Below are 67,814 nucleotides of genomic sequence, written 5' to 3'. Positions count from 1 at the left end.
TCTGCACTGTTCACTTTGTTTCTGTTACCACGCAGGTGCATTCAAATAATCACCACACGTCAAGCAGAAGAGTTTAGAAAGTTTATTTTGCATTTCTCTCTTTCCTCGTCCCGACACCGGGAAGAAATAAAATAAGAGTCTTGAAACGTACATTGTCCTTTATTTTCAAATTCCAGTGAACAACACATGAGAGCAACAGGCACCAACTGACATCAAATAGAAATACAGAAAATATCACGTGTTCTGTACAGAATCCGTTAATATAATAAACAAGACCATTAAAGAAAGTTTGCACCAGTTGGGCCACAACAGTAGAATTCTACTTAATGAGTCAACACATCAATTGTCTATACTTTCTGACTCTTTCCCACAATGCAACAGTCCATAAGTCACATCCCCCAACTTTTTCACAGAGACGTCCCAAATGGTCGACTCGAGCCATGTTCAAGCCATAAATTACGATTATTTTTAATAAATGCGGTGGCAAATGTGGTTTAAACACCAACATTAATGTTTTTCATCAAAGAAAAGTAATATAATTTGGCTTACAGTTTAAAAACACATTAAAGTGCAGTATCACTTCAAGTATTTTTCAAAGTAAGACGTCAGGAAAGAAGCAAATGTGGTTCTTTTAGTACAATTCTGTCCATTTACTTGAGTAAGATGTTTGAAACTAACTGACATCAAATAGAAATGCAGAAAATATCAAATAACGAGTCCGTTAATATAATAAACAAGACAAAACATATAAAAGAAGTTTTCATCACTATAATTTCTACTTAGTGAGTCAACACATTAATTGTCTACACTTTCTGACTCTTTCCCACAATGCAACAGTCCATAAGTCCCATCCCCACACTTTTTTTTTTTTTTTTTTTAAATAAATGTGACAGAAAATGTGATTTAAACACCAACATTAATTTTTTTCATCAAAGAAAAGTCATATAATTTAGTTTACAGCTTAAAACACATTTAAGTGCAGAATCACTTCAAGTATTTTTCAAAACAAGACCTCAGGAGAGAAGCAAATGTGGTTCTTATAGTACAATTCGGTCCATTTATTTGTCCATTTACTTGAATAAGATGTTTGAGTTCTTCCTCGACCACTGCTGCAGAGTGAAGAGGAGGAGGAGGAGGAGGAGGAGGAGGAGGAGGAGGAGGAGGAGGAGGAGGAGGAGGAGGAGGAGGAGGAGGAGGAGGAGGAGGAGGAGGAGACAGCCAAGCAGGGGTTAATACTCCTTAATTTCTCACGAACCCTCGGTGGCAGCAGCCTGTGAAGTTTCCAGCGTTGGAGCGTGTGCGTGAAGTCGAGCTGCAGGAAGCAGCTTCTCCAGAGGAACTCACACTTCTCTCTCGGACTCAACTCCTTTCTTCTGACTTTTTTTTATAATTTCTCATGGTTGTTGATGTCATATCACAACATCTCCTTTTATTTCTTGTTATTGTCGCTGCAGTGAGACAGTTTAACCTGTGCTGAGGTGAGGGAGGGGAGGGGGGGGGGGAGACTGCCCCTCAGTGTGTAAAATGTGAGGTTTGAGCTGAATGAGCTGCTTCACTCCACTGGGACTTTCTCCTGCGTCCTGGAGCCTGGAGCCTGAGTCGTCATGGACGTGATCAACGTGACCATCCGGTGCTTCTTGGTTCTCTTCACCTTCTACGTTCAAGGAGGATTGTCTGGGGAATATGAAGTTCACCTCGGAGCAAATATCCGTCTACAGGTGAGGATTTGTTTCATTTTCATTTGGTCGTTGAAGGATAACTTTCACAAACACACCATTTATGTAATGTAGATGTGAAATATACATGATTCAGTTGGAGTTAACTGGTTTAACTGTAAATCTGTTGTGAGAGATCATGTCCAAGAAGTGCACGTGTCCTAAACTGAGCTTTTAGAGCTGGAACACAACCAGTGCAGGGACTCACACTCGCACAACTTTACACATACTATTTTCCTGGAGTGAGTTATATGATGTGTAGGTCCCCCCTATAAAGGGTTTCCACTCTTAAACCTATTTGTTTATGTTAAATTCCAGGCAACGAGCAGGATATGTGGTAATGTTTTGACACAGCAGTGACTTGTGTGCAAAATTAACATTTGGAGACCAAGCCGTGCACCTTCTCTGGCCCTGTGTACAGTGAGAGCATTTATTTCCAGTTCCACTTCCCCTCCATTCATGAATGGCTTTGATTCAGACGCTGTGACACAGAATCTGGACCCAACCCTCACACACGCAGATTGTGGAGATTACTTTAAAAAACAGGATTTCCACCGTATTCCTGCACCAGAGCGTTTCTGAAGCTCCACATGATCACAGAGTGTTTTCAGACTCTTATTAAACCACTTATCAAACATTTTATAAAACCAACCATCACTGACTTGTTTCTTTATTTCTTTTCCAGAGAGTGAAACGTCAAAGCAAACCATCAAAATCAGTGGTAAGTCTGTGCAGTTTCTATGAAATAGGCCTAAAACGTCAAATAATCATTATTAATGAAGCCCACAAAGTTGCTATTGCATAACTATTCAGTGTTTACAGGGTCTCAGAACTTTAGGAGAAAACTAAATGTTAAATAGAATAAGAGGGTAACACCTTTCTGTTCAGGTACCAGAACCTATTACTAATAACTACAGGGCACAGTATTATTATTATTATTAAGAGGAGATCAAATGGATAAGATATGAAACAACAACACTTCAATACGATGAGAAAAGATACGATGAGATGAGATAAAACACATTTTAATGATCTCATGACATTAAAATTCACTTATTAAGCAGCAGGTTGTCAGAAGGAGGTAAACAAGAGAACATGTACAAGTTTAAATTAGGATAAAAACTGATTATAAATATAGAAATGTAAGATAAGTATTATTATTGTTGCAGTGGGACAAAGCACGAGGCCTTTACCACTGTAACTATATATATTTGTTTATAGATTTATAGGTTATTTTGATGCTTATAATAATATTAGATTAAATACTGAGCTGTAAAATAATTGTTCTATTGTTATACACTGTAATAAAATTGTCTATGGGTTTTTAAAAGTACTCATGTTACTACTAAAAGTACATCTCAACCCCAGATGGCTCATGTAACTCTTCACTTATTGGTCCCCAGTATATTGTCTTTGGAAGTGCGTCAGCTCAAGTCAGATTTAAAAACTGTTTACAACAGATTTAAAAACCAGGAGGAGTTGAGCCAAAGCAATTTCACAATCGCCCCAAAGAAAAAATAGTCTGCAAAATATTTACGTAATAACTTGTCGGCTATAAACCCAAATATTCCTGCTTCTATCGAGTTTGTGAATTAATTTGCAAGTGCAGGTAGAACAAGGGATCGAGCATCTCAGTGAAGTAGCAGACTTTGTTCCTGGTCTTGACCTTTGACTTCGTGAACAACACAACCAGCGTCTCAGAGGGGGCGTCGGCCTCCAGCTCCTCTCAGGCTCCCACCAGCCGCTGCATGTGGTTTCTCCTCAGTTCACTTCCACGTCTGCTGGGAAGCGGCTTCCTGAGAACGGACAGTAATTCAGTCTTCACGTCAGAAACCACCAGCGAGCTGATGTGGCTCTCCGACCTCTGCCCGTCCTGCCGTCCTGTGGCCGGGTCGCTTCCAGCCGGGCGCCAGCGTGACCCGAGTAAACACCCGGCCGGGAACGGCTTTGTACCGAGGGTTGCAACACAAGCTAAAGAGTTAGTGTGAGGTTTATGATCTGAGACTTCAGTCAGTGTCCCTGTGTATCTGTCAGACTCTGAAGACGTCTCTCTCTCCGCTGTCGTCTTCCTTGGACGTGCAAATCATTGACTGAGCTCAGAACAGTTTTATTATTGTTGTGGCTGCAGAATTATGAGCTCAATAGTATTGACCAAATAATGCCGACCAGTCATAAACAACGCCCGATGCCCCCCTGTAACTGATTTCTCCCTGAACCGACTTCCTGTCGTGTTACAGCTGCAGGTGACGGATTTCCACGTCCGGTGTTCGGTGGCGTCCCGCTACGCCGTGACCACGGTGCAGAGCTCAGTGTGGAACCAGCTTCCTGTCGTCAAGGAGGCTGCGTTCGAGGTGGACCTGCCCTCGTCTGCGTTCATCTCCAACTTCAGCATGTGAGTCAGTCAGTCCTCCTCACTGTTACCTGCAGGGTTCCTTCATCACTGCTTTCTACACTTCTGCTACTTTCTCTCAGTGACTGTTTCCTGGATATGAAATAAAGCTTCTTGCAGCTTCATATTGACGAGACAGAGGTTATGAATCTCGGCCCTGACACACGTGCACCTTCATGCACCTGGGTTCTCTCTCTGTCCCTAAATTGGTACAAATGTAAAAATCTCAGTGTCACCTTTGACTCCTTTGAATAATCACGTCAGTTGTCCGGCTGTGATTTCTGCAGCTCGGAGAAGAAACCTAGAGATTATCCTTCATCATATTGTTTCCTCTCGTTTGGATTATTGCAATTCTCTCTCTTCACCTGCCTGAGAGTTTTCATAAACGCAGCAGCCAGACTCTTCATCAAATCTACTGGACAAGAGAATATTACTCTAATCTCTTTATTGGCTTCCAGTTGTTTTCAGAATTGATTGATATACGATTTTATTGCCGCATTAAAAAGTCAGTTCTGGACGTCGAGCTAAGTTCTTAACGTGCTTTCTCCTTCTTCTGATCTAACTGTTTTAATCATTTTATAATGTTTTATTGTATCTTGGTTATCTTTGTTTCACTTGCTTTTAAATTGTTATTGTTTCTTTTTGACTGTTTCCTCTTGTTGCGTTATATTTGTCCTTTTCAACCAGTATAGCACCGTGTTTTAAAGGTTATTATTGATTTATTAGTGTGTTTGTGCATCTTTCTTCTGCACCTCTGATCTCTACCAACACTGTAAAACGATCATCATGGCGACATGGCCACACCCACTGCGTGTTGACGTTGGCGAAGAAGTGTCATAAAAATAATATTTCTCTGTGATAAGCTGCAGAAGCTGGAATAAGTGAAGCTTGTTTTCTTATTGACGGTCAGAATCCAGAAATAAAACTTCAGAGGAATCACGTAAGGACCCGGAGCAGATGCATAAAAGCGAGTCAGGAGCCGCCCGCCTTTAAAAATGCTAAATATAAACAACACAAATAAGTCAACATTGCGGCGCCGAGCAGAACCTGGAGCAGGTCGGGTGGGTGGGGTGGGGGGGGGATGAATACCAGGCTTTGTCAATGCAAGTCAGATATTTAATAGAGAAAATGACAGGAGTTTGCAGAGTCCTCCTTTTTTCTCCCCCACATGGTTTGTAGAGGCACAGCGCCAGTTCAGATACGCTGTACACACACACACACACACACACACACACACACACACACACAGACACACACACACACACACACAGACACACACAGACACACACACACACACCTGTAGGGTGCATGCATGTAGACTTTTCATGTGAGCCTGGAACTTGTGCAGCTTCTTACGGCCTTAATCTGTCACTTCTCTCTTTCTCTGACTTCTTTTCACCCGCCTGCACATCACCAGGGTGGGGGGGGGGGTGGGGGGGGGGGGGGTTGGCATATCTGGGTGTGGAACTGAGACGTCTGTGTTCTGTGTGTCGGTCACTGAAGCTTGGCCGGCCTTCACCCCCCCTCAGCCAGCCACACATATAAACACAAGCGCCTCCACTTTCCACTCATAGCGTTCTGCTGCGTCTCCCCCCCCCCCCCCACCCCGGCGTTTTTTTTCTCTTTGGATATATTTGTTCAAAGGCCTTGACCTTAATTTAGCACCTTGTCACATGACGTGAGCGGTCACCGGGGGGGCACTGTTTGAGTTGGATCCCACTGGGAGCGCTGGTTTGGGTCGGGATTTCACTGGGTGGAGCGGGCGAGAACTCTCTCTCTCTCTCTCTCTCTCTCTCTCTCTCTCTCGCGCTGTTTTCAGAGGGAAAGGACTCTTTTCCACTCGACCTCCTCGTGACCCCGGGCGCCGCCCTCACGCCTGACGAGTCTGTGAAGCAGCTTCGTGACGGACGTGGAAACACAAGGACACAAAATAAAGTATTAAATCCGTCCACCGTGAGTCACACAGAGGTCTGTTTCTTCTTCTTCTTCCTCTTTCCTTTCTCCCATCAGCACCTCCAACGGGAAGCTGTACGTGGCCCAGGTGAAGGAAAGAGCTGCGGCCAGGAAGATATACGACGCTGCCAAGAAGCAAGGGAAGACGGCAGGACTGGTTGCTACCAAGTCAGTCCCGCTTGTTTTAAACCTGCAGAGTTAAAAACTGGGATTCACTGTTCTTCACGTTTTGAATCTTTGAATTCCCTTGTGTTGCAGAGAGCGTGAGATGGAGAAGTTCCGCGTGGCGGTGAGCGTCCCGTCAGGAGCTCACATGTCCTTCTCTCTCTCCTACGAGGAGCTGCTCCCCCGACGGCTCGGCCGCTACCAGCTCAGTTTGGGTCTGAGGCCCGGGCAGCCCGTGCAGAACCTGACGTTAGACGTGAGCATCACGGAGCGGACGGGCATCAGCTTCATCAGAGTTCTTCCTCTCAAGACGAGCCGGCTGCTCTCCAACACGGAGAAAGGTAGAATCTGACTCAGTCACTGCCACCGAGGACACGGAGGAGAAGACTTAGTAAGATGAGCATAAACTAAAAACTAAACTAAATGAAAGGAGTTACGTAGAGAATAAAAAGCAAAATGAGAAATAGAGAATAGAGTAAAGATCCGAGAACCGATCCAGGATCAGAGTCAGTGACCTACAGACCTCAAGCTGAACTAACATGACCAGCATCAGACTCTAAAGGCGGGCGCATGCTTCTGCGTTTTCACGGGCCTGGAAGCGTAAGATCCCTTCCGGGCCCCTTAAGTACTTACGTATCCCTTCTTACGTTGTTACGTGCGTCGCACAATTTTTCTAACCAGACGGCAAAAGCTCCTCAAGCCTCACGTAACCGGCAAGGTTGTGATTGGTCTGCTAACTACATCATTTCCGGAGTCGCATTTCCGGTTCATGCCCGATAATAACGGCGGGAACCACGGAAGATTTAGAAGAACGAATATGAACAGAATAGAAGAGCACTTGGCAGAAGAGATTCGAAACTATGACCACTAGTATAACCCGTCACTGACCGGTGGATTTGTCGGCCAGAAAAAGGCTCTGAGGAGCCGCCGTGGCGATGTAAATAAACGGCTCTTCTTTTCAACAAAAAAACATTACTCTGCCTAGTGGTCTGGCGGGGAATTGCATGGCAACACGCTCAACGCTTGGAAAACCATGAATGACAACGAGTCCTGCGTCACAACTGCGTGAAAAGCCGCAGACGCCGCTGCAAAGACAGTAAATGGTCTTATTTCCAAAAGGTCTTAGATCATTACTAACACACAGAGTTGACTCAAATCACTCACTCTTTTGCACTTTTATCACCTTAGTACGTCAACACTTTACTTTACATAAACTTATTCTGCTCTACGTCCTGTACGTGAATCTGTTTGTTTACTTAGAATCAGGAAATGTCTCGTTGTCTTATCCGTTTCACCGTGGGAGAGAGTGGGAAACGATATATGGATTTCTTTGTATGTCTGTACATGTAAAGTAAAATGTTAAAGTTATTAACATCAGAATCAGAATCAGAATTCTTTTAATTGCCAAGTATATTTCCACATACAGGAAATTGCCTTGGTGTGGTTGGTGCACTGTACATAAATAACAATCAGACATTAAACAACAATATATATATATAAAACAATATAAAACAAAACAATATATACAGTAAGAGAGTTAAATATACAGTAAGACAAACCAAAAACGAAAACAGTTACAAAGAGAATAAAAAGCAAAATGAGAAATAGAGAATAGATAATAGAGTAAAGATCTGAGAACCGATCCAGGATCAGAGTCAGTGACCTACAGACCTCAGGCTGAACGAACCTGACCAGCATCAGACTCTAACTTCTCTTAGAAAGACAGTAAATTATCTTATTTCCAAAAGGTCTTCGATCATTTCTAACACACAGAGTTGACTCAAATCACTCAGGACTCTGAAACAAAATGTCTTTTGCACTTTTATCACCTTAGTACGTCTACACTTTACTTTACATAAACTTATTCTGCTCTACGAGCTGTACGTGAATCTGTTTGTTTACTTAGAATTAGGAAATGTCTCGTTGTCTTATCCGTTTCACCGTGGGAGAGAGTGGGAAACGATACATGGATTTCTTTGTATGTCTGTACATGTAAAGTAATCGACAAATAAAGCTACTACACTATGAATGAACCACCTGGTCCCTCAGGTGAAGCCGGCGACGCCCCCCCGGCCTCCACCCGGGTGGAGCGGAGCTCCGGCTGCGCTCGCGTTCGCTTCAGCCCGACGCTGCAGCAGCAGACCACCCTCTCCCCAGGGGGTCTGGACGCTGACTTCATCGTTCAGTACGACGTGGACATCAGAGACGTGTTAGGTGACGTCCAGGTCAGAGGTTATTTTAAATCGGCATCGTCACAGTGTGTGTTTGTGGTGCTGACAAATAATACGCTTTACCATTTTCCCTCAGGTGTACGACGGCTACTTCGTGCACTACTTTGCACCCAGGGGACTTCCTGTGGTTCCTAAGGACGTTATATTTGTCATCGATGTCAGCGGCTCAATGATCGGCACCAAAATAAAACAGGTAAAGTGGACAAACGGCCTCTAGAGCCGTAGATCTGCATTTAGACAACAAGAGATGAGGAAACAGTCGCACAATATCCTGTCGTCAGTAGTGATGCTTTCTGCCAGTAGACCAAACAGGCCATGAGCACCATCCTGGCCGACCTGAGGGAGGGAGACCACTTCAACATCATCACCTTCTCAGACAAGGTCCACACGTGGAGGAGGGGCCGGACGGTGAGGGCGACTCGGCAGAACGTGAGAGACGCCCGAGAGTTCGTGAAGAGGATCATTGCCGAAGGATGTGAGTCAGGACGTGATGTCACTGGAGTTGTCTTCTTCTTACTCGCTCTGTGGTCGGTCTCCATCTTTAAAACTGGTTTCCATCTCTTCTTCAGGGACCAACATCAACGCAGCTCTGCTCTCGGCGGCCCAGCTCGTCAACCCTCCGTCCTCCGGCTCGTCCGAACGCCACACGTCTCGCCGCGTCCCGCTGGTCATTTTCCTCACCGACGGCGAAGCCACCATCGGAGTAACGGCCGGCGACACCATCCTCAATAACGCCAAGAAGGCCCTGGGCTCCGCCTCCTTGTTCGGTCTGGCCTTTGGCGACGACGCCGACCTCCTCCTCCTGAAGCGTTTGGCGCTGGACAACCGCGGCGTGGCCCGGATGGTTTACGAGGACGCGGACGCCGCTCTGCAGCTGAAGGGATTCTACGATGAGGTGGCCAGCCCTCTGCTCTCGGACGTCCAGCTGTCCTACCTGGACGAGCAGGCGTTCGACATCACGCGCTCCATGTTCCCAAACTACTTCCAGGGCTCGGAGCTGGTCGTGGCCGGGAGAGTCAAACCGGGGGTGAAAGGTTTCCAGGTGTCGATGTCGGCCACCGATGCAAAGCAGCGAGTGAACCTGGAGAACGATGTGCTGGTCTCTCAGGCGAAGGGCAACCAGAGCGCCGGTTCCCTGGAGTGTGGGGGGGCGTTGGGAGGCGTGTCCAGCTTTGTGCAGCGTCTCTGGGCGTATTCCACCATCAAAGAGCTGCTACTCGCCAAACTCAACACCAGTGACCCGGCGGCGCAGAGGCTCTTTGCCGACAAGGCCACGAACCTGTCCCTCAAATACAACTTCGTGACGCCGGTCACCTCTTTGGTCGTAGTGAAGCCGGACGCAGACGAAGCAGCTCCGACGCCGACCACCGCCAAACCCACCACCGCCAAACCCACCACCGCCGCCACCATAACCACAACCGGGACGACGACGGCTACGACCAAACCAGCAGCCGACGGCGCCGCGAGGAAGCCCAGCGCGGCGTCGAACTCCAGGCCGAGCAGAACCAGACCAGACTCTCCTCAGTCGCCTCCGAACAAGAGAAGCTCCTCCCCAACTTCCACAGCGAGAACCTCGTCCAGGAAAACCACCACGACCTCGGGTCCCAGTCCGGCTAAAACTGCCCCGGCACCGTTATCTGGTAAGAAGAACGATTCCAGGAGCGGCTCTCCTCCTCCGGCTGGGAGGATCTCCACTCCTCTGCTTCGTGCTCTGAGGACCGCGGCACCGCCTGCACCCGGGAGACTCTCCAGCACCCCCCCGCCCAACGCCACGAAGACCACCACCACCTCCACGCCAGCGTTCACCCCCATGTCCCCGGGCAGAAGCGCCCCTGCTCCTCTGACCGGGAGACCCCTCAGCCCACAGCCCAACACCTCCAGGGCGGCTCTACCTCCTGTCAAAGCGACAGCGCCCCCTGCAGAGCTGGAGAGCAGCAGCACGTCTGCTCCAGATGTTCCTCAGCCTGGAAACATCTCCTCCCTGCCCGAGCCGTCGCCCCCCCTCACCTCACCGCCCCCCCCGGCACCGGCTGTGGAAGACAACGACACGAATGCAGTCGGTGAACCGGAGGTCAGCTTCGCCACCCTGGTGTCAGCGACCTTTGCCCCCATGCCCGGGGTGACCGACGGGCCGCGGCTGTGGGAGGCAGCCGGGCTTCTGGGTAGGATTTAATTTTCTGTCTAATTTGAAAAATCTTCATGTCTGTGTTTGGAATGTTTGAAAAATATATTCTGCAGCTTCTCAAACTGAATGTGCTTTTAAATCTGTCCACTAGATGTCTCCACTTCCATCCAGATCCAGAGAAAAGGTGAAGATTAACTTCATTTCTACACATGATTCATTCTGAGGTTTTAATTGCATTTTTCTGGTGAAGATGCATCCAAGTGCAGATTAATTTAATTTAATCTAATCTAATCTAACAATAATAAAAGTCCTTTAATTCAAAAAGGCACTTAAGTGATAACAAGCATTTTTCGACTGTAGCTGGAGATTTAGATATTTTACGGGTCAGAAGATTTAAATCCCTAAATAATTAATAATAAACACTTGTTTAAATATAAATAATACGTCACTCAAGCATTTTAATTCTCACAATAATTCAGCAAATTTAATCGGACTTTCCACGAACCTGAATCGTCAATAATCTTATGTTCTATCTCTTTCCCATTAAATAGATTTTGACCTTGTGAAAGGTGAGTATCACTGTTAATGCTTCATGATCCTGCTGTTGCCTGTCAAACTAGTGGAGGTCATATATCATCACCAAGGCCAAAGAGTCCCTTAAACTCAATATCACTCGTAGATATCAGTTCTCCAAATGTGGCTGATTATTTTCATTTCTGGTTAATTGTGAAAATGATGAAAATGCTCTGTTTCAAAATGAGATGAGAGTGATAAAATAAAAGATCTTTCCCATAATGTAACGGGTTCTGTCCTGAAGCAAACTGCCTCCTTCCATTAAGTTTCATGATAATCTGTCCTGGTTTCTTTATGTAATCTTATAAACATACAAACGAACAAATGGGGGTGAAAACAACTTCATTCAATTTCCCACGTGAAGCAGATTGTTTCCAGAACGTTTCTTATTTCCTGAATTTCACTTCCCAGACTACGAACCTACTTACGACTACGACTACGACCTCAACTATGACGCCTGTAAGTTTGACATGTTTATCGGAGAATATTCTGTAGCTGCTTCATAAACATTACAACAAAAATCAAAACAAAATCCACGTCAAATCCATTTTCTGACGTATTTTCAGGGGACGATTCTGCCGACACGGGATCCTTCGGTAAGTGTTCACGTGTTTTACTGTATAAACACACATGTTACTACATGACTACATGTGTAGTGCTGTGATTGGTTTCAGTGCTTGGGAGTGAGGAGGACTGTCCTTCAGTTGAATGTCTTATGCTTTTAGAACCTCCGTCCCGGCTGAGCACCGTGAGGGTCTTCTCCTCCTCAGGTCAGCAGCTCCACTTTCATCCTGATAGAAACGATCTGAATGTTTTTACGTATACTCGTGGATCCTGTTAACTGCTCCACTTTGTCTGTCGCAGTCGATGGAGATCCACATTTTGTGCTCCAGCTGCCGAAGCTGCATCAGAACTTGTGTTTCACGGTGGACGGGAGAGCTGATGATGTTCTCAGGCTGCTGGAGGACCCAGACAGAGGTGAACATCTGGAACAATCTGCTGATTCCCATGGAGTCGCTGGGGTTTCTCTCATTTCAACAATATTCACAGAGTCACCTCCGTGCTGCTTTATATCGAGCTGAATTATGGAGCTTTCATGAAAAGTTGTGAATTTGAGTCTGAAGATTTATGAACAAATTACACCGAATCAGTAAATCATCAAACTTCTTCGTTAACCACACACGTGAAAAGTAATAAAGCAAATTCTGCTTTTTTTATTGAAAAACATTGACAATAAAATCTTCACTGCAGATAAACCAGGTAGGATGAACACAAAATTCACTCTGCAACATAGACAGTTTATAGAAATCTCTGCACACAAACAATAAAAAGAGAACACAACATTTCAAACAAGCAGGTTTTGAAGGGTCACTGACCTAATATTCATTATTTATACCTCATCACTGTTATGAAGTGTGAACATCCCTTCTCCTTCCTCCTCAGGGATCATAGTGGACGGTCACCTGATCGGAGCTCCTTCCAAACACGGCTCGGAGGACCGGACCCGAACTTACTTCGACCGCCTCACCATCTCCACGGGCGCCGGTGGGATCCTGATCACGGTGTCCCTGGACGCCGTGGTGGTGGAAGGAGAGGGGCGGGACATCCTCCCCATCAACCAGCAGGGCTCGGTGCTGAGGCAGGGCGTGGCCGTCGCCGTGGACAACCACCAGAGCTGCCGGATCGAGCTGGCCAGGGATGTTCGGTTCCTGGTCCTGTTCCACCACTACAAGCATCCCAGTTACCTTCAGATGGCTCACCTGGGATTTTACATCACAGACGGACGAGGGCTGTCCGCCTCAACCCGAGGGCTTCTGGGTAATTAAACACTGTAGAGCTCCTAATCATAAGATACGTTATAGATTATTAGAAAGAGAGAAAACTGTTCGTCTACATATTATATTTCCAGAAATTTGGTACAAAACAACAAAGCAATGGGGAACAAAAGAAATAGAATAAACAAATACACAGGATTTAGATGTAAACCTTATGGTGAAGGTTGAAGCTGCTTTTTTAACCTGACCCCTATACAAAATTAATTAATTTATGATCCACTATAAGTTTTTAAACATAATTAAAATAATTTCATCTCGGGTTTGTTTTTGTTTGTGACCAATTTTTTTTAATCTTCATAATATTTATTCCCAAAAAGTTCTATCGTTTATATAGTTCCAGTTCAACTATATAAACATTTACCTTCTTTATTTATCCATAAAAAAATATACCAGCAAAATGAGCAAAATTATATTAGATAAATTCTGAATAATAATAATTGGTTTAACAACTAGAAATACTAGTTACAATTCAGTTTATCCTATATTTTAATATTTATTACATTAAATTTTATAATAAAATACAAACATTAATTAACAATTGATACTATATGATATTCGAAGCACAATTTGCTGATAATACTATACTTGTGTGTGATTAAAATGCAAGGTTTGTATTTGTACATTGTTGTACTGGTACTTCAGTGAAGTGAGTACTTCTACCACCAGTACAAGTACAACAGGTTGGATCTTAATATAAGTAACAGTAAAGTTCAGTACTTTGCCTGGAAGTTGTTTAAGTATCATGAAAGTGTCACATTCACATTTAAGTACAGTGTGAATATACATCCTGCTCCTCTCTCTGCCCACAGGCCAGTTTCAACACGCTGACATGAGCGTCACGGGGGTGAAAGGTCGTCTGGAGGTCGGAGTTTCCGCCCGAGGCCTCCTGAGGTGGGGGTCGGAGCACGTGCCGGTGACCCTGCAGGACAAGACGCTGAAGGACTCGGTGCGGAGACGCCACCAGGGCAAGTGCTGGGTGGTGCCCAAGGCCGAGGTCCACAGACTCCTGGGCCGACCGTACGAGAGCTACGTGGTGGAGCACGTGTGACTCCGGCTGAGGCACCTCCCACCTCGGCACGGTCAGTGGACAAAGGACGAAGAAGAGCAGGAGGAGGATAAAGGGACACAGGCTCTGAAGTATTCTGTGGTAACACAAGAGGAAGACGAGGGTGGACGAAGGAAAGAGTGAAGAGGACGTGGAGCTGGAGAAACGAGCTGAAGGACTGAATGATTCTTCTGTGTTCTGTGTCTGATGCAATGTTCTGCTGAGCGCGTGGCGACCACAACTCTGTTCATAACTCCTGAAGATATTTATCAGATTATTCCTATATTGCACCGGTGAAGGATTATCCAAGCTCGTCTTTTAAAAACTGTGTATATAAAATACTATTATTTGTGTGTGTGTGTGTGTAGACACCGATGAAGGTTACACAAAACAGAATCAGGGTATTTCCAGGTTTGCCATGTGCTTTTTTTTATTTTTCTATCATTTCATTCATAGTTTAATTCATTTTTAATTGTTACACAAGACATTAGGCATTGTTTCACGTACTAGTGATCAAACAAGGACAGTAAGTTTTTCTACTACTCAGTCTGAACTCTTTTCTTTTGTCAATTTCAAGGGATATTATTGTCAATAGTGGTTTTCAGAGGCCGAATCCGGATGGAAATTAAAACAGTACAACCACACATGAGGCGTTTGTTTTCAATAAATAAAAAAAAAGAGAGAGGACAGTGGAAGGGCCAGGGAAGGGGAGGGGCTTCAAATATATCTTGAGAGTAAACAGTGTTCCAGTTTCTATCCAATCACGGAGCACACACAGTTTTCAGTGACGCACGGTGAGAAACTGTCGTGAGAACACAGCTGTGTAGACTCCTTCCATCCAAACCTGTTTCTTAGGAATGCTAATAACCACATTGAATGATGATGCCACACTGGAATGATCGATAATCGAGGTAAACATAACACGTGAGAACACAGCAAATAACAAAACAGATAACGTCGGTGTGCGTCACTTTGAAAAAAATCCTTTTCGTCTTCGGATCAGGAAAAAAAAAACGATCAGCGGAGCACGTGCGTTCGACATGAAACCTCTCGGGAGATATATATCAGTGAAGTTTAAATAAATAGATCATAACAATAAGACACGTGGATAACCCCGGACCCGTCAGCTGGTCGTGGGGTCGCTGAGGGGTCGGTTGTGCTGGATGAAGTGAGATGGAACCGCTGCTGTGTTTTAGCCAATCACAGGACCGAGCTGCCGCCGACGTTTAGTCCAAACCAATCAATCAATTCGACCCCAAATTAAGGCGACAACCAAATAAAAGCATCTTGGTTCGTTCTCGTGGGGCGGGAACTTCTTTAACTGTGGCTTCAAACTTTTCCTATAATGTCTTTTAAAGATTTTAAGGAGATTCACAGCGACACTTTTCCGTCGGGTTCGGTCTCGACGGAGGAAACGACTCGACTCAATGAGACACACAAAGGGTTGAAACAACCAAGACACGATCCGGTGCTTTCACTACAAGTATGAGCTGAAATTTCAGTCTTCGCCCTCATTTCTGAAAATCTGCAAACGTCCAATCGGAAACATCCTCCACACACACATTCTTCTTCCTCTTTTCCGCATCTCAACGCGTACGATTTATCGTAACCACTCGTTCCAGATCCTGAATCCTCCTCGTCCAACCTTCACGTCACGTCCATCGCAGCTTCAACCTCAGCTCTGTAAACTTCATAACTTCAGCCAGTGAAACGTGCACCAAATATATAGAAATAAAAACTCTTCAATAATTTAAGGTGTTAGAATGTAAACTATTCAAATTCAAAAAAATTGACATTACACAACGGAGACAAGCAAAGGAACAGGTTTTGTTTTTTTTTGTGTGTTTTTTTCTTCGGGGTGTGGAAGGTTAGTAGCCACCGGTTAGCTTGCCTGCGAGCACAGGGAAACACAACAGCACTGCAGCGTGAGAGAACTATCATGTGACAGAACAGCCCATTTATATTTAACTCTTCATCACGTTTTTTTTTTTGTCTTGTTTTTTTGTTTTTTTTTTGCCCGACCAACAGACGTGTGACCCAGAGGGAACGGCGTCTACTGAAGTAACACAAGTAAAAGACGGAGAGAGAGAAAGTGAAGCAGGGTTGACAGGAGCGATGCGTGGAATGGTCCAGCCTTCAAACCGCAGTGTCGTCCCAGTCTATGTACAGTTCTACCGTGTGTGACAGATGCATGCACGTCCCCTGGAGGTGACCCTGACCAGAGGATTCTACGCTAAGCCATCGCCGGCGCCGTCGTGTCAGAGCTCGCCGTTCGGACACGCCCCCTCCGCCGCCGCGAGCGCTGACCCGACGGGAGAGACGTCACAGAAAGAATGAAACGCTTTGAAAATGGCCGACAACGAGTAATAAATTCACCTCTAATTATAGTAGTTAAGACATGATTATACTGTAAATGCTACGATGGAATGAAAGACCTTATCAACCCTGCTTTTCAGTGACAGAGATACAGAGTGTGAGTATTTGAACAGCTCGTGTGTGTGTGTGTGTGTGTGTGTGTGTGTGTGTGTGTGTGTGTGTGTGTGTGTGTGTGTGTGTTTGTGAGCATTTATGTGTTTGTGTCGAGAGAGAGAGACGGACCTCAGGAAGAGGAGGCAGACGGCGAAGTGCAGGCGGAGCCCAGGGACACGCCCTCTTCCCACATTTTACCCCCCCGTCACCCAGGATTTAGACACACCCCCTTCTGCCGCCTGTTTCGCCCCCCCCCGTCTCCCCTCCCAGGCCCCGCCTCCTCTCAGGAGCCCCTCTCCCGCTCACTGCTCATCCTCCCCGAACACGTCGTTCTGTTTGCGTTTCATGTTCTCAAAGTCAAAGTCGCTGCCGGTCATGCGTTTGTAGATGTCCTTGATGTCGTTGCAGGTGGTCTCGAAGTGGGTGGTGGCGTCGTAGGTCCTCGAGGCGAAGACCTGGGGACGAGGACAGAGCGAGACCGAGACTCAGGGACACATCCAGTCAGGGATCAGGATTTATACACAGAGGTAGATCCAAGGGACAGGGACGTAACAAAACAACAGAGATGGAATTCAAATAAATCAATTTCAAATTAAAAGGACCAGTTATAATCGAAATAAAAGATTATTTTATCTTTTATAAAATAGATCTGTATAAACATTTAAAAGTTGAGGTTTAAATTGTTTAGTTTAAAGTATTTAAGGTGAGACACTACAGACATGAACTGGTTTTATAGCAATGGTCAATTTTCAGGTTTTTAGCTACATTGTTTGTACATAATTGTTCAGACTATAGAGGAGAGAAAAGATTAAAAATACACATTGTGGAGTTTGTTTTTCTTCCCTTTATCTGTTTGTGTCCTTGGATCTTAATTAGTTGAAAGAATTGTATCTTAAAATTTGAATTTTCTCTCATCAAACCTTCGTCTGTATTCTGAAGTTCTCGACAGACGGGCTTGTTCATATATTATTCACAACCGGACTTTTATTGCTACGAAACAGGACAAGAATTGATTTTTTTGGGGACAGATCAGATAAAAAGAGATCCGCCGAAATCTGTAAAAACCCTCGGCTCTAATCAGTCGAGAAAATGAAACAAGGACATTGGATTTGTCTTATTTAGCACTTATTTAACTAATAAAGCAGAATTTTCATATTTAAACTCATTCAAAATAAGGATGAAATATAATAATTAAACAAGGACATTTTCATGGTGATGTTAAAATGTTAAAATGTTGAAAAAGGAAAAAAGATTTGAAGGTATCATGTTGTTGAGATATTTTAGAAACTTCCCAAAACAGCTGCATACATGTTTTTTGTCCATTAATATCATAGGTTTTTCTCAGGAAATAGTTTTAAGGTGAATCTACAGCTTCAGGAATGCATGTGTGACACGATGTGGTTATGAACCTCTCAGCTTTCACAGATCTAGGACTATATGTGAAAACCCTTTCTATTGGAAACAGTCTTACCTGACTCTCAGTGCCGTCGTCCGTGGGCTCATACAAGTCGCTGATCGCCACAAACCTGTCCAGAGAAAACATCTCCTTTAAACACACACAGCTTACAAACAGTTTCATCGTGTTTCGTTCGTTAAATCCTGAATGAAAAGCTGAATGTTGGGAAAGAAGTGGGACTGACTTCTGGTCGATGGGCTCCAGCAGCTCCAGGGCCGGTTCGATCTCCGCCTCGGGGTCGCTGGTCTCCACTGTGGTGCTGACGATGGCGATGTACTTGCCCTGGGCCGCCACGTTGTGAGCGTAGGAGATCATGCACACGTAGATGTCTGGAGAAGAGACGAGGAGGAGGAAGAGGAGGAGAAAATCAGACGTTTTCATTGGGAAGACATAAAGAGAAAAAACACTTGAAGCCTGACAGAAGATAAAATCAGTTCCATTTATCTGAAATCGGTGTAAATTGCTCTAAGAACTTCCCTCTATAAAATTCCCCTGTTTCTTGATTTGCCGACACGTGAGCCTGACCCTCACCTGAGTTGCGGTTGACCTGATTCTGGGGGATGATGATCTGGCAGGAGTTGGCGTCATTAGTGGTTTTGATGGGATGGCTGAGGACGCAGATCACGCGGATCACCTGACCGGCCTTGCGGACGCGGTCGGGGATGTAGCTGGGGTCACAGATGAGCTGCTTACAACGAGCCACCTGCAGCGGGAAGGCGACAGCAACGTGTTTATTAACTGACCGTGTTAGTTTCCATTCTGTTTGTTATGGTACGATTCAATTAGTATTATAATTCAGAATCAATCAGAGCGGATGTACCTCGCCCTCGGACTTCACTCCAACCACGTGTCCGTCTTCCATCACGATCTCATCCACTGGTTTGTTCAGCATGTAGGTTCCTCCATAGATCGCACTCAACCTACACATGACCAGCAAATAAGATTTGAGAAGTCACGTGAAATCAATATCTTTGCATTAAATCTATTAAAAACTACAGCCAAGTATCAGGGCCATGTTGGAGAAAAATAATATGGGGATTTAGGGAATAAAGATGTATTTTTAAAAGAATGAATCTGTAATATTAGGAGAATAAGTTCTTAATTGAGATAAAACTCTTTTTTCTTGCAATATTACGAGTTTTATCTCAATTAAGAATTTATTCTGATCATATTACAGATTTGTTATTGTAGGATTACATCTTTATTCCCCAAATCTCCAATAACACAGTTGTAATATTGTGAGAAAGGTTCTACAAGTTGATGTTTTTTACATTACGATTTTATAACTGTATAACGACTGTATAACCAGCTGTGACCCCATTAACACACAACACAATACTTGCAATTTAATTTATTTAATTATTTAATTTAATTATCTAATTATTTAATTGTATTGTTCAGTTGTTCTACTACTTACTATTTATTTGCTTATTTGACTGTTTACTTTTTCTTTTTGCTCATTGTTGTTTTTTGTTTCTTACTTTGTTGTTTTGCTCTTTCGTTTGTTCTTGTTGCACTGTGCCTGCGCTGCTGATGTAAAACCCTCAAATTTGGGACTAATAAAGGATTCTATCTATTTATTTCTGTAAAGTTATGAAATCAATAGAAATCTCTGAATTGTTTTCTTCAACAGGTCCTAATAGTAAAAATCTATTATATACATTATCAAGTGAAATAATCCGAATACCTGGCGAATCCCTGCGGCAGCTCTCCCAGCCCGTACAGGGGGTAGAGGTAAGGGCTCTTCCCATATCGTGCCAGTGATTCACTGTAGAGCTTGATGCGGTTGATGGTCTCCAGACAGGCAACATCCAGATAACTGGTAGAGAAGAGAAAAGGGAAGTTGTTGAAAATGCAAAGGCTCTTTGTTTTCAAGAAAAAGAAGAAGAAGAAGCTATCAAACTGTTGTTATGACTTTATGAATAACTGTGGTTTGCTCTGCTGCACTTACTCATCTGTCCTGTAGAGGGCCAGGGCGTGGCCGGTGAAGTCGATGACGTCCTGGCCGAGGTCAAACTTCTTGTAAACGTCCTTCATCGTCGTGATCTTGGGGTCGACGCCCTCAAAGGTCTTGGGGTCGTTCTCGTCGAAATTGGCCACAAAGACCAAGAACTTACGGAACCTTCTCTTCTCGAACATCCCCATCAGGTCTGAAAGTGCAAACAAGGTCTTTTATGTAGAGATTCCATCGCGATCACTGATCTCACCGCCCTTCGGATCTCTGCTGACGAATGGAGACGGGACACATTCGAGCGGCTTACTTGAAGCTAGCGCCTCGGTCTCAGTGGACGGCACCTTGTAGATCTTCCCTCCTTTGTAGACGAAGCTTCCCTCCACGACTTTGAAGTCCAGGTACCGAGTCACTTCTGTGTAGAGCAGCATCTTCACAAGCTGACCTGCAAACACACACACACACACACACATTATCCATCTCACTATCGACCACCAACTTACTATAAACAAACATTCTCCCTTGGCAGTGTTAAGACAAATAAAGAGACTGTAAATAAAGATGGCTGACATGCTAGCTCCCTGAAAGTGAAGCCAAATCATCTTGATCGCCCCCTGGTGGCTCACCCTGCCTCCTCCATGTTAGTAGATTGGACATGAGCCAAACAAAAAAGTCAAGATAGACCTTAAATGATTCCTGTCATTTCAGGAGGTTCTTATCATGCTAATGTATGTAATTATTTCCCGGTAAGTTTGGCTTTAATTAGTTATTTGTTTCTATTTAACATTCCGTGACAAATCAGCCGCCTTGAGGCCGCACAGTTTCTCTAGGAACGGCTTATTTCGTCAAATGAGAAACCAATGGAACCAAAAGTCTCTAAATTAGGACCTGATCTGAATATTCCCTCCATATAAGAACGTGATATGGGACTCACCATTGGCCATGAGGAACTTGGGGATGAGGTCCACGTTCCAGTCTCGTCCTCGGCCCATGGACTCCGGCGGGCTCTCCGGGAGACTGAAGCGCTTGTACACCTGAGGACAAGGAGGAGAAAATCTATGAAGCTCACAGACTCTGGAGCATTTCCAAGGATAAATGAAGCCTGTAAAAAGAGCAGCTGATGGCACTGGATGTAAAATGAGACATACTGAGGGACATAAAACGATATTGATTGTTTTTATGGATCCCAGGAGCCCTTTACCTCCTCCAGGGGGGTGATGGAAGAGCTCTCCCCACCGTAGTACGGGTTCCTGTCCATGTGCAGAACCTTCTTCCCGTTCACAGACATGATCCCAGACAGAATACATTCCTGCGTGAAACAAGATGGAATATAAACATCATTATCAGTGATATAGCATCAATTTGATCACACAGACAAATCAACACCGGCATTAAAACAGCTTTATTTTAAATTGTGACTTTAATGGAAGTCTGATTTACTGCAGGGATCTGGTGTTAGAACACATTGACGTCTTTGGTGTTTCAATTATTTTGTCCTTGAGAGTATAGAACTGGAAAACTGGAAAACAGGCGTTAGAGATTTCACATATCCGCCTCAAAATCAAATTAACATGTTCATCGGTTTCCGTTTGCAAAGACTAAATGAAGTGTTGATTATTTCCAGTCCGAGTCAGCGATGCACTCACTGCCTCCATTAAAGCTCCAAACCACACAGACTGGGTTCTGTTCTGTTTCAGACAAATCATCTGACGCTTGACAAACCAATTAGCCTTTTGAAATGTTCACGGACAAAGCCAGCTTCTAAATGCAATTTCTACGATTCATATGTTCTGTTAATACATAAATCCAGGGGGCGTCGCCTGAACGGGCGGTCCTTCATTGTTTCCTAGGACACATGTTCCCTAAAAGGATGTGGTCTTATGGGAACCACCCCCCCCACCCCTTCTGAATGTGGTTCAATCAATTGCATCCCAATGCGTCATAAATGCTTTGTGCATTGACATCTGACCTGAGAGCTTGTGATGGGATGTAAGCTGACAATTTGCCACGAGGGGCGTGTCATTCAAAACGATGTCAATAGGCGGAGTTTAGTGACACTGCAGAGTTGCTTGGCATCATGGGAGTTGTTGTCTTCACGGGTTTCTCCTGGTAAGGATTCGTCCAGGGTTAATCATTCAGGAGTTTTTATTGAGTGTTGAATTGTCAGTTGAGATCTGCGGCACCACAGTCCAGGTTATTAAATCTGTCTGTCTGTCTGTCTGCCTGTCTGTCTGTCTGTCTGTCTGTCTGTCTGTCTGTCTGTCTGTCTGTCTGTCTGTCTGTCTGTCTGTCTGTCTGTCTGTCTGTCTGTCTGTCTGTCTGTCTGTCTGTCTGTCTGTCTGTCTCTGTCTGTCTGTCTGTCTGTCTGTCTGTCTGTCTGTCTGTCTGTCTGTCTGTCTGTCTGTCTGTCTGTCTGTCTGTCTGTCTGTCTGTCTGTCTGTCTGTCTGTCTGTCTGTCTGTCTGCCTGTCTGCCTGTCTGTCTGTCTGTCTGTCTGTCTGTCTGTCTGTCTGTCTGTCTGTCTGTCTGCCTGTCTGTCTGTCTGTCTCTCTGTCTCTCTGTCTGCCTGTCTGTCTGTCTCTCTGTCTGCCTGTCTGTCTCTCTGTCTGTCTGTCTGTCTCTCTGTCTGCCTGTCTGTCTCTCTGTCTGCCTGTCTGTCTGTCTGTCTGTGGCCCACACATCTCAAGAATCGTTCAGACTTGTAAGTAATATTTAATGTTAAGGGCCCAAGGAGGTGCAGTGTAGAAACTAGTGCACATTTGGACATTTGATACGTTCAATATCAATAAAGTCTTAATAAAAACGCTGAACAGCCTCGGGGTTCTGAGGACTGAGTCCAGACTTTATTCGGCGTGGCTCAATTACTCCAGGTCACTTTTACAGCTTCAGATAGAAAACTGCAACCAGCGACACCACCGGCCAAATAAACAGCCTGTTTCAAACAAGAAGAACTTAGAACGAATGCTGCAGAACAACAATGCAAAATAGATTCGGGTCGGATATGAATGATGACACCCGGGCACTCCTGTTTGCCAGATCTGGACCACAGGTAATAGCATAGCAATACCACAAGTCAACCAAAGGTGGCCCAAATTTGTTTTGTAATATCTAATTCACCATGTATCATATGTTTGCAAGTTTGACAAAGAAATCCCAGGTTTGTTTTTAGAATATTTGGGCCACATTTGCTATTTTACAAGTGAACCACAGGCTCACATCAATTTTGAACTGGCCATCAGAATACCAGAAGTGCCACATCATTGCCTGAAGTGGGCCACATCCGGATCTGGGACAGTTGTATAAATACAAAAAGGTTTTATTGTTGTATAAAAGACATTTTTATGTGAGAAAGTTACATATTACACCTTTCATGCAGTTTAAAACCCTGCGTTACATATTAACTGAAGCTGAGAGCAAATGCAAGTTAGGAGGGTTTGACAGCAGGACATAGGGAGCGGTGTGCGCATGCGCGACTGGATCCTTTCACCCATGAATCTGTTATGTACTGTTATAATAATAATAATAACACATTATAATAATCATCTACATTTTCCACCACAACGTGAGGGTGATGTCATCGATCGTTACAAAACGTGTTGTCGTGAAACTGATCTGACAGAAGTGTGTTTGATGCCGTTTATAAAAGTCCCAAAACGTCGCTTGTGTAGCAGCAGAAACCTGGATCCGTGTCGGGAGGATGTGTGAGGTTGTGTGAGGTTGTGTTGGGTTGTGTTGGGTTGTGTGTTGCTGCTGCCGCACTGGGTGTGAGGAGGAGTGATGAGGAGCAAAACCCGAGCTCAGGCCTGCGCCAACCTCAGGATGAAGGCCTGTCTGTGCACACAGGACCATGACACACTGGGGTTACGCCTAGAAGATGAGACAGGGTGTAGCACCCCCCAGACCCGGCCGCACGGATCCACATCAAACCGAACCAGATCAAATTAAACCTCCTCACGCATCGTGTCCCTCACAACCAGGTTCAGATGTGGGTTTAACCCCAGGGAGCAGATCTCTTATCAGGTTTTCTGTCCTGCTGTCACAGGGATGCAGGAGGATTTCTCTCCTGGCGCATGGGGAGAGTCTGCAGGACTCCACCAAATATAAAATAAAAACCCACCTTCATCCCCCCCCCCAGCACCGATCTGCTGCTTCTCCACCCGACCTACTCACCGTGAGCCCGGTGCCCAGAACGATCACATCATATTCCTCATCCATGTTGTCTCAGCAGCGTCTCGCCCTCTTTACAGAAACGAAGGGTGTCGAAGGAGGAGGCGATGAGCCACTGAGTCCTAGGACCTGTCTCTTCTGTCTCCGCGGGGGGTGGGGGGGGGCCGAGGGTCTTCAACCGGCTCCTTCCGAGTAGGGGGGGGGCTGCTGCTGCTCGTTGGATCGCACGGATCTGAAGAACCGAGGGAGTGAAGTGTCCACACTGTCACCGGCGAGCACGACCAAAGATGGCCCTGATCGTGGAGCAGTCTCTAGAACAATGTGGCTGCGCGTCGGGAGCTAGTGCGCATCCTCCAGCTCTCTCTCCCTCTCTCTCTCTCTCTCTCTCTCTCTCTCTCTCTCTCTCTCTCTCTCTCTCTCTCTCTCTCTCTCCCCATGTCGCCACCACACAATGGACTCAAACAGGCAGGAAGCGTGCGTGTGACGGGACCCGGCCACCGGAGGATCACACGCACGCTCTCGGGTTTCACGTTTGCACTTTGGAGTTGAATGATTTTAAAAAACTGAACTTGTGTGTTTCTCTATTTCCTTTTCTCTGTCCTCCCTTTCCAGTTGTAGGCGCAGCGTTTTTCGTGGAGTGGTATCCCTCCGCCGGCCCAGCTGTGTGGATGGGAGCAGCTTTCACTCACTTAACCCCCCCCCCCTCCTAACGTTAAAACATGTTAAAAACTTCACATGTACTTATGTGGTTGTGTGTGTGTTACCGTGTGTGTGTTACCGTGTGTGTGTCATTCATGGGTTGTGGGGGCGCAGGTGGTGGTTTAAAGCCGAATGTGTGTGTCAGCACCATGGACAGCTGCCAGGTGAACCTGTCACTCAGGTCAAAGTTCATCACACATCACGTGACTGTTTATAGATCAGTCCGCATCTGTTCACATGTTGATAACAAGACAGTGACTCAGCAGTTCGTCTGCTTTAATGCAGAGTTTACTTATACCTCATTAGTTAAGATAAGATGAGATGAGATGAGATAAGATTAAATGAGATTAGATGAGAATAGAGGGGATGGGATCAGATAATATGAGATTAGATAAAATGAGATTAGATCTGATAAAATAAAACTTTATATTGATCCACACACTGGGGTTGTCCAGTGGTTACAACAGCAGGCAGGTCAGAATGAGGTAAGATGTTTACATGATACATCATACATCACATGTTTATAACAAGACAGTGACTCAGCAGTTTGTCTGCTTTAATGCAGAGTTTACTTATACCTCATTAGTTAAGATAAGATGAGATGAGAAGAGTTGAGAAGAGAAGAGATCAGATAAAATAAGATTAGATACGATTAGATGAGAATAGAAGAGATGAGATTAGATAAAATGAGATAAGAAATAAAACTTTATATTGATCCCCACACTGGGGGGGTCCAGTGGTTACAGCAGCAGGCAGGTAAGAATGAGATAAACAAATTAAAAAGATTCAATAGATGTATAGCTTTCACCGTGGAAATGTTATAAAGTAAAGTTTAGTGGCACAGGATCATTGCAGGTTCAGGTTTGTACAAACATATTAATGTCGTGAGATGCAATGACACAAACGGGCAAACAGTTATTTAGAAATATTGCAAATAGTAACTGTAGAGGAACATTTCTAAACCAGCAATAAGAACAGACTTTGAGTTGCCATGTCAAAAATTCTCCTTCAGCTTGACTTGGTGAGATGATTTATTTATTTAGAACATATCTTGTCAAAGGTCCCCTATTTGCTGGGTCTATTTCTTACTTTCTTATTAGATATACTTGAGATTTTCGAAATAAAGACCTAAAAAACCTCTTTAATTCATTATAGGGATATAATTGACTACATATTTAATTCAGAACCTGTAAAACTAGGTCCTTATATTTGTTGACCAACATTTATGTTGACTGAATATATATCACTGAAGAGACACACAGTGTTTTTACACAGTATTAAACATTTGCCTTTTTGTCAGATGCTTTTTCTACATTTAATAAAATGTCAGTAAATCAATTATATTCAGTCGTCAGGCGGTTGATCACTGAAAATAAAAAATTATATAAAAAGGATACAAACGGCATCTGTGCATAAGGAGCTATTCAAATAGAGAGAGATATATAAATGCATATATTTAGATAGTTATAAGTGTATATTCAGGTATGGTATAACAAATGAATACATATCTATCTATCCATCTATTTGTGTGTATATATATTATAAATTCATAATAGTGTTCAATATGATATGTACAACATGTGTGTATGATATATAAAATGTTATATATAGATTCAAATTGGTTAAACTATGTAAAGTGAAGCACAAAGCATAAGAAAACAAGTAAACTCTTAAAAATAATGACTGTACCTGCACAGTACTCGAAGTAACAGTACTCCGTTACAGAGAGTAGTGTAGTGGAGTACTCACAGAGCAGGAAGTGTTCCTCTCTCTCTCCCTCTCTCTCTCTCCCTCTCTCTCTCTCTCCCTCTCTCTCTCTCTCTCTCTCTCTCTCTCTCTCTCCCTCCCTCTCCCTCTCCCTCTCCCTCCCTCCCTCTCTCTCTGGCACATGACAGTCAGCTGGTCACCCAGTCACATGACCCCCAGCTTCTTCTTCTTCTTCTTGCGGAAGCAGCAGAACCAACATGGCCGCTCCGAGCTGCTCCAGTAAAGTGCGACTAGCGGCGTTCCTGCTGCCGCTCCTCGGCTGCTTGTCCTCGGGGAGCTGCTCCTCTCAGGTGCCGCTGCTGCTGTGGTCCAGCGACAGGTGAACACGTCGCTATCTGATGGTGTCGTGGAGGAGGAGAGGCTGTCAGGCTAACAGTGCTAATGCTAATGCTAAATGCTAACCCCTGCTAGCTGGCTCACTTCAGACAAAACTTCAGTCTGAAGAGAAAGAGAAAGAAAGAGAAGGAAATATGATATTTAATGATTCTAGTGAAGCTTCGTAGTTGAACTTAAGTTGGCAAAACTCAGTTCAAAGCCTTTAAATTCACTTTTAAAAGGAATCAGCTGAAATCTGTGATCTTTGTGATTTCATGTCTGTCAGGAATCTGGTAAAAGTCTGTTTTTGTTGTTTTTATTTACTTGTTGTGAATTTTCCTCCAGAAAATCTGTGTTAAATCTAAAAGACATTCCCTAATATAATGTAATACTATTTAATTCTTATAAAGAGGAGAGGGAAATTGAGATGTAGTTTATTATCGTCCTCTTGTCTCGTCCTTATTTAAGATCTTAAAATCATCCTATTTCTGTCTCACTCCACTCATCTGTATTTGTTTTGATTAATGAAACTCTTCATTAGATAAAGTGAAGATTTAAAATGAAAGCTTGGATTTAATAAAATATCTGAAATGTGTTTTTTAGATTCACAGTAACAGAGGAAAATGACTGATCCATGTATGTGCAAGCTGTTTATAAACCTTTACAGGGGAGAGGAGAGACAAATGACCCAAAAATGACTCTTTAAAAGGAGGTTAGAGTTTATGATATTTAAGAATCTGTCTTCCTGTCCCCAGTCTTCCACCGCTGGCGTCTCCTGCAGCCGGTCACATCACATCCATCGACCAGCTGAGCGTCTACCTGGCGGCGGCGTTGGGCTCCGGGCCTCACACCGTGCTGCTCTTCCTTCAGGACAAGGTCAGTGCCCGGCACGTGGAAACACAACTCGGGCTCTGTGGCAGACAACCGGCCTGTCACCGAAACACACTGGAGCCCAGTGGGGGGGGGGGGAAGAGTGGAGGAGTTTTTTAAAACCTGTACAGTCAAAGCTTCTCTGAGATTTTCATAGATTTAACTTGTTGGAGAGTTTGTCCTTGGATCTGTGAAGTTGTGGAAAGCTGAGCAGTCACGTGTGATTCGTGGTCACACTGTGTAAAGTCTTCTCATTCGGGTGTGACTATGAGGTTTGATGTGACTTCCCATTTCACACTTCCTCTATAACACATCCACGGCCCGGGTGTCTTCTCTCTGTGGACGATCCTGTTCCAGATAGATTCACAGGAGCAGCTTTATCTGCAGCTTTCACTAGATGCTGTTTTATTTACAGTTGTTCTGGGCAAATGATGTATTTTATTAATAAACATAGTACATTTTATTTCACTGCTCATTTCAAGACCTTGCCATATATCACAAATACACGCATGAACAGTTTAAGTATTTAAAGTAAGTGTTTAAATTGGATTAGGAGACACAAACACTTGTCAATACAACAAAATATAACAAGTAAATCAGCTTGAGAGGTTGAGACAGGAACAGTTCATCATCTATGAACACGAGTGACAAAGTGAAACCAGAGATAAACATCAGATTAATGAGGGATAGATGAGTTATTGTGTTTGTTAGACTGATCTAAGCAGACGTGTTTTGAGTTGTGTTATTTGTGTTTATTTGTGTTCAGTTGAGCAAAGATGACTTCACGCTCTTCGGCGGCGTGTTTGGAAACAAGCAGGATAGTGCCTTTCACAACCTGGAGGTAGGTGTTTGAACCACATTCACACTTTAATCCGGAGTGAGACGAATAAGAACCATGATTCTTTCCTCTCGCTCGTCTCCAGGCGGCTCTTCAGGCGTCGGCCTCGTCCATCACGGTGCCGGCCTTAGAGTGGACAGGCTCCTCCTCCTTCCCGGCTCTGTTTCAGGAAACACTCGGCGTGTCGCCCGTGCTCGTAGATCCCGAGACTCTGTCGCATCTGACCATCAACACGTCCGTCAACAACCTCCTGCTCATCAATCTGCCTTATTGTACCGGGTGAGGCTTCAGTTTCTGTGGTATCATTCAATCTATTTCTTCTATTTCTACTTTTAGATGTGAAGAAAATAAACCTTTGTGATTGTTTAACAGATCACACAAGTCCTGCAAGGAAGTGCTGAGGGACAATGGTGAGGATGTTAAAGGATTTCATAGGGTTGTATTTAAAGCACCATATCATGTTAATCATGCGGTAGTTTCTTTATAATATGCAACATGTGACTCAAGTGCATTTCTCCTCCAACAGATGAGGTCATCGGAAATGTTCTTAGTGCCGTGAAAGCAAAAGAAGTTCCGTACACAGCGATCTACACGGGACTGCAGCCGTCACGAGTGAGAGGATCACACCCGAACTATTCTCTCTCTCTGTATAAATATAAACATGACGACTCAAAGATCTTAAATCATGTCTCTGCAGGTCATATCCGAGGCGTCTGTGTCGGACCAGTCCGTGGGCCGCTCCCTGCTCGCCACAGCGGAGGATGATGTGAAAGCGCCCATCATGTTCAACGTGTCTGGAAACCCGTGCATCATGCTGTGGGCCCAGAACCTCAGCGTGAGCCTCTCCAGCAGCGGAGCGTGGATCGACCTGGCTGCAGAGACGCCCATCCTGGACAGATCCACGTGTAACACCACTCACTCACTGTAAGGGCCCCGGTAGTCATTTAGTCAAACTATACTCACAAGTGAACTTCAAGTTTGTGTTATTTAAAGGAAAGGAGTCATTTTGAATGTGTTGTTTTCTCTTTTCAGGCTTGTGCTGAGTTATCCAAGAGGCTATGAGCTAAGGTAAGAGGATAAAGTGCAGATTGTTCAGAGTAATTAAGGTATGAAGTGATAGTAAGTGAGTTTTAGTGGGTCTGGCAGGTGTGTTGTTGCCTTTAGACAGCGCTACACTGGAGCTGTTTTCAGACATGGTCTCTAGAAAATGTCTGGACAACCGTTTCTTCAAGTTTAACCTTTCAAATATGAAGAACGCAGCAGGAAAGTGTCCGAGTCCGACGTGTTCGCAGCACTCGGGTCAGGGAGAGACGTAACAAATCAATTCCACTGCGGAGAGATCACTTGTTTTTTATTTAAAACACATCACCACTGGCCTCGACCCAAATCACCAACAAACCCTCAAACCTTGTTGTCTTTTCAGGTCGACATCTCAGTCCTCTACGTGTGTGACTCCTCTTTTTCATCATGAGACATTTGTGTTATTTTTGTTTGTCTCAGATTTTGAGAAACGTAATCAAAGTGCTTGAATCCTGTAGACGTTATTCAGCTTCTCTGGATAATATCAGGAGATTCCCTGACTGTCTGAAAGCTGCTCGAGTGGTGACACGTGCTGTGGCCTCTCCTGGTCCTGACAGCACTGTTTATATATTTGACTCCTGTTCCTACATCCTCGTTGTCCTACGTATTTATAACAGATGTTCTCAGAATCCAGGTAATGAACACGAGCCATCTACAATAATACCCTGTTAAAACACTGAACATCGCTTTGTTCATCCCCAGATTTGCCATGAGTCAGCGGTTCTACCCCGTGTCCGGACGGAACTGGTTCACCCTGGACTCGGTGCAGCTGCGAGCCAACGCCTCCTCTGCGTCTTTCACCGGAGGCCGCGGCATCTACGCCCCTGCAGAGTATTCCTTCCACTGCATGTCGGTCTCCAGCTCCAAGGACGCTCTGCTGGTGCTGAACAGCACCAACACGGAAACGCGCGAGTGGAGGCTCAATTTTATTGACTTCCAGGTACGAGAGTCGAGCTGCATTCTCCTCTCTGCCTCTCAACCCAGCTGCAGTAAAGCCTCATGTTCTAACTGTGTGTTTCATACTGTGTCTACAGATTCAAGGCTTCAGTTTGGCAAACGGGACGAACTTCTCCTACGCCAGCGACTGTGCCGGCTTCTTCACCGCGGGGATCTGGATGGGGCTGATCACCTCGCTGCTCATGCTGCTCATCTTCGTGTACGGCCTGCACATGATCATGCAGCTGAACACCATGGATCGGTTCGACGACCCCAAAGGTCCATCGATCTCCGTGCCTCAGACGGACTGAAGACGTCCTCTCACACACTCCTCAGCCTTCAGTGCCTCCTGATGTCGGACCTTGGAGAGTCAATCTGTGTGATTTAGCTTTTTGTAATGTGTGGAGCCTTTTACTTTGAAAGGTGCGTGTCAGGCAGATCTCCTCCTCCTGACATTCTCTCCTTTAGTTTTCCTTCCTCAGATGAGTTTGGGCACATTCCACTTTGTTTCCCTCTCGATGTACAAGTGCCAAAAACGGATGCACCCGTTTTTTCCTCATGAGCTAATTTAGGGTGCGAGTGCTAAATGTTGTTTTCATACCAGAGACATTGAATATTCTCCCTAATAATAAAAATAAATTGCACTCTTAACTCGCAAGTGCCAATAGTAATGTCCCTGCTGGAAGCTGTAGGAACTTTTCAGACCTCAATTCTTACTCGTGTCTTTATTTTTTCCAAATCCACAGTAATTCAAAGACTCCTGGTCATGAAAGAAGTGCCTGTGTGTATATAATGTGTTTGTGAAATGTGTGAAATTCCTGAATGTGGCTGTTTTGAAACGGCCCCTGGTGAAAGTGCAGAAGTTCTTCCTCTTGGGTTTAGTTCTGTTTTCACTCGTGGTTGAATCGCAGACTTGCACCACAGCAATCCCACGTTTTATCCACAGCCGAATTATTTATATGAAAATACTTTATGTGCCTTCGCTGCCCTTTAAGTTTACTTTTTGCTTCAGGGTCATTGATTAATTTAACAACGGTGCCTGAGTTCTGCTTTTTGTCAAATGCAAAGACTACTGTCCAATGTCTTCACCTGCAAATAAAGAGAATCTATCAATTGTAAACAAATCATTTAGTTTCATGTCGGGAAGTTTGATTCTTTTAAATATTGTAAAAAATTTAATTTGACATAAAATTGCAATAAAATTTCTCAAACATGAATGAATCGTTCTAGCTTTTTGTAACTGGATGTTGGGATTGTGTATTCATGCATATTGACCCGTTGTTAACACAATTTGCATTATTCACGCCCCAGCTCGGTTGCCATGGTTACAAGTCACAACAGCAGCAGCAGTGTTGCAGGAGACGACACCAGGATTAGTGTGTAACTGTGTGTTAACTCTGGTTTGTTTGTCACTCTCTCGGCTACACGCTGCTGGTGCAGGATGTCTGTGGCTCGTTCTCGCAGATCAGCAGCTTTCTGCAGCAGCCAGGAGAGGAAGCTTTTCCCTCTCCACCATGCTCCGGACCGACTGGGAAACATGATGCACCGCCAGGGGGCGCCACACCTCGGCCCTGGCTGCTACGTCAACCATGAGGTTCGTCTCCTCGCATGTAGTTAGTATGTTGTATGTTGTTTTTACACAAGTGTGGTTCTGCAGAATGTTTAGTCACTTTTATCATTCATTTGATTAATACATGTCAAAGGTACAAGGCTGTGAAAATAATAAATATTTTTTGATTCAATCTTTATTGAATCAGTCACGTTGAGATCAGGATTTGTTTAATAATACGCCTGTGAACAAAAAACATTCACAATCAGCAACAAACAATTTTACAAGAGCAAAAATTAAAAATAAATTAATAAAAACAGTCATGAGATTTATATAAGTTGCATAGTTTCTGGATCTACTTATTCGAGAGTGAATGAACTACATTTCCCATGAACCTTTGCGAATGATCCCTTTCCAACGACTTCCAGTGACATTTCCTCTTGAATTTAACCTTGTTGTAAATAAAGTGTTGTATTGTCAAAGCTACAATGATGTAGTTTGTCTTTTGTGTATTTATATCACGTCATGTGTTATATTCATGATGCAGATATCGATGTGCTTCAAACTATCATTTACTTATTTTTGCTTTGTAATGTTGGAGCCCCTGAAATCCCAATAGATGATATTTTGTGGGAACAAGATAAAAACACATCATCTTCTGGGACTTCAGAGGCTCCGCAGAACTGAGACCATCATATCCATGTATTAAATCCATAATTTCATTGTTTTGCTCCCAGTTTGGCACCATATATCACGACTTGCAGATGAGACCAGAGAGTAACAAAGGATATATCGTCTCTGCGAGGACTGCAGCACGTTTTCCACCTTCTGGCAAGGTACAGGGAACATGTTCCCAAAGCACCTGCATCCATCAGTACATGTAGTTCAACACGGGCCCATGATCTGAGAGGAACATTGGTTCTACTCCTGATTTTACACATGAAGTTCGATTTAGAAGTCTGAGAGTTTAGGTTCAATAGAAGCCTTCAAACTGGGTCAGGTTTAGCTTTTGAAAGTGAAGATTGTTCCAAAAATAAAACCATGAATAGTTTGGTTTTTTCCACTTATCACTAACATTTCTAATCTTCTCTCTCAAGACTGTGACACCTTCACCTCAGCACTACCAGCAGGATCACAGCCAGTCCACCATCGTCCCACCTGGAAAATCACCTTTCAACTCCACCACACAGAGATTCAAACCCCCGGCATGTGCAGCTGAGGCCAGTCCAGGGTGAGAACAGAGCGACACAGTGGACCAGAGGCTGAACCGAGCTGACTTAGGTTATTTTGGTTCTGCAGGCCGGGAACCTACCAGCCGGACGCAGCGACAAACAGGAAGGTGAGCTGGCCGATGTGCTTTGGGCGTCCGGACTGGTCCCGACTGCCGCCGCTGGAGAAGAAGTCCGTCAGAGTGAAGGTGGGTGAACTGTGAGAATGTGAGCAGGAGTTTCAATTTCAGAAAATCCTCATCAAGAGTTTTAAGTCTCTGAGGAGGAATGAAAGATATAGATTCTCATTAAAGAGTCAATTCATAATGTCATGTGTTATGAAACCTTATCGCTCTTGTTCTCTGTCTTTCAGTTACACAGTGAGAAGGCTTTGCTGAAGCAGAGGAGCAGAGTGGCCTACCTGAGTTTGTACTTTTAACTCTGATGGATGAAAACAGACTCTGACATAATGAATAACGGTAATAAAATGTTTATCAGCCGGACTAAAACCGACGTCAAGTAAAGTTATTTATCCCAGGATTAAAAAAGAAAGAAACTTATTTTTCTTTTATTCACAAAATGACAGAATTCCTGTGTTTGTATTTTACAAACAAATTATACACAAGGTGAGTTCCTCCTGAAAAAAATGACTGTAAACACAAATAAACAAGTCAATAGAAGTCAGTTTGCCAAAGTCTACAGCGGATCTCGTCCCAGCGCTGAGGAAAAGCAGCCGCTGGTCCCGGCTGACGGAGCAGAACCCGACTCCGGGGGGCTTCGGTCCCTGACCGGACCACAGTCAGCACCGAGCAAATGTGAGTCCGTTGGCTCAGTTGGGTCCAGACTCATTTCTTCCTCCTCAATTTGGGTTTCTTGACCGGGCGGAGGTACGGGTTGTCGATCACGTTGTCCTCCGTGACCTTTGCCGAGGGGACGATGCTACCGGGAGGAAGCAGAGAGTTCTCTTTGTCGGCTCCGGGATCATCCTGAACGAGGGAGTGGGAACAAGAGAATTCATCACAGAGCAGTTAACACTCTGGGTTGGATGAGAACATTGATATCAATCTGGAGCTAGAGCCAACAGGGATCATCTTGAGTTGGTATTAATACTGGAGATGTGTTGCCTAATAACAATCTAAAAATCATTCCCTCTAAAACTCACCAACTAGCAGATCATATGTTATTTAAACAGAAGCAACAGGAAGTCACTGCAGCTCACACACATCCACACGTCCTGATGTGAACAAAGCCCCAAAGTTTCTATACGTCTCTGTTTCAGCAGCTCTAAAACCACAGAGTACTGGTGTGTTTTCTAAATAAAACATTAGAGTGGAAGTCGCCTAAGACACTTTTCCCCTTAAATTGTCTCACCCCATTTGTAAAGAATTACATAAGAAAGATGTAACAACTGGCAAGTTATCATATCAACTATCCTATAATTCTATAAAAGCATGAATTCCATACACCCATCATATCCTTGGCTTGGGACGTTAAAGGGACTCTTACCTTTGTTGCATTTGAGAATTACAGCACATTCAAATCATCCCGCCTTCCTCCAATGCCCCACCCCCTCGTTCCCATCCGCGGTGTTTTTAACTTTTGTTTTTCCCCCTGGGAGCGGCTGTTTCAGTACGCCGTGGACCACTTTGGTCTGCCATCGTCAGTCGCTACGGTCGCTACTCGCTACTGTCTGCCGTGGAATCAAAACAAACCCTCTAGTTGAGGACACGCCTTGATGACGCGGACCCGAATGCGCCACAAGAAGCAGACGGGCTTCCTGTCTGTTTCCATGCAGCAAACAGACAGGTCTGTCGGCCAATAAGGTCCTTCGGTCCGAAGAATTTTATTGGTTGAAGTTTTCACTAAATATTACGAGTGTGAAATAATTGTTTGTTTTTACTCCTGGTGGGTCTGTCTTGCATTTTAGAGTGTCATTACCTTATTAATACCAATTTAACCTTATCCACAAAAAGTGTAAAAATGCAACAAAGGTAAGAGTCCCTTTAAGGAAACCCGAGCGGTGACACTTACACTGATGTTATTTCCTGTGGTGTTCTCGCTGTCCGTCTGGTCGTCCTGCTCCGACGAGTCCGTCTCCTCCAGGGTTTGCAGCTCCAGCTCGGACGGCAGCAGGGCGCTGAGGTACGGGATGGTGCACGGCCGCGCTGCGATCACTGGGAACACAAATACACAAAGCTTAGAACTCATCGGAGGACAACATGCGTTTGATGGCAAAATAGAAAAATGGTCAGTCGCTCACATGGGAAGGCGGTGACGTCGTCTTTGAAGAGGCTCTGAGTTTCTCCCGTCTTGGCCATGAAGCGAGTGAGCGCTCGCTCCACGTCTCTCCTCTGAGTCGCTGCCTTCTCTCGCACCACCTGGTAATCTGACACAGGCTCTCTGAACGTCTGCAGAGAGACAAGCAAAAGACTTTCTGAACCTGATCTGCCACACAAAACGAGGTTTGATGCAACAACTGACACACGGACTGACAACATGCTCTGTAAAGCTTTGACTCACCGGTGTTTTGATGTACGTGTGAGGGTCAGGGAATTCTGGGAAGTGACTGGGGATGTGAGCCGGGTGTGTGCGTTTCTGTCCGGCTGACAGAGCTCTGGGAGTCACTGGACTGTTCGTCACTGGAGCTGAGATTCAAAAGAGGAATTTGTCACAGTTGAAATCAAATAAAGACGAGAACTACTTTGATTCAGTTATTATTATATTAAAGCCAATTTGAATGACTAGCAGAGAAAACAGCGCAGACTTACGAGCAGTGATAACCATCCTCTGTGACCGCTTTGCATAAACCGGCAGCGTGTCCACATTGAAACCTGCAGTGACACAAACACAGGAAATGACCTCATTGATATTTCAACACGTCAGCGATCTGTAATTCACCCGACTCCTCGGGGACTCACCCATTTCAATGAGCGTGACCACCGTGTCCGACAGGGTGGGCACGCTTCGGGCCGTGTGTTCACAGTGAGATTTAGCACAGCGACCGATTTCACTGATATCTGCAAACAAGGGACAAAACGTCTCGGTCTCAGAAAAGCTTCTGCTTATGAACAGGAAGCATTTTGCAGATGTGGAAGCATCATAAAGGATGAGTTTAAAATCAACGTTTATAGGAATCATCAACAAATGCAATAGATTATATGATAAGTGTCAGCAAACATTAAAAGGTTATATTTTTACAGCAGAGGGCAAGTTTCTATTAAGGTTAAGACTTGTTCTCCAGTAAGTCAACAGGTTTGCAGCTATTATAACGTTTCCTCTAGTAGCGATTCCTGATATTATGTTTTTATTGACACCTGAACTCTGTAGTTAAGAAACTGAAATACTGATCTAGACCTCCATCTTTTCCCTTAACAAGATTTAACATCATTTCTCTTTTTCTGCCACGGCAAAATGTCAAATTGAGAGAAATTAAAGCGCAGTAGTGTTTGGTAACATCTCGCTAACTTCTACTAGCGTTGACTACCGGCCTTCTACTGAATTAAAATTAAAATGCATTAAATAATTGTGAGGCACCCCAATACGTGTCATAGGGTCAGTTCATTTTGATCCACACAGACACTCAAACACGCAGCTCTCAGGGAAACCGAGGTGGTAAATCCTCAGTGTCTAACAGGATTCATGGATCCAGACTCACAGCTCTGCATCATCTCAGTGAGCGTCTCCACCGCTGCCTTCTCGGCGCTCTCGAAGCCGCTCTCGGTCAGGAGGGCGCTGACCACCACCTGCAGGGTGCGGCGCCGGGCCAGCTGGTAGTTCTCTGCAGGGCTGGTAGCTGCTTTGCTGCTGCTGCTGCTGCCCCCCCCACGCTGAGCACACAAGCAAACACAACGTGAGGAAACAGCGTGAAAGTAACCAGCACAACACTGAGCTCAAATGATTCTCTATCAAACAATCAATACAATTGTGTTTGTATCATAATCACAAATCACAGTTTGTCTCATCGGGCTGAACAAGGTGCAACATTCTCTGCCCTCAACATATAAAGTTGTTATCCTGGTTGTAAATATAACTAATATCACCATGTTGGTCTATTGGTTATTTTAAATAACTTCTGTTCATCTGAACTTGCTGCTGTTTATTATAAAATCTGGCTGGTTATCTTAACTATTTGCTGGTTATTATAACTCCCTGCTGGTTATCTTAGCTCCCTGTTGGTTATAACTAGCTGGTGGTTATCTTAACTCACTGATGTTTATTTCAAATAGCTGCTGGTTATTTTAGCTCCCTGCTGGTTATTATAACTAGTCGGTGGTTATCTTAACTCACTGATGCTTATTTCAAATAGCTGCTGGTTATTTTAGCTCCCTGCTGGTTACTATAACTAGCCGCTGGTTATTATAACTCACTGATGCTTATTATAACAAGCTGCTGGTTAATTAAACTAACTGCTGGTTATAGTAACTCCCTGCTGGTTACCTTAGCTCCCTGCTAGTTACTGTAACTCACTGCTGGTTATCTAAACTACCTGCTGGTTATGTTAGCTCCCTGCTGGTTACCTTAACTAGCTGCTTGTTATGATAATTAACTGCTGGTTATCTTAGCTCCCTTCTGGTTATATTAACTAGCTGCTGGTTACATTAACTTCCTGCTGGTTATAGTAACTAGCTGCTGGTTATCTTAACTAGCTGCTGGTTATAGTAGCTACCTGATGGTTATAGTAGCTACCTGCTGGTTATAGTAGCTACCTGCTGGTTACCTTAACTTCCTGGTTGTTATAGTAGTTCCCTGCTGGTTATCTTAACTAGCTGCTTGTTATGATAATTAGCTGCTGGTTACCTTAGCCCCCTGCTGGTTATAGTAACTCACTGTTGTTTATGTTAACTTCCTGCTGGTTATAGTAACTAGCTGCTGGTTATCTTAACTAGCTGCTGGTTATAGTAGCTACCTGCTGGTTATAGTAGCTACCTGCTGGCTACATTAACTTCCTGGTTGTTATAGTAGTTCCCTGGTGGTTATCTTAACTAGCTGCTTGTTATGATAATTAGCTGCTGGTTACCTTAGCCCCCTGCTGGTTATATTAACTAGCTGCTGGTTACCTTAGCCCCCTTATCTAAACTCCCTGCTGGTTATCTCCCTGCTAACTAACACCAGGTGCCTGTGACGGTTAGCTTAGCTCGCTAGCCCCCGTCCCACTCGCCTCCCCCCAGCGGCCTCAGCGCGTCTCTTACCCCGCTTGTGCTCAGCGCTCCTCCCGCCACCACCGCGGGATCCGCCATATTTATTTATCTCACGTCCAACTGCTCAAATTATCTGATTTCACTGCGAATGCGACTTTATTATTTTTGTTTTTTACCAATGACGTTTAACAGCCGCCGATAGTAAACACGGCGCGGCTCTGTGACGTTGCTTCCGTCACACGACCGGATGTGGACAGTGCAGCAGCGCGTTCGCTACTGACCCCTAGTGTTCGCATGCAGAATTACACTTAAGGAAGTCTTGTGCTCTGGAGGATGAAAATGATGAAATACAGTTTCTATCATTTCACAGCTGCTTCAATCACATCAGTTATAAATCATTAATTAAATCACTTGAAATTTCATCACTTAATCTTTAATTTCACATCAAAGGAATATTATATCTGTATGTGCAGATAAACTTATTATAAAAACTTATAGCACTAATCTGCCAAGGTTACAAATTGCTTCATAAAAATCCATGGTCAAAAATGTATGAACTACATTAAAAGGTATTGAATTCAGTTTATTATAAACACCAAATAATATTTATTATTAATAATTGTTAATAACGTGCACTGACCATAAAGGTAACTTTAGTTTACTATGTTAAAATGACTCAGATATGCTTCGGTCAAATGTACGTTTACATAAATTCTTCTAAAGTTAATGTTCATGCTCAGCCATCATCGTGTGGAATACGTGTTTCCTTTAAATTTTAAAACAAAAAACAAATCCTCACTGTAGTTTTAAAGTTTAAAACTGCAGCGAGGATTTATTTAATGAATTACTCGATAGACAGAAAAGTATATCGGAGCTATTTCTATGATTCATCTGATTATTTATGAGTGTTTCACCTGTTTCAAGTTCTGATCAAAAGTTAAGAAACTTTGGGTTTTGGTCTGTTGGACAAAACAAGTTTTACAATATAGTTGTATGTTTTTGAATTAGCATTAGCATTAGTTTGAGCCCTATATTCCCAATAATTCATATTTTCTATATTAAAAATATAACCCTTATGTGTTTATTAAAGTGTAAAATGAATTAAATCACACACATTATATGTTTTGCCTCATCACATCTGTACGTTTCTGACTTTATTGTTCCTGTTTCTTTCTGAACTATAATCAACATCGACCAAATCTAAATAAAAGAATCAGAAGAGAGGAACCAGTTTAACAAGATGATTTATTCACCAGCCCGGTCATCCAACGTCAGAATTCCGTGTCTCTTCACATCAGAAGACCAGAGTTTCTTTATGAATCATATACGCAGGAGGCTGAGACACCAGATGTAGGCAAACAAAGGTGGTGTGTGACTTCCACACCTCCCTGTCCTCCCTCTTCTCCTCCACCAGCTCCACCGGTGCGTCCTCTGCCGGCTCCTGCTCCGCGAACGGCAGCAGAACCGTCTCCACCAGTCCACCCACCACTCCCAGCATGGCCAGGGTGGAGCCCAGCGTGTAGATCTTCAGCATGCCCCAGTTGGGCCTCTGGTTCAGCACCTCCTTAGCGAATGGGATGATCTCACCGATGGTTTGCATGTTTGTGCAACTTGTTCGGTCTGTTGATGGAAAGACAGAGATTGAATACAGGTTTTTTGTTTTAACGAATTATTAACCAAGTATTGCTGATTCTCTCTAAAACAAAGTGGATAAATTGAAATGTGTCCCACGCAGATACTCACTTTGAAGGACGCTGCGAGTTCCTCAGTGTTCGGTCGGATCGGGAATTCCCAGGCAGAGAGACAACAGGCGAACTGGGCCATTTATGCACGAGTGGAGTCAGGTCAACTCCCACAGTGGAGACAACATGAATATTCATGAGGCCTCTGGTGCTGCAACTGCTGGTTTGGCAAATTAGGTCTTCAGGGGAAAAGTTCTAGAGGAACTCCAGCCGTTGTGAGTGTGGAAGACGGACGAATAAATAATACAAACACCTAAATCCTGATTGTTTCTGCACGTGAAATATCATGAGTGGCAGGTTTTGCTCGTGTTGTGGGGACTTGTCTTCCTAAAGTGGACAAAATGCAAATTCCTATAATGTAAATCAAGACATAGTTCAGGTTCAAGGTCAAGGTCAAGGCATCATTGTGAGTCACTGTAACGTCCCCTGAAGTCATGGTGTGTGTGTGTGTGTTTGTGTGTGTGTGTGTGCGTGTGTCTGAAGCCCTCTGCCCTTTGACCTTGTTCCCTGACTGCAGCAGACGAGGGAGTTAAGCTCAGACGAGCGAGTTGTGAAATGCGTCTGATCTTTGTCACACACACGGAGACAGAAAAACGACAACATCACGGGACGACTGCATGTCGGTGGAAAATCTGCCAAAACAACACATATGAACGTTGCAGGAAAAAACCCAGACAGGGGACCAGAAACAAATATATCTTCTCCAAATCCACGTGTGAACTTTTGCTCCGTCGTGATGAAATTTGGCTGAATTCAAAACAACCCTCGAGTCACATGTGGAGCCGAGCGGTTCCTCAACCATCGGCGCTGAGATCTCCACAGCCAGCTGCTGGGAGGAGGTCCAGTTTGTTTGGGGACCTTTGCTCCACATCTCCAGGTTCCTCTGGCTGAATGGACGTCCTGTCTGCACTCCGGCCTTCATCAAGGGGGCCATGTGGGGGGTGGGGGGGCGGAGGAAGGGGTTTAACATGTGTGCAGATGTGAAAACAGGAGCGAGCGCTGAGGACACACAGGGATCTGTTTGTGTAGAAGTACACGTTAAAGTACACGTAATACTTTTCTGTCATTTAAAAGCTGATCGTGAGTAGAACCTTTTAAATTTGGTAAATTTGAATGAGACCTTTTGCTTTGTTTCCACATGAGCGTTAATAAACTGCAGATCAAGATATGACCCTGGAATTTATATTCAGATTATTAGTGAGAATATCCAGCTTCATGTCGCACATGTTTTTGGTGAAAGCTGAAATGTGAGGACACGTACCTCTGAGCTTAGTGTGATTTACCTGCTGCTCTAAATACACTGCTTTAACTAATCCTGTTATCTAATCTACTGAGGCCGGGTAATTGGCTCGGAGGTCGGTTTAATTAGACAAACACACTCGGGTCACAAAATCAGGAACAAAGAGTCAGTTCCCTTTGAATCCTCCTCTGTGAAATGAAGTTTCAGAAGAAAAACAAAATGAAATAAGTCTTAAAAGTTTAGATTTTCATAATGATTCGACATAAAAATGTAGATATTGTCTGTAATCTCAGTCTGTAGATTTGTAATACTCGTTCTGAGTTGTTATTACTGTCTGTTGTCCTTGTTGTATTCAAAATAATGATAAAATAATAAATAAAACATATTATACTCAAACAACAACAAAAAAGAAAATAGATACAAAGAGAATCTCCAATTAATAAAGTCTTGTACTGAACATATTATCAGATTCACATTTATTCTTTTTATTCTTTTCTAACATCACTGCTCTGTGGCAACAAAGAACTTTGGACACAATCCTGCTCAACATTTATCATGTTTATCACGAACAATAATCAGTTATCAATATTTATCAGGTGTCTTGGTCTTATTTCTCCTTGAGAGGTGAAAGAGTCAAGAAAATAAAATGCAGAAATAAAGTGGAAATAATAAAATGGAAGGGAAAGTTCTGCATAAACTTTATTGATGAGCGCAGAGGAATCCATATCTCACTAGATGGATCGATACAAAGCTACACGGCTGAATGAAGCACGTACAGGAAGTGAGCGTACAGGAAGTGAGCGTACAGGAAGTGAGAGTACAGGAAGTGAGCGAACAGGAAGTGAGCGTCTGGTACAGAGAACGCACATCAGCAGGTTCTGTGAGTTCTAGTTGGAGGAAGTCAAACTGGACTCGTTTACGATTCGTCAGTTTGAACATCGATCATCTCGTTATATTCTTTTATCAACTCGTTTGCTTTTGATCGTAACTTTTTATTTTCAAACACAAAAGAAAGAAACTTTAGAAAAAATAAAACACAGAACAAATTCACAACAGTCGATTATTATCTGAAGAAGTAATCATGCATCATGGTTTGTTTCAGTTTAAATATTCTACTTACAGAAGCCGGTCGGCTTCCGGGTTTGAGTTCGCACACGATGAAGCACGGCGGGAAAAATCCGTCGTGAGTCTTCTTCATCTTTTTTTTGACGACACGTTTTTCACGATTCTACAAAACCTGGACGACAAAGTGCTGCTTGGCGATTTACAATCAACCTGATCTGGAGTCAGGGTTTTAGAAATCAGTCTGTGAGACGTCTGAGGTCAGCGCCTGCTTCAGGGCGAGCGGGACGGACGTCCAAGAGGACACGTCCCGTCTACGAGGGACAGGCCTCTGAATACTGCTGAAGTCTACCCTGTCAATCAAAGTGTGTGTGTGTGTGTGTGTGTGTGCGTGTGTGTGTGGTTGTGTGTCGGGAAGCTTCATTGGCACTCATTCCAAAAATGAGAATGTCCCTCAGCCCGTGTGGACCTCGCAGACCTGCTCGGGTCCGGCAGAGGAACCTCTCGCTAGCAGTACCGGGCGGGGGGGGGGAGCTGCCAACGCAAAACAGCTGCATGCTGGGAGAGCACGTCAACACTGACCTGCAGGGGGCAGCAAACACACCCGGAGTGAGACACAGTGTTCGGTAACGAGCTGGAACAGAACAGTGATCTACACGTTTCCTTTAGTAGCTCAGTTGTGTTTTCAGCCCTGATTGTTTGTGTGTTTGTTTTGAAGCAGGGCTACACAAAAACATGGTGGAAAGATCTATATTTTTATGTGTAATTCATACATTAGTATTATAATACTATTGAAAATACTTGCACCTACCAAGTAAAATGCTTTTTTTCCGTGTAAACTTCACGCCGCCTTCACATGACGGAGCACACTCCGGTCTGCACCGTCTTTCCACTTCGGTTCGGACAGAACCTGCAAAGCAAAGCAGAGGGTCGGTGTCACATGTCCGTCCCACCTCGGTCACACGGGCAGAACTGAGCCGCGGCCGCCGGTACGAACCCGTTGAGGTTGGCCGGCTCCGAGTGGTACACGTGCTTCCCCTGCTCGGAGATGCACGGAGCGTGGTGGGGGACGCCCTGGCTCTGGGTGGTCTTCAGCGTCTGGTAATGGCTCTTGGATTCCACGTGGCTCGGGGGCAGGGGGATGAGACTCGTCCTCCGGGCCCCCCCGTCGACCTCCGGGTCCAGCTTGTCCGGGTCCAGACGCTTGCGGACGGTCGGGGAGGACAAGTCCACGACCTTGATGTCGGGGATGCTGGGTTGTCTCATCAGCTGCTCGGAGTGGGCGAGCTGCAGCTTCTTCATGTGGCTGATGGCCACGGCCGCGTTGAAGGCTTGCTGTGGACGGGACATGGAGACGTGAGAGGACATGGAGACGTGAGAGGACATGGAGACGTGAGACCACATGGAGACGTGAGACCACATGGAGACGTGAGACCACATGAAGACGTGAGATGACAGGGAGACGTGAGAGGACATGGAGACGTGAGAGGACATGGAGACGTGAGACCACATGGAGACGTGAGACCACATGGAGACGTGAGACCACATGGAGACGTGAGACCACATGGAGACGTGAGACCACATGAAGACGTGAGATGACAGGGAGACGTGAGAGGACATGGAGACGTGAGAGGACATGGAGACGTGAGACCACATGGAGACGTGAGACCACATGGAGACGTGAGATGACAGGGAGACGTGAGATGACAGGGAGACGTGAGAGGACATGGAGACGTGAGAGGACATGGAGACGTGAGACCACATGGAGACGTGAGACCACATGGAGACGTGAGATGACAGGGAGACGTGAGAGGACATGGAGACGTGAGAGGACATGGAGACGTGAGACAACATGGAGACGTGAGACAACATGGAGACGTGAGACAACATGGAGACGTGAGACCACATGGAGACGTGAGACCACATGGAGACGTGAGAGGACATGGAGACGTGAGAGGACATGGAGACGTGAGACAACATGGAGACGTGAGACAACATGGAGACGTGAGACAACAGGGAGACGTGAGACCACATGGAGACGTGAGACAACATGGAGACGTGAGACCACATGGAGACGTGAGAGGACATGGAGACGTGAGACCACATGGAGACGTGAGACCACATGGAGACATGAGACCACATGGAGACATGAGACCACATGGAGACGTGAGACCACATGGAGACGTGAGACAACATGGAGACGTGAGACAACAGGGAGACGTGAGACAACATGGAGACGTGAGACAACATGGAGACGTGAGACCACATGGAGACGTGAGACAACATGGAGACGTGAGACAACATGGAGACGTGAGAGGACATGGAGACGTGAGAGGACATGGAGACGTGAGACCACATGGAGACGTGATACCACATGGAGACGTGAGACAACATGGAGACGTGAGACCACATGGAGACGTGAGACAACATGGAGACGTGAGACCACATGGAGACGTGAGACAACATGGAGACATGAGACCACATGGAGACATGAGACCACATGGAGACGTGAGACCACATGGAGACATGAGACCACATGGAGACATGAGACCACATGGAGACATGAGACCACATGGAGACGTGAGAGGACATGGAGACGTGAGAGGACATGGAGACGTGAGACCACATGGAGACGTGAGACCACATGGAGACGTGAGACCACATGGAGACGTGAGACAACATGGAGACGTGAGACAACAGGGAGACGTGAGACCACATGGAGACGTGAGACCACATGGAGACGTGAGACCACATGGAGACGTGAGACAACAGGGAGACGTGAGACCACATGGAGACGTGAGACAACATGGAGATGTGAGACAACAGGGAGACGTGAGACCACATGGAGACGTGAGACCACATGGAGACATGAGACCACATGGAGACATGAGACCACATGGAGACGTGAGATGACATGGAGACATGAGACCACATGGAGACATGAGACCACATGGAGACGTGAGACCACATGGAGACATGAGACCACATGGAGACGTGAGACCACATGGAGACGTGAGAGGACATGGAGACATGAGACCACATGGAGACGTGAGACAACATGGAGACGTGAGACAACAGGGAGACGTGAGACCACATGGAGACGTGAGACCACATGGAGACGTGAGACAACAGGGAGACGTGAGACCACATGGAGACGTGAGACAACATGGAGACGTGAGACAACAGGGAGACGTGAGACCACATGGAGACGTGAGACCACATGGAGACATGAGACCACATGGAGACATGAGACCACATGGAGACGTGAGATGACATGGAGACATGAGACCACATGGAGACATGAGACCACATGGAGACGTGAGACGACATGGAGACATGAGACCACATGGAGACGTGAGACCACATGGAGACATGAGACCACATGGAGACGTGAGATGACATGGAGACATGAGACCACATGGAGACATGAGACCACATGGAGACGTGAGACGACTTCCTCAACCCGAAGACGCTACATTACAACTGCTGACCACTGAAGTGGACTTTCAGCCCTCGATCTACAACCATCGGCCTTGATTACAGAACAATATCTTATTAAACCCTCATTAATCAGGAAGGATTAAGGACGGCTCACGATTAATCTACGATAAACTGCAGCTGCTAAATGAGTTTACCACATCGAGGCCAAGAAATCAACGAGGACCGACCTTCCACTTGGACTTGGCGAAGTTCTTCTGGATCTGAGCGCTGACGGAGTAGTAGATGTCCTGGCTGCGCGCCGTCTTTCCGATGATCCTGGAGAGAGAGAGAGGACGGAGCAGAACGTTATTCCACGTTTTATCATCATGTTTTATCACCTTGAGTCAAAGTCTCAATGAACTATAATAAATCAAAGGAACATGAGCTACATGGTGGAAAGCAAAGCTCTCTAATTATTCAAGATTCAGAATTCAGAATTCAAGGTTTTTATAACTTCCAAGAGACGAGAAGCGTATCTGGAAACTTTTACTGTGAAAATACATCAAACACGAAGTAACTGCTCAAGAAAAATTACTTTACTCTCGGAATTTATCAATTATTTTATTTATTTATAGCATATTACACAGATTTTAGATTCTCTTCATTGGCTGACAGTTAATTGATTTCAAGATTTTATTGCCGATGAGTTCCAGTCTGAACTTGCACCTCAGTACTTTTTGGATATTTTATTTTGGCACCGTACTCATCATTCCACACCATTTTTCTCCTGGTTCTGATCTTACTTATTTTTATATTTTTATATAGTCATATATAGAGACGAAAAGCATATGTGGAAACTTTTACTGTGAAACGACGTAACTGCTCAAGAAAAACAACTTTATTGTCGGAATTAATCAATCATTTTAATTTATTTCTAGCTCATTACACTGATTTTAGATTCTCTACATTGCTAAATTAATTTCAAGATTGTATTGCTGATGTTTAAGGTCCATTCTGTACTTTTTGGATATTTTATTATGGCACCATACTCATCATTCCACAGTGCTCCCATTTTTCTCCTGGTTCTGATCTTACTTATTTTTATATTTCTATATAGTCATATATAGAGACGAAAAGCATATGTGGAAACTTTTACTGTGAAACGACGTAACTGCTCAAGAAAAACAACTTTATTGTCGGAATTAATCAATCATTTTAATTTATTTCTAGCTTATTACACTGATTTTAGATTCTCTACATTGCTAAATTTAATTTCAAGATTGTATAGCCGATGTTTAAGGTCCATTCTGTACTTTTTGGATATTTTATTATGGCACCATACTCATCATTCCACACTGCTCCTATTTTTCTCCTAGTTCTAATCTTACTGTCTATTTAAATAATTTCAAAATGTTTCATCTGATCTTGTTTTGACTCTTTTCTCCTCTGTAACATTTTATTTCTGTATCTGTGTCACTGTGAGAACTCAAAATCCCTTTTTAACTGTTTCCTATTGTTTGCCTTCACATGTATCATTGTGATTTTGTAAAGTATAGACAAGGTTACTGTGTTTTGATATGAAGTAAGTTTATTATCATTCTAATGACTATAATCCTCGAGGCTGTGACACTCACCAGGGATGCCTGAGTGCCTGGTCCGTGCTGAAGCGCATGCTGGGATTCTTCTGCATCATGTTGCGGATGAAGTCTTTAGCTGCAGAGAGAGAGAGATGATGGAGTTTAGAGCAGAGGGAGTGTGTGTGTGTGTGTGTCTGTGTGTGTGTGTGTTGACATGAAGCAGCTGCAGCAGGCGACACACAACAACACAACACGTCTCAATGTTCTGCAGCTTTACCAGATTCGGAGATGTCGTCCCAGAAAGGCGAGTCGAACTCGTACTGCGCCTTCATGATCTTGGAGAAGAGTCGCGTCTCGCTCTCTTCGTAGAAAGGAGGATATCCACAGAGTCTGTAGTGATGAGGTCAGCAGTTATTAATACAGGAAAATATCAAATATTCTACAAAAAGGTGCATCGCTGTGTAGTGTGTGTAACAGTGTGTGTCAGTCACATCTTCATTATTCTGTGTGCAGATTGTGTCAGCGTCAACTTTGGAGTAAATACTCATTTGATGTCCCAAATTAAAATGCAGCATATTATTTATTTATTCATTTATTTTATGACAGTGCTTCCCTGTGATGAAGGCTTTCATTTTCGACTGGATACATTCGTTTTCTTTATTTATCTTCTTCCTATCTTTATTTTGAATTATATTAATCATCATTATTATAATGAGGAGGGTTAGGAAACTAAATATGTGTGTTCTGTCGTGGATCTCTGTTTTCTCTCTGAATATATATATGTATAAATTTGTGTGTCTGTTTTTATAATATTTTCATAATAGCACCTTTGTCTCTTTATATACTGTATATGTTTATATATATATATATATATATATATATATATAAACAACAATTTGTATTTATGTCTATTTCAATTAGGGAAAATGAGATTTGAGATGTAAAGTAATTGTGGTTTAACTTACAGGATGTAGGTGATGACTCCGATGGACCAGCAGTCCACAGCCTTACTGTACGGCTTCTGGGCCAGAACCTCTGGAGCTGAAACCCACAGGTATAAATATTACATCCTGTCCAAACTGATGTGTGTCCTCATCTTCTCTGACCCACCAGCACTCGTCACTCATGAGAGCTCCTCACCTACGTATCCCGGAGTTCCACAGGCGGTGGACATGATGTCGTTGTCGACCATCTTGGAGAGGCCGAAGTCGCTGATCATGACCTTGGAGTTTTCCTCCGGGCTGTAGAAGAGGATGTTCTCCGGCTGCAGAGGAACACACACAGAGCAGAGCCGGTCACACGCTGCTCCTCATGAGGAACATCTCAGCCCCTGAGACACGTTCTCATGTGTTTCACTTTGGATAAAAGTGTCAAATCCGTCAATGAAGCTTCTTCTGTGATTCAAAATAGATGTTATGGGCGAATTAACCATAAAGTTAGAGGGATAGTTCCAGATTTTGGGGTAAATACTTGTCCTTTTTCTTGCCAAGAGTTAGATAAGAAGATAAGTGTAAGGGAAATATAGCAGTTGACCATAATAATCATGTATTTCCCATCTGTTTGATCATAATTGAATCGTAGACACAGTAACCTGATTTTATCATGCTGCCTCCTGAACTATTGAATGTGTATTCATCTGACTGTTCTCTTTTAACTGCTGCTCTTCCTGTAACCTAATTTCCTCTAGACAATGTCTCTTTGATCATGTGTTTCCTGTAGCCACTAAATGCATATTGCCTTGATTGCCCTCGATTAGACATTGTTGTATTCGTGTGATCAAAGGATCTCAACCTTCCTGTTTAACAGCCCCCTCCAGAGTGGGAGGGTTTAGCCTGTATGTATAAAAGAACTGAGCTGTATTCTATCTGTGTGCATATTACAAACTCAACCCTGTGATATGCACCATGCTCGAGCATTAAAGGTGACAATACTGTAAGAGTTTTTGAGACTCGTTTCTTCGTTGGTAGTGGGATTGTGGAAATTGCCTCCACATTAGCTGCTCTCTTTTATGGTCAATTTGAAACTATAGCCAGAAAACAGTTTGTTGGCTCAGTGCAAAGGAAACAGAATCCAGACGGTCACAGCTCCAGACTGAGAAATAATCCCTGTTAAACCTCAGTTGAACCTCGGTTCTGTACAGATTATCTTCATCTTCTGCTCCTGAGTGTTTGTGCAGATCATTGTGATGTCACAGAAAAAGCACTTTCTTTGAGAAGTCACAGGGACCTTGACCTTCGACCTATGACCACCAAAACCTCAGCAGGTCATCTTCACGTTCAAATTAAACATTTGTGCCTGATTTGAAGAAATCCCCCTGGAGGCGTTCCTGAGGAATCTCGTTCACAGCATAGGGGCAGACAGGCGGACGGACATCAGAACGCCTGAGGACACGACTGCTCTCAGCAGAGACGCACAACAAACACCATGTGACGTCACTGCTCCGACAGACGCGGGCCGGCAGGTGTGTTGTGTTACCGGTGGACGAGTCGACCTGTTTCCAGTCACTTGTCCTCAGATAAACAAACTGAATCCACAGATACGAGTTCTGGTGCAACTCTCAGCAAGAGCGAGTTTAAAACTGTTTCTTAAAGAATTAAAATGAGAAAATATAAAAATAGAAGTGTGAGATAGAAGAGATCAAGTGACCCTCAAATTATATTTAAAGAGGTAAAAATATAGTTTTAAATAGAACAAGTAAACCTGAAATGTATATACCTGGGTTTTCATGGTCTCAAATTGAATAATCCTAATCTGGGGCCTTAAAGGTCTTAAATATGTTAATATATTAAGTACTAGGTCTTAAATATGTTAAAGTAGGTCTTAATTATATCAAGTTCATGACTCTTTATATTCCCTCATTGACATTGGATTTAAATTCCATTAACTATGGTCTTTAAAAGTCTGAAATGTAGCTTGGTGAAACCTTCAGAAACATATATTTATCCTGAAACATGTACCTGATCAATTTAACAAACCAACAGTTCAGCTCTTCCAGTGTAAACATTTGTATTTGAATGATTCCCGGTTGGTACCTTGAGGTCCCGGTGCACCACGGCGTTCTGGTGCAGGTAGCTGACGGCCTGCAGCACCTGCTGGATGACCCGGCTGGCGTCCTTCTCCGAGTACACCCCCCGGTCCAGTATCCGGTCGAAGAGCTCGCCGCCTGAAACTCTGGAACCAGGAAAACCACTGCTGTTACAATCTGTCTTCTGAATTCCTTTAGTTATCCACAGGACAACGGCTGGAGAACTCACAGCTCCATGATGAGGTAGAAGTGAGTCTGACTCTCGTAGAAATCCTCCATCCCCACCACGTTGTCATGTTTGATTCTGTTTGAGGGAAACGAGACTTTGAGTAAGAAGCAGATCGGACGAGTGAGGGAATAAGAATCGAGATGTGAAGCTTCACCTTCTCAACACGGCGATCTCGTTCTCCAGATTCAGATCCTTCTTCTGGTTCTTCTTCACACACTTCATAGCAAACATCTTCCCCGTCTTCTTCTCCTTCACCATGTAGACCTCGGAGAAGGCTCCTCTGTTCATCAACACACAAACACACAATCCATCAGGACAATGGGACACTTTGAAAACACACCAGTCTTTTGATGGGTCGACTTTCAGCTTAATTTCTACATTTTATATGACAAATGAAATCCTGAATTCTGTGTTTATTTGCAGGTCCTGAACAAACTTAAAACCTCCAACTGTCATATAAACACCCTGTGTTTCGTGCAGATTGAAACAAACCGGATATAAAATTGATCTGTAAAGAAAGACAAGAAGAAATAAAGGTGTTTGATGTCTGAAACTTTATTATTTTTAATTAAACATATTTTAATTTGAGCCCCCGGTGGCTCACAACATGAACTGAGGGTCAATCCTCAGCAGATTTGGAACCAGCTGCAGTTCCTTCTCCTCCTTTCACAGGCTCTCCGATCAATAAAGGTTTACATTATACATTAAAAATAAAACATCAACAACGAAATGCTCTTTTCAGCGCTCTGTGATTTTGTTAATTTATGATGTCACTGCCTTTTTAACCCTTATTGCATCGCACAGAAATGGAAACTTCCTGGAATTGTCTCAACCAGTTTCATAAGTAGAATGAACATAACAAATATCAGAGGCTCAATTAAGACGTAATGAAGATCTCTGAGGTTTAACTGTTCACATGTCAGTGACTTATCACTGTGCTGCTCCGTGTCCATGCCATCCTCAGAGCTGTCTGGGAATAGTTGTCCTAGCGGGAGGATTAGACGCCTTATCCCTGACGTCAGGGAACCGGCGGGCGGCTGAGGGCCGTGGGGGGGGGGGGGGCAGTGATCCTCAGGAACAACAAGCTCTCACACTCAGGTACAGGACGGGGTGTCATCTTTACTAGGATGAGGGAAAGAACACGAGCAACCTTGTGTCTCATCTATTTAAAACCTCTGAACTATAACTGCTTCCTGTTAGATTTCCCTTGTTGCACGTCTGATTGAGTCACATCATGAGGACGTTGTTGCGTCACACAAACCACACGGCGTCATCACGCTGCTTCACATCCTGTCGCTCAGCTGATTCGTCCTCGGCTGAAGAAGCTCATCGTGACTCTCGGGGGAAATTATCATCAGGCCTCGAACACGAAAGCAATCAGGCGAACCCACGTCACCCGAGTGCATGTTCTCGCTTCTCAGCTTCATATTCGAAACGTGGCGACTAAACGGAAACGTCTCCGGGTTTCATGAGACATTCAGAAAGTCGGAGGCTGCGTCCTGTTGCTAGGAGACCATGAGGATGTTGTTTTCTCTGTGTGTGATGAGGCCCAATGGGAAAGGCTGCTTCTGATCCACGCTCCCTCCAGACTCTTTGATGACTGGAGACAGGAAGAGGGAATAAACCAGTGAAACCAGTTCAGCTCCTGTGTGTCGTCAGAGTCCAGATGAGAGAGAATCAGACTGAGGCAGGAAGACGTCTCTGTTCTGGATCCTTCTGATTTCAGTCCTTCAGAAACCATCTGACATGTCGGAGCTGATCCGGATCAGGAGGATCTGTCTTTAACATCCTCAATCAGGGTGGTTTTCATCATTGTTCTTGGTTTTTCAGAGAATAATTCATGCATCCTGATGAAATAAATGTTTAGGGGACTGATATTAATGTGTTGCAACTTCAAGCATGAAACTAAAACGTAGCTGAGTTGCTTTGTCTGACTTGCAAACAAAGACATTTGATGCGATTCTCAGAATACGACAAAAAGACGACTTTACTAATAGAAACAAATAAAAGCTCGACACATTTTTAAAAAATGCAATAATTGCAATAATCACAGCATCTAACAAAGTGCAGTCAACAATAAATGTGTCACCCTCTCTCCACTACTCCAAAGGTGCACGTGACCCAACGTTACCAATCACCATGATCATAATTAAAATGATTTGAAGAAGACAATAACAATATCAGACCATAATAGATCTAATGATTTCTAAGCAGTTTGGGGCAGTGTGGTGAATTTAAATGTGATTTCCTCAGAGGAGCCTCAGTGTTTGTTTGGACGATGTCGAGGTTCTTTGCTGCAGACGAGATGGTATTTACTCGTTCAGTATTCTGCAGCTGATGTGTCCCCCCCCCAAGACCCCCCCGCCCTCAGCACGCAGCTCGGTCTGTTTTGCCCGACAACACACAGCTGATGTGTGTCCCCCCCCCCCTCTGTTTTGCCCGACAACACACAGCTGATGTCACAGCACTGGATTCGCTCGCACCTTTATTTACCAGCGGCCTCAACCTGGGACAGCTGCTGATTAACGCTGAGCCCACACAAATCAGGCCAGGGGAGTGTGTGTGTGTGTGTGTGTGTGTGTGTGTGTGTGTGTGTGTGTGTGTGTGTGTGTGTGTGTGTAGTATACAGAGATGTGTTGCAAAACATGCACACATCAGTTTATAAGGGCTGTAAAGACAAGACAAAAAAATAAGATAAGATATAAACAGTGTGACTGGTTTGCAAATTAGCCAATGAATTGCTAATTCTTAATTAAATGATTCATTAATTTGTCCACTAGACAAAGAGAAGCATCAAATCCATACAAGTGAGAAGTTAGAAGAACCATAGCTTTTAGTTTAATCTTAAAAATAAAATAGATTATAAGTAATTAACCGATTATCTTTCTCAGCTCTGCCTGATTTCTAAGCAGATTTAAAAGTTTCTTGTTATTTGTGAGTAGAATTCACAAGATGAAGATATACATTCTTTCTTATGTTGTGACTGAACTCCTGAACTGACTCCACAGCCTGGTGCCGTCGGGGGGGCGATCATCTTGTTGTCTAAGACTTCGGTAAAGAAGGATTCCTCGTGTCAATCCTATCAAAGCAGTAATCTGTCCTGGAACTCAAACAGCACGTTGAGAGTCTGATTCCTCCGACCAGGCCGAGTGTGAAGAGACGTGAAGATAACACGTGCTCTGTTTCTTTACTGGAAACATATTAATCACCAGTTCTGTCGTGAAAATACTTAAAAATTAAACTGGTCCCTGAACTATAAGGTTTTGTTTGAGGTGCAGCAATAAAACATGTAACAAGGAACTGGTCCAAACCTGTTTTACCTTCATTCAACAAGTGGAAGTCAAATGTGAACAGTACTGTATAAATGGAAAGAATCATCTATAGAATCTGAATATGGATTAAATATAGAATAAATATAGAATTCAGCCCTGAAGAGTTACGTCATTGTTTATTAAATGTATAAATATGCATCATGTATGATATGTTTTACATGTATGTGTGTAAATGTAAACATATGTCATAACTTGATAACAAATGTAAAATTGTGAGAATAAAGTATCACAAATAAAAATGCAGCTTGTTCATCACTAAAGGAAAAACACTTTAAATTCTACTGTTGATTAAAAAAAAAAAAAATCCTCAGCATCTTGAATCTGAGTGAGATTTACTTACGTGCCCAACTCGTCCATGATGTCAAACACGTCCTGGATGTTCTCGGTGTTCTTCTTCCACACGTAGTCGCCCTCCTGACGGCCCATGTCTGTTGGCGGCGGGGGGGTTTCTTTCAGACACGAGGAGAGAGAGAGAGAAAAAGGCACAAGAATGATTCTCGATGAAAATCCTGCAGTTTAATATCCAGACATCATCAGAGACAGAAAGTCCTCAGGGATTACGGACGAGTCGTGAGACAGCAGGCGTCTCCAGGAGGACGCAGCAGGTCTTTGTTGGAGCTCTAATCTGATCTGGACCTGACTCACAGGAGGGGGGGGGGGGGGCGGCAGCGTCAGGCTCTGAAAACACTGGACGACTCTGCTGGGCATGAACACGGGGGGGGAGCAAGAATAAAATCTGTGCATTGGAATTTCTCTGCACTGCCTGGACCAAAATATTAAAGATTAAAAGTTCAGCAGTAATAATAACACAGATTTATGATGTGTTATAGTTATATAATGAGCTGGTGCAGTTTGAGGACACTTATCTAATGACTGATCCCACAGAGCAGCAGGTACCCAGGAGGATTAGCACACTTTAAAACAAACAGGTTATCCACTCCAGTTTCCTGCCTTCTTTTCTCTTATATAATGGATTAGTGACTCTTCACATGGAGGCCTGACCTTGTCACGGCTCTCTGCTGGAGGAGGAGGAGGAGGAGGAGGAGGAGGAGGAGGAGGAGGAGGAGGAGGAGGAGGAGGAGGAGGAGGAGGAGGAGGAGGAGGAGGAGGAGGTGGAGGAAGAGGAGGAGGAGGAGGAGGAGGAGGAGGAGGAGGAGGAGGAGCAGAGACTCGAACCTGCAACAGGTCGAGCAGGAGAAAAACCTGAACTGCCAGAGAGCGGAGGCACTTGTTGAGCATTAAAGCAAAAGTCATGAAATCTGTGGATAACAACTGGAGGGAAAAGCTCTTGTTGTTTCTGCTCCTGCATGAATCCACATGTAAACAATGTAAAACCTGATAGCTACATATTAAAGCCTGATTCTAACTCAGTCTCTCTCCACTCACTGATGAGCTCTGATGCTCTCACATCCTCACATGCGATGGAGCAGAGGATCAACTACATTCTCATGGAGATTAAAACACAAATAACACAATGCAGCGTCACAACCTGAGGCACTGATCCAGATTTCAATGCAGAGACTTTAACAGTAACTCGCCTGTTCTTCCCCCCCCCTCATATCTACAGGTAAATGCACAGAGGGACATATATAATAAAAACAACACCTCTCGTGCCACAAGTCGGCTGCAGCATCAGATTTCACTCTGCGGCAAAAACCTTTGGCTGGTCAGAGATTCAGCTCAGACTGGAAACCACTCAGCCAACGTCTCTGAACACAAGCAGGAATCACAACATTCTCCTCAGAATACAAATGAAGCAGCTCTGGTGCTCGGCAGGAATAAAAGAAAAAAACACACAAATCCTCAAAAGATGCAACTCTGCAAACGGTTTCTAATTCCTCCAGATACAGGTGGTTCCTCTGAGGGAGCAGATGCTGGTTCCCTGATGGGATGTGATGTGCTGGATGTGCTGGGACTCACCTGGAGTCTGTGCACTGCTGCAGGAGCTCGGCTTCTCTGACTCTCCTGCGCAAAGCTCGTCCTGGTCTGCACGGATTAATGCGTCTGGGACTCGACTAACACCTGTGGTCAGGTCGGAGATTACATCCATGGAGAGGAGAGGCGATGGGTGGGGGGGTGGACACTCTCACAGGTGGAGAGGATCCAGCTCAGGCTGCTGCTGCTGCTGCATCGCTCCTCTCTGCTCACAAGCTGCAGGTTTATGAGGAGAAAGTGAAGTGGAGCAGGAGGAGCGACTCCTCCACAGGAACCTGAACCTCCACGAGCCGGTGCGTGCACGTGTACGCGCCCAGCAGACTGAGCACGCTCCTCAGCACAGAGAGAAGAGCATTGACTTTTTTATTTTGGCTCTGCACCAAATTGCACACACTCTGGAAATCACAATATTAAAGCAAGTGAATCAATAAAGAGAAGCTGGTGTTTTCCTCCAGGTCCAGAGGCGGATCCATGATGATTCAGTAAGTTTACTGTTAGCTCTTTGCATTTGAGCAAAGCCACAAATCATTGGATATATCTTCAAAAGAAGCTTGGAAGAGAATCATTCACAAATTGTCATATTTCTTGATTTATTAATTTGTTTAAATTAATAAATCAAGGCCCAGGCCCTGGATCCGCCCCTGCTTGGGTCCTCCAGGAAACTAAAGGGAAATCAGTTGAGTTGTTTTTGAGTAATCCTGCAAACTAACATTCAAATGCAGGCGTAACTTATTTAATAATGAAGCAACATAAAGTAAGTATATGTACAACATTACACCCTCAAATTTCTGTGCTTTTATATTTGTACATTTGTATATTTCCATGTAGGTATATTTGTTATTTATTCTCAACCTGGAAACCCAAACTTTCTACTGAACAGATAAAATAACATATTAATGATCTATGAAGGACAAATTTAAATGATCTGTATTTTTATTACATATCATTCATACACTTGTTTCTGACAGCAAACGATTGAGGGTTCAGCATCTTGTCCAAGGGCACCAGGAAGACAGAGTTGAAGAACCCGGGGATCGAACCACCGACCTTCAGGTTAGAGGTCACACAAACTGATGTTTCCACCACTGCAGCTTGTCCTGTATAAACCTGCAGCAGTGAACACTGTGGTCTTCAGAGGGGACAGGTAACAGGCTTATGTATTAATCTGCATCAGGTAATCATGTCACCTGCCACATGTGCGCACACACAGACACACACACACACACACAGACACACACAGGTCACCGTGACACAGTCGGCCTCCTCTGTTCCTGTGTTTACTGAACACAAACCAAACCTGCTTGTGCCGTGCAAAAAATATCCAGAGATATTTCAGATCCGCAGCTGCAGACTCGTCCTCAAGGCCGATAAACTCCCCCCCCCCCCCGACCCAGTGAAGAACATCAGCAGTCAGACTTTCTCATCGTGTTGTCATGGTTACAGGTTCAACGGGTTGTCATGGTCATTTCCCATTTGTGGTGTAATTTTCTTTTGAGAACCAGAACGTGATGAAGTCTTTTCTCCAATCAGGAGAGCAATCACAGTGATTACAGGGATACGGCTTTTACTGGATCTATCGGTCAATGGTCCAAAATTACAAATGACAAAAAACAAATGCAGTTCTATACACATAGGATTAACTATTAACATGTTATTAGTCAGAGATATTATGAGGCTTGTCCTGTATGACACCCTCTTCTTTACCAGCTATGGTCACTCAATTCAAATTCTACTATTGAAATTTGTTTGGTCACATGAGTTTGTGGCACTGACAGAAATAAACGCTGTTTTTCTATAAAATTCGCCGCTGATTGGACAGATGCATTGTCCACGTGTTTTGTGTTTTGTTGTTTTTCTTTTGTTCACCTATTTGCTGTTGTGTTGTCGCATCAGAGTCACTGTACATCACACAGGTGTTTAACACCAACGCAAGAAACTGCTTGAAGATTTGTAGAATTCGATCAATGACAGAAAACAAAATGGATAAAATTGTTCATCCCGGTCTATTAAATTGGGATATGATTATTGGGATTCACACAGAATCAGTTGAGAAACTCTTAAAAGATCAAATAACCTGACGCACAACTTTCCTTCAACTTCTGTAAATGGACTGAACTGCGTCTGTATTGAAACACAAACACACTCTGTCGATTTATTTTTTGTGAACAAACAGAAAAACAAAACCTCCTCGATGGAGTTAAGAAAGTAGCAACAACACAACGTAATAATATTCCACTACAAGGTGAATAATTCATAAGTGATGTTACTGACGGTTCCACTCACTCCTTCTTCAGCTCCTCCCCCATCAGAGCTGCCTGGAGGAACATATACATATACAGTATATCTATATACTGCAGAAATACATATATACATACATTCCCAGAATTCTCTACAGCAGCATCACAGTTGATCTGTGCGACTTAATAACTTTCCATCAGGAAGAAAAGAGACGACAAGAAAACACAGGAAGAAACAGGATTGTGTTAGTTTTAGTTTGGTCAGAAGTAAAAGGTCAGAGGTTACGAGTCAGGACTGACATCAGTGATGGCCTTCTTTGCTTTCTCATCAGAGCTGCGTCTCTCCTGTATGGCCTCCTCCACCTCTCCTGTCAGCACAGACAGGTCGGCCTCCATCTTCTTCTTGTGGTTCATCAGACCTGAGTTCTACAAGGAACAGGAAGCCGACATGGAATCAGTCACCGATCGATCTGTGAGTTAATCAGAGAGTTTATCGACGATCAGCCGGTTCCCAATGAATCTCACCTGTGTGTAGAGCATGTTCACTCTCTCTACGACCTCCAGAGCGGGTTGCTCCTTTAAGGCCGACAGGTTTCTACCTTGGCTGTGGACAGCTGCTCCACGTTGGAGGCCAGGTCATCGGCCTCCAGTCTGAACTCCGTCTTCTCCTTCTCCAGTTTCTGTTTGCTTCTCTGCAGATTGTCGATCTGCCGAGTTCCGCCAGCGTGTCCGAGTTGCCTGGACTCATTGGCACACATTGATGAGAATTAAACATATTTCCTCAAGTAGGACTTCTTAGGACTTTAAGTATGTTGTTCTGGACACCTCATAGAAATGATCTATGCTGAAAAATACACAATCACAAATATAATGAGCACGAGACAACTTGTGTAGGAGGAATAAGTCCGGATCTTTTCTGAATTTGTAGACTTTATTTGTATTAGTCTCATGTTTATTAGATATTAAAAAGTGAAGACATAATCACAAGAGTTTAGAACAGAATGTCTGATCACACGTGGTTCCTCTGCTCCATGTTGATATGAGACGTTTGTGGTTTGTCTCTGTGAAGCTGTCACTTCAGTTTAATCCTCACTGTTGGCTCGGTGACGTCTTCCCGCTGGTTGTTGCTCGTGCTGACGTCACACAGCAGGAACCTTCTCACGTGTCTCCTGAGGAGCTGGCTCGCAGTCCGGAGACCAGGGGCTGACGAAGCAGGATCTGGGCAGTGACGTAGGAGGGGAAGCGTCTGGTGGAGTAGTTCTGGGGCAGCAGGTGGAGCAGACATTGTTCAAACATGACTCTCACATAAACCATCATGCAAACCCAATCATATCCATCTCAAACACACACCTACACGTGTACAGGTCCTGAAGGTCTCTTCACACTGAGTCAATCTGGTGAATCAAATGACACCTGCTTGATGGAGGAGACAAGAAGTCATTACTGCTGCAGAACAAATCCTGTTGTTAGATATGATCTGCACGTGCATTTAAAAAGGGTTCCAGCATTATAGACAACGTGATAATAACACACTGCTCTGATACAGTGGGATAACATTAACAACTGCCCCCCCCACAACGGTCAAATGATGCATCACAATGCAGCTGTATTTCTCTAGATCTATAAACCAACACTGTGACTGGACGTGTTTGACTCCAGAGTTTCTGAGGCTCATTTAAACATCATGATGAATCACATTGTACGGCTCAGTCCCAGGAGACGCTCCCAGTCAGGACTCAGTGTGAAAGATCTGGATTCAGGATCCCACACCGTCCATTAGTAACTAAATACATGATCCTAAGTTTGTTATCTACATCATAACCATCACAATAAAACCTGAACTATGAACCAGTTAATCTTCATGGGTATGAACTGGACTTTGAACTGGTTTCTAGAGTGAACTGGTTCCACAGGGAGGAGGAGGAGCCTGAGAACAGGGAGCGGTCAGACTCCATTTTCACCTGGACGAGCAGAAGGAAGGACAGTGAGCAGGTGAGTGTGAACACAACTTTCTGAAAGTTTGACTGTCTCACTCTCACACCTGCTGTTAACATCCGTCTGCTGATCACATGACTCTAAGTTTGTCAGTTCACACCTGGTGACAGACGTCATGTGATCGGATCCCAGAGACAGATGTGAACAGCAGGTCTGGATCAAAGAGCCTTCAAAGGACTAATTTACAGAGTTAACTCACAGTTTCACTTTTTATCTTCATCTGTTCATCAAGTGTTTAATAACACAAAGTGTTTTCACCATCATACGTTACAGCAGTGGTCACCAACCAGTGGAGAGTCTTCACTGTGGATCCCAGTAAAGCTCTGGACTCACTGGCTGAGGTGTGAGGAGCATCGACCTGCAGAGCCAGGTACACACACACACACACACACACACACACACACACACACACACACACGCACGCACGCACACAAACACACACACACACACACACACACATACACACACACACACACACTCATAGAACTGAGTGGAGATACAGAGTGCTGCTTCAAGCTGCTGACTGATGTGCTCTCAGTGTTACTGTCTATAAAGTTCTGTAATTCATTTCCAGCCTTTATGACGTGAACATGATACTAGATGTTGAGTTTCCTTCTCTTAGTGGCCGGGGGTTGAAGGACACATGAACTTTTACAAGCTTGTATTAATTAACTTTAATGTAGTTGTTTGGTTTGAGTGTAGATTAGGAAATGCTCAAGTTGCAAAAATACTTTGTTATTCAACGTTTGTTTATGGCTCTGCAGGTTTATTGGTGGATTTAAAAAGATATGACATGAAAAGGAACTTTATTATTGTACTTGTACACTAGTACACCTCCACACCCTTATTGACTGGTACCCTAAAACATATATTCATATGATTCATTTAATAATGTACTCTAATAATGTACTAATGGCTGAATAAATCAGGTGATTGAAATATCCCAAAATAATTGAGGCTTCCTGAGGTCACCTGAGAGAGAGAGAGAGATAGAGAGAGAGAGAGAGAGAGAGACTCTTGTCCTTCCTGAGGTTTCTGATGTGATCACTGTATTTCCTTGTATATAAGAAGTCCTGTGTACTCAAATAAATACCAGTACTACAAACTATGAAGCCCTGCATCTATTTCACAATAAAAACATTTAAAAATAAATGAATTGATTCAGTCAACAGAAACGCTGGAGTGCTTTTATTTGGAAATGGGTCGGCTACAGGAAGTGTTTAAATATTTGTGTTTGTGACGTTTTCAACAGATAAAGATTGAAACTGGTCTAAAGATCATTTCACTGTGTTCTGCTTTAAACTGAGCAGAGAACGAGAAGGAAATAGACCAGACCTTGAATATCTAGAAGAGTAGCGCGGCCTGAACCACAACTGAGCCGCGGTTGGCCCGGTGCAACATGGACAAGGACACTTCAGAGCAAGTTGGACCCTCACACACAAAGTAAGAGACCTGCTAGAAACATGTGAAGCTCCAAACTGAATCCTTACAGAATGAACCAGTGAATGATGCGTTCTGAATAAAAACATGTTTGTGTTTGCAGAGGTCAGGACCACAGACTGAGAGCAGAGTCTCCAGGATCCAGCTGTCTGTCTCAGAGGAGTAACCAGTTCAAAGATCTTCTTCTATTCTTCAGTAAAGAACCTGGACCCTCACACACAAAGTAAGAGACCTGCTACTGTAGGCGTGGTGGTTTATCCTAAATATGAGATGATGAGCCAAACTCGGTTTTGTTCAATCAAGTATTTATTTAGAAAACAATGAAAGGTATGAGCAGAAAAACAACGGGCATCCTTCTCACTGCCCGGAACTCTAGCAGCCCCGGACAGTCTCGAGTCGCATCAGAACACAAAACCCATCAGAATGCATCCAACAGCCGGCGTCTGTAAGATTTTATAACAGTCCCTGGTTCCTCCTCGTGCGCAGGCGTAGTCCATCCTCTTGGCTTTGGAATAAGGAAGTGACAAGGAGCCACTCCCAAGGCCTTGACACAGCTGATGCTACGAGGGCCAAACTGTTGTTGTTGGAGAAAAGATATTATGTTCCTGCTATATCGGCTGTACGTTGTGTTTGTACAGACATTCCAAACAACTAAACCAAAACAATGAAACAACAATGTGACGCACATACATTCTAATTTCAAGATTAAACACTAGGAAGGAAAGGGTTATTATTACATAATTTGTGTGCAGGCCATTATCTGGCCCAAACTGCCCCCCCCCCCCGAACTTTATTGCATAGAGTTCAGTCAGACCCACACTAGCTACATTTTCAAACCCTAACACTACAAACATGTGAAGCTCCATACTGAATCCTCAGAGATTAAACCAGTGAATGATGTGTTCTGAATAAAAACATGTTTGTGTTTGCAGAGGTCAGGACCACAGACTGAGAGCAGAGTCTCCAGGGTCCAGCTGTCTGTCTCTGAAGAGTGACATGTCCATGAATCAGCCTCTACTCTTCAGTAATGAACCTGGACCCTCACACACAGAGTAAGAGAGTGTTTCTCCTGTGACCTGCTCTGAAGAGGATCTAGTTTCCTCTAGTGTGGCCCCTGCATTAGGACACAGCTTCATTGAAGTTGGTGACTAATCTCTCAGAATCACTCAAAGAGCTCAGACCTCCACCAAGAACCAACACGCTCCTTATGAAACCACTTTGAAATCCACTAGAGACTGATTTTGATTTGGATCTGCACCAAATTCCACACACTGGTAAAAATCAGTCCTCTGAACATGTCTGTGAAAGAGGAACCCCCCCCCCCCCCGATCTTGTTCACACACCATAACCTTCCACCAAGTTTACTGGTAATCTGTCGTTTTTTATAATCCCACTAACGAACCAACCAACACACAAACAAACTGGGTGCAAACAAAACCTCCTTGACAGAAGTAATGACAACCTGTGACTGTGACATGTGAGTTATCAGGACATGTCTTCACAGGGAGAGGAAGAGGAGTCATGTTTCTGAGGAGGAGCAGTCGTCCTGCTGTGCTTCGTGTCAGGACGTCCTGAAGGATCCAGTCTCCACCAGCTGTGGACACTGGTTCTGCAGACAGTGCATCACCTCATACTGGGACCAGTCTGGTTCTTCAGGAGACTCCTCCTGTCCCCAGTGTGGACAAAGATCCAGAACAGGAGCTGGAGGTCAGACAGCCGGTCAGAGCAGCACTGTACATGTGTCTGCTGATGTCTTCACTTCTGACAACAGCACATGTGGTTTTATTTTGTTCCTTCATACAGCATCAACATTTAACATCGTTAGAAAAGCACAAAGTTAAAAAGCTTTTATTTTCTGTAGTTTTTCTGTATCTGATGAAAACAATCAGCAGATTCTCAGATTCTCTGTCTCTGACATTGTTTCTTGTCTTTCAGCAGATCGTGGTCTGCAGGAGGTTTTAGATGAACATCAGCTCAGTCTGAGGAAGAGATGTGAACATGTGACTGAAGGAAGTGATGAAACAGGAAGTAGAACCCTCCTCAACAGGATCTACACTGAGCTCTACATCACAGAGGGACAGAGTGAAGAGGTTAATACTCAACATGAGGTGAGGCAGCTTGAGACGGCTTCCAAGAAGAAGATCCTCCACGACACTCCCATCAGGTGCCACGACATCTTTAAAGCCTCCACTGACCAGCAGAGACGCATCAGAGTCGTCCTGACCAACGGCGTCGCTGGCGTTGGAAAAACCTTCTCGGTGCAGAAGTTCACTCTGGACTGGGCAGAGGGTTTAGAAAACAAGGATGTGGGTCTGCTGACTGTGCTTTCGTTCAGGGAGCTGAACCTGGTGAAGGACCAGCAGCACAGTCTCCTCACGCTGCTCCGTGTTTTCCATCCAGCGTTACAGAAGCTCACGGCAGAGACGCTCGCTGTCTGTAAACCTTTGTTCATCTTTGACGGCCTGGATGAAAGCAGACCTTCTCTGGACTTCAACCACAGGAAGCTTGTGTCTGAGGTCACACAGAGGTCATCAGTCAACGTGCTGCTGACAAACCTCATCCGGGGGAATCTGCTTCCCTCGGCTCTCGTCTGGATAACCTCCAGACCTGCGGCGGCCAATCAGATCCCTCCTGCATGTGTTGACAGGGTCACAGAAGTACGAGGCTTCAGTGACACCCAGAAGGAGGATTACTTCAGGAGGAGATTCAGTGATGAAGAGCTGAGCAGCAGAATCATCTCACACATCAAGACGTCCAGGAGCCTCCACATCATGTGTCAAATCCCAGTCTTCTGCTGGATCAGTGCTACAGTTCTGGAGCACATGTTGACCACAGACCAGAGAGGAGAGCTGCCCAAGACCCTGACTGACCTGTACTCACACTTCCTGCTGGTTCAGACAAAGAGGAAGAACAACAAGTACGGTGAGGGACATGAGACGAGTCCACAGCAGCTGACGGAGGCTGACAGGGACGTTCTCCTGAAGCTGGGGAGGCTGGCACTTAAACATCTGGAGGAAGGAAACATCATGTTCTACCAAGAAGACCTGGAGCAGTGTGGTCTTAATGTCACAGAGGCCTCGGTGTACTCAGGAGTTTGTACTGAGATCTTCAGCAGAGAGTGTGTGATCTTCCAGAAATCAGTCTACTGCTTTGTTCATCTGAGCGTTCAGGAGTTTCTGGCTGCAGTCTACATGTTCCACTGTTACACCGAGAGGAACACAGAAGAACTCAAGAACTTCTTGGGAACATATGGGGACACAGACAGTAGATTCTCCCTGGATGACCTCCTGAAGAGAACCATGGAGAAATCCCTCACCAGTACAAATGGTCATCTGGACCTGTTTGTTCGCTTCCTTCACGGCCTCAGTCTGGAGTCCAACCAAAGAGTCTTAGGAGACCTGCTGGGTCGGAGAGAGAACAATCCAGAGATCATCCAGAGAGTCATCAACAACCTGAAGAAGATGAAGAGTGATTACATTTCTCCTGACAGAAGCATCAACATCTTCCACTGTCTGACTGAGATGAACGACCACTCAGTTCATCAGCAGATGAAACAGTTCCTGACGTCAGAGAACAGATCAAAGGAGAAACTCTCTGAGATCCACTGCTCAGCTCTGGCCTACATGCTGCAGATGTCAGAGGAGGTTCTGGATGAGTTGGACCTGAAGAAGTTCAACACATCAGACCAGGGTCGACTGAGACTGATCCCAGCTGTGAGGAACTGCAGGAAGGCTCTGTGAGTGTGTGTGTGTGTGTGTGTGTGTGTTTGTGTGTGTGTTTGTGTGGGGGGGGGGTTTGTTCATATGTGTGTGTGTGTGTGTGTGTGTGTGTGGGGGGGGTTTGTTCATATGTGTGTGTGTGTGTGTATGTGTGTGTGTGGGGGGGTGGGGGGGGGTGAGTGAGTGTGTGTCTGTTGTGTGTGTGGGTGGGGGTGTGTGTGTATGTATGTGTGTGTGTGTATGTGTGTGTGTGTGTGTGGGGGGGGGTGAGTGAGTGTGTGTCTGTTGTGTGTGTGGGTGGGGGGGAGGGTGTTTTGGGGGGTTGTGGGGGGGAGGGTGTTTGTGGGGTGGGGGGGAGGGGGGGTGAGTGAGTGTGTGTCTGTTGTGTGTGTGTGGGGGGGTGTGTGTGGGTGGGGGGGGTGGGGGTGTGTGTGGGGGGGAGGGTGTGTGCGGGGGGAGGGGTGTGTGTGGGGGGGGGTGAGGGGGTGTGTGTGGGGTGGGGGGGTGGGTGTGTGTGTGGGGGGGTGCATGTCCAGGTTCCATGTTGACTTCACAACAATATGAGGTCACTGTGACCATGAACATGTTCTGTGACCTTGACCTTTGACCTCTGACCACCTGAATCTCATGAGTTCCTCTGTTAGTCTGAATGAACATGTTGTGTGACCTTGACCTTTGACCTCTGACCACCTGAATCTCATGAGTTCCTCTGTTAGTCTGAATGAACATGTTGTGTGACCTTGACCTTTGACCTCTGACCTGAATCTCATGAGTTCCTCTGTTAGTCTGAATGAAGCTTGAACCAAATCTGAAAGGATTCTCTTGAGGAGTTTTTAACAAAGAGGGGATTTACCAGGGTGAGGGTCACATGATCACGTTTTGTATGAATGTTGTGTTTTCTGATTTAATTCTCACAGATTTGATATTTTCTTTAATTACAGACTCAGTTGTTATCTCCTCTCAGAGACTCACTATGAAGTCGTGGCCTCAGCTCTGAAGTCAGACCCCTCACATCTGAGAGAACTGGATCTGAGTGGAAACTTCAACCTGAAGGATTCAGCAGTGAAGCTGCTGTGTTCTGGACTGGAGAGTCCAAACTGTCGACTGGAGACTCTGAGGTCCTTAAATCCTTCTTCACTTTTCAGACTCTCTTTCTTATTGGGTCATTATTTATTTAACTTGTCTCAGTTCTGCTCTGCTCACTGTCCCTCAGTCATCTGTCCCTCACCCAGCCTGTCAGTCACGTCCACCTCATCAACTCCATTCACCTGCACTCACCTGCTCCTGATCACTGAGAAAGTGTCAGTAAATAACATGTGGACTGAGGCCGAGGACTCGTCCTCCTCAGGTTTTCAAAATAAGACACATTCTTATTGAAACACGTTGGACAGTTGATAAGTATAGAAACAAACAGGAAGTGACATCAGGAGCCGTCCCTACTTTAAACAGTGTTTAATTACACAAACCTGCTCAGTGACCAACACACAGAGAAGAAGCTGATGAATGAAACAATGGTCCAACATGTCTGATCTGATATTTATCTTCAGGTCACAGACTGGACTGAGGTCAGCAGCATGTTGAGAGTCTGTGTTGACATGATGACGATCCACAACAACAGGAGGACACATTCTAATATTCATATTTCTTTATCCAGGTTGAGGGGCTGCAGTCTGTCAGAGATCAGATGTTCTTCTCTGGCTTCAGCTCTGAGGTCAAACCCCTCTCATCTGAGAGAACTGGATCTGAGTGACAACCACCTGCAGAACTCAGCAGTGAAGGAGCTGCTTGATCTACAGCAGAGTCCAACCTGTCGACTGGAGACTCTGAGGTCAGTAGATGGGTGGAGTCAGTCCACGCTGCTTTCATCAGTATTTTACTAAACACAGTCAGTATCACAGATCCAGGGTCTGTGCTACCAAGCAGGATTTGTGGTTATCAGGTTAACTTCAGGTTTAGTTTTTTCAGTCCTACGAAGCTCGTCCACTTCTTAACGAGGTAAATCACCATGGTAACTTCTGATGAACGGCTAACCTGCTCCAGGTTAAGTTGGAGATCAACCCGTATCAAAGCTCCGCCCACTGACCACAGTGACTCTCCACTGTTGTGTGGTGCACACTCTCCTTAAAGGGACGGATAAGGGACGTTTAAATCAACGTCTGGTTGGTTCAGTTGATCTCTAACTCACCCAGAACATCTCAATGTCTCCAGACTCATCCTGTCCCCAAAACACCAGATGACCTCAGTCAGCTTCCTGGAGACAGGTCCATGTGTGTGTCCTCACAGACAGTGAGACAGTGTGTGTCCTCAGAGACAGTGTGTGTCCTCAGAGACTGTGAGACAGTGTGTGTCCTCAGAGACAGTGAGACAGTGTGTGTCCTCAGAGACAGT

General features: G+C 44.5%; 7 protein-coding genes across 7 annotated transcripts; 4 read left to right on the top strand and 3 right to left on the bottom strand.

Moving 5' to 3' along the window:
• Positions 1-1,604: 1,604 nt before the first annotated feature.
• Positions 1,605-14,034, top strand: itih6 (inter-alpha-trypsin inhibitor heavy chain family member 6). Its single transcript, XM_061074692.1, has 17 exons — positions 1,605-1,718; positions 2,401-2,436; positions 3,953-4,107; positions 6,115-6,225; positions 6,316-6,563; positions 8,278-8,447; positions 8,530-8,646; positions 8,757-8,928; positions 9,023-10,615; positions 10,730-10,762; positions 11,130-11,147; positions 11,563-11,610; positions 11,718-11,747; positions 11,826-11,921; positions 12,016-12,129; positions 12,595-12,969; positions 13,796-14,034. The coding sequence occupies exons 1-17, from the start codon at positions 1,605-1,607 to the stop codon at positions 14,032-14,034; spliced, it is 3,669 nt and encodes a 1,222-aa protein (XP_060930675.1).
• Positions 14,035-16,776: 2,742 nt separating this feature from the next.
• Positions 16,777-24,432, bottom strand: gdi1 (GDP dissociation inhibitor 1). Its single transcript, XM_061074697.1, has 11 exons — positions 24,077-24,432; positions 21,109-21,216; positions 20,842-20,941; positions 20,218-20,352; positions 19,908-20,106; positions 19,644-19,775; positions 18,777-18,876; positions 18,488-18,659; positions 18,141-18,285; positions 17,972-18,026; positions 16,777-16,955 (listed from the first exon to the last, which is right to left on the bottom strand). Exons 1-11 carry the CDS (start codon positions 24,119-24,121, stop codon positions 16,803-16,805), a joined length of 1,344 nt encoding a protein of 447 aa, XP_060930680.1. The 5' UTR covers positions 24,122-24,432; the 3' UTR covers positions 16,777-16,802.
• A 2,293-nt stretch (positions 24,433-26,725) lies between these two features.
• LOC133005116 (V-type proton ATPase subunit S1-like) lies at positions 26,726-31,795 on the top strand. Its single transcript, XM_061074696.1, has 10 exons — positions 26,726-26,858; positions 27,610-27,730; positions 28,491-28,565; positions 28,648-28,841; positions 28,935-28,972; positions 29,089-29,174; positions 29,260-29,486; positions 29,595-29,630; positions 30,345-30,582; positions 30,677-31,795. Exons 1-10 carry the CDS (start codon positions 26,737-26,739, stop codon positions 30,887-30,889), a joined length of 1,350 nt encoding a protein of 449 aa, XP_060930679.1. The 5' UTR covers positions 26,726-26,736; the 3' UTR covers positions 30,890-31,795.
• Positions 31,796-32,019: 224 nt separating this feature from the next.
• Positions 32,020-33,774, top strand: LOC133005128 (ciliary microtubule-associated protein 3-like). The gene is made up of 5 exons (XM_061074711.1): positions 32,020-32,172; positions 32,865-32,963; positions 33,225-33,358; positions 33,427-33,544; positions 33,709-33,774. Exons 1-5 carry the CDS (start codon positions 32,020-32,022, stop codon positions 33,772-33,774), a joined length of 570 nt encoding a protein of 189 aa, XP_060930694.1.
• Positions 33,775-33,915: 141 nt separating this feature from the next.
• On the bottom strand, positions 33,916-38,688 carry taf8 (TAF8 RNA polymerase II, TATA box binding protein (TBP)-associated factor). The gene is made up of 8 exons (XM_061074709.1): positions 38,525-38,688; positions 36,991-37,162; positions 36,254-36,352; positions 36,104-36,166; positions 35,856-35,980; positions 35,596-35,743; positions 35,367-35,509; positions 33,916-34,321 (listed from the first exon to the last, which is right to left on the bottom strand). The coding sequence occupies exons 1-8, from the start codon at positions 38,570-38,572 to the stop codon at positions 34,181-34,183; spliced, it is 939 nt and encodes a 312-aa protein (XP_060930692.1). The 5' UTR covers positions 38,573-38,688; the 3' UTR covers positions 33,916-34,180.
• A 1,012-nt stretch (positions 38,689-39,700) lies between these two features.
• On the bottom strand, positions 39,701-54,526 carry LOC133005127 (calcium/calmodulin-dependent protein kinase type 1G-like). The gene is made up of 11 exons (XM_061074710.1): positions 54,441-54,526; positions 50,923-51,048; positions 50,769-50,843; positions 50,547-50,685; positions 48,655-48,778; positions 48,480-48,555; positions 47,792-47,904; positions 47,572-47,650; positions 46,186-46,273; positions 43,802-43,852; positions 39,701-39,887 (listed from the first exon to the last, which is right to left on the bottom strand). Exons 1-11 carry the CDS (start codon positions 54,524-54,526, stop codon positions 39,768-39,770), a joined length of 1,077 nt encoding a protein of 358 aa, XP_060930693.1. The 3' UTR covers positions 39,701-39,767.
• Positions 54,527-62,645: 8,119 nt separating this feature from the next.
• On the top strand, positions 62,646-66,335 carry LOC133005113 (NLR family CARD domain-containing protein 3-like). Its single transcript, XM_061074693.1, has 4 exons — positions 62,646-62,759; positions 63,212-63,414; positions 63,646-65,443; positions 66,212-66,335. Exons 1-4 carry the CDS (start codon positions 62,704-62,706, stop codon positions 66,225-66,227), a joined length of 2,073 nt encoding a protein of 690 aa, XP_060930676.1. The 5' UTR covers positions 62,646-62,703; the 3' UTR covers positions 66,228-66,335.
• The last annotated feature ends 1,479 nt before the right edge of the window (positions 66,336-67,814 follow it).

Source organism: Limanda limanda, chromosome 7 (genome assembly GCF_963576545.1).
Source record: "Limanda limanda chromosome 7, fLimLim1.1, whole genome shotgun sequence".
Taxonomy (NCBI): domain Eukaryota; kingdom Metazoa; phylum Chordata; class Actinopteri; order Pleuronectiformes; family Pleuronectidae; genus Limanda; species Limanda limanda.
This window is presented reverse-complemented; position numbering and strand designations above follow the sequence as displayed.

What these genes read in the sequence shown, in the direction of transcription:
- itih6 (XM_061074692.1), top strand. Translation starts at nt 1,605, where the DNA reads ATGGACGTGATCAACGTGACCATCCGGTGCTTCTTGGTTCTCTTCACC. An exon ending in GAGGATCATTGCCGAAGGAT is followed by an intron (nt 8,929 to 9,022) that starts GTGAGTCAGGAC and finishes TCTCTTCTTCAG; the next exon opens with GGACCAACATCAACGCAGCT. An exon ending in GAGGGTCTTCTCCTCCTCAG is followed by an intron (nt 11,922 to 12,015) that starts GTCAGCAGCTCC and finishes TGTCTGTCGCAG; the next exon opens with TCGATGGAGATCCACATTTT.
- gdi1 (XM_061074697.1), bottom strand. Translation starts at nt 24,121, where the DNA reads ATGGATGAGGAATATGATGTGATCGTTCTGGGCACCGGGCTCACG. An exon ending in TTCTGGGCACCGGGCTCACG is followed by an intron (nt 21,217 to 24,076) that starts GTGAGTAGGTCG and finishes TGTTTCACGCAG; the next exon opens with GAATGTATTCTGTCTGGGAT. An exon ending in GCCCTCTACAGGACAGATGA is followed by an intron (nt 19,776 to 19,907) that starts GTAAGTGCAGCA and finishes CTTCTCTACCAG; the next exon opens with TTATCTGGATGTTGCCTGTC.
- LOC133005116 (XM_061074696.1), top strand. Translation starts at nt 26,737, where the DNA reads ATGGCCGCTCCGAGCTGCTCCAGTAAAGTGCGACTAGCGGCGTTCCTG. An exon ending in TGTAACACCACTCACTCACT is followed by an intron (nt 29,487 to 29,594) that starts GTAAGGGCCCCG and finishes TTCTCTTTTCAG; the next exon opens with GCTTGTGCTGAGTTATCCAA. An exon ending in CCAAGAGGCTATGAGCTAAG is followed by an intron (nt 29,631 to 30,344) that starts GTAAGAGGATAA and finishes GTTCATCCCCAG; the next exon opens with ATTTGCCATGAGTCAGCGGT.
- LOC133005128 (XM_061074711.1), top strand. Translation starts at nt 32,020, where the DNA reads ATGTCTGTGGCTCGTTCTCGCAGATCAGCAGCTTTCTGCAGCAGCCAG. An exon ending in GTTTTCCACCTTCTGGCAAG is followed by an intron (nt 32,964 to 33,224) that starts GTACAGGGAACA and finishes TTCTCTCTCAAG; the next exon opens with ACTGTGACACCTTCACCTCA. An exon ending in AGAAGTCCGTCAGAGTGAAG is followed by an intron (nt 33,545 to 33,708) that starts GTGGGTGAACTG and finishes TCTGTCTTTCAG; the next exon opens with TTACACAGTGAGAAGGCTTT.
- taf8 (XM_061074709.1), bottom strand. Translation starts at nt 38,572, where the DNA reads ATGGCGGATCCCGCGGTGGTGGCGGGAGGAGCGCTGAGCACAAGCGGG. An exon ending in GAGCGCTGAGCACAAGCGGG is followed by an intron (nt 37,163 to 38,524) that starts GTAAGAGACGCG and finishes TTGTGTGCTCAG; the next exon opens with CGTGGGGGGGGCAGCAGCAG. An exon ending in CACTGAGATGATGCAGAGCT is followed by an intron (nt 36,353 to 36,990) that starts GTGAGTCTGGAT and finishes CCTTGTTTGCAG; the next exon opens with ATATCAGTGAAATCGGTCGC.
- LOC133005127 (XM_061074710.1), bottom strand. Translation starts at nt 54,526, where the DNA reads ATGGGCCGTCAGGAGGGCGACTACGTGTGGAAGAAGAACACCGAGAAC. An exon ending in TGGAACTCCGGGATACGTAG is followed by an intron (nt 48,556 to 48,654) that starts GTGAGGAGCTCT and finishes TGTGGGTTTCAG; the next exon opens with CTCCAGAGGTTCTGGCCCAG. An exon ending in TCGCCAAGTCCAAGTGGAAG is followed by an intron (nt 43,853 to 46,185) that starts GTCGGTCCTCGT and finishes TCCCGTCCACAG; the next exon opens with CAAGCCTTCAACGCGGCCGT.
- LOC133005113 (XM_061074693.1), top strand. Translation starts at nt 62,704, where the DNA reads ATGTCCATGAATCAGCCTCTACTCTTCAGTAATGAACCTGGACCCTCA. An exon ending in CCTGGACCCTCACACACAGA is followed by an intron (nt 62,760 to 63,211) that starts GTAAGAGAGTGT and finishes ATGTCTTCACAG; the next exon opens with GGAGAGGAAGAGGAGTCATG. An exon ending in ATCCAGAACAGGAGCTGGAG is followed by an intron (nt 63,415 to 63,645) that starts GTCAGACAGCCG and finishes GTCTTTCAGCAG; the next exon opens with ATCGTGGTCTGCAGGAGGTT.